The following is a 72089-nucleotide window of genomic DNA, read 5'->3' on the forward strand; positions in this document are numbered from 1 at the left end:
CGAGAACGGTGCCCACAGGGGTGAGCGCCCTTCTGGCTAACCCAGGCTCGGGGAGCGGTGGGCCGGGCCTCTCGTCCCCCAGCCGGTGCGCGGCCCAACCGTGCAGCTGGGAGCCGCGCTCGCCCGGCGGCGCCTGGGGCGCGGAGGCCGGGCATCCGGGCGCTTTGCTGAAGCTACGGCGGCAAACCGAGAAGCGGCGCGGCAGGAGAGCACCCGCTCCTGGAGCGGGCGGCGGGCAGCGCTCCGCGCTCAGTCAGCCCGGCCCTGCCTGGTCCGCCGAGCCGCCTCCCGCCGCAGCCGCCCCTCTCCTTCACCTGGAGGGACTCGAGGCTGAGCGCGGCCTCGGGGGCCCCCCACCGCCTCCCGCCCGGGGCCCGAGGGCACCGCCAACGGCTCGCCGCCGCCACAGCTCTCCTGCCGGCGGCAGCATGGCTGTTAACCCCTCCCTCACCGGAGCGGCCCCGGCACCCCGCGGGCTTCCCTTCTCCTTCGGGCGAGCCTGGTCTCCCGCGCATTCCCTCCCCCGTCAGGTTCTCGCCTCAGCCCCGCGCTCCCAGCGGCCCGGTGTCGGGGACACCCCCTCCCGCAGGGAACGAGGCTGGCGGCCCCGGGGCGGCCTCGCCCAGCGCCCGCCCACCTAGCGCTGCTCCGCACCTTGCGTGAGGAGAGGAGAAGGGCAGGGGGCGGGGCGAGGCGGCAGGATCGGTCTGTCGCGCCGCGCCGCCAGGGGCTGGTCCCCTGCCGGGTAGAGGACGGGGCGGGGGGGTGGGAGGAAGAGGAGAGACGACGGCCCCGGCCGCCGTAACCGCTCCCCATCCCGCCCGCTGGTGCCGCCCCCAGTATGGCGACACGGTAGAGGAGCGGCTGTGCTGGGGTGACCGCCCCCTCCCGCCTCCCTCACCACAGGCACGGCGCGCCGCGGGCGAGCGAGCGGCCTCGGCGGCGCTGCTGCCGCCGTTGCTCCTCACAGAGCTCAGCGGCGGCGGAGGATGACGGCGGCGGGCACAGCGGCGGCGGCGAGGCCGAGCGGCCGCGCGGCGGGAGCCAGCACCGTCCCGAGCAGCTCATGGTGGCGCCCCAGACCCGCGAGCAGCGGCCGCGCCGGGGCCGCCAGTTGAGCCGGATCCCGGCGGGCGGCTCTCCCCTCTCGACACTGACCCACCGAACGACCCGATCCCTTTCCCCGGCGCGCCCTCTCCCCCTTCCCCGGCGCGACCCGCTCTTCGGATCGCCCCTGCCGGGGCTGGACTCCCACCGCCACCGGGCGCCGCGGGGAAGGCGGCGGCGAAGGGCACCGGGCAGCGCCAGGCGGCGGCGGGACCATGGGCGCGAAGCAGAGCAGCCCCACCGCTGCCAATGGCCGCACCCGGGCGTACTCGGGCGGGGATTTACCTTCCTCCAGCAGCAGCAGCAGCGGCGGCGCTAACGGGACCGGCGGGCGCTCGGCAGGCGCCGGCGGGCGGTACACGCACCTGGCGGCGGCGCCTCCTCATGCCGCTCCCGGCGGCGCGGCGGCGACAGGAGGAGCGGCGGCGGCGGCGGCGGGGGGTGCCGCGGGGTCGGCACCCCGGAGCAGGTCCTTAGGGGGGGCCACCGCCTCCGGGGCTCGAGCCGCGCAGTCAGCCTTCAACATCCCCCACAGTAGCGGCCCCTACGGCTCGCAGGACTCGGTCAACAGCACCCCGGAGGAGGGCGGCCGGGAGCGGCCCGCGGGGGGCGGCGGCGGCGGCTCCTCCGGCGGGCCCCGGCTAGTGATCGGCTCGTTGCCCGCTCACCTCTCGCCGCACCTGTTCGGAGGTAAGGGTCAACCCGCGGAGCGGGCGCGGAGGGGAGGGTTTAGCTGCGGGACTGGGGGCTCGGGGGTCCGGCTGGGGTGGGGGTGGTGGTGGTGGTGGTGGTGGGGGTTCATCCCCCGGCTCCCGGCCCGGAGGTGGGACGGGTAATGAATCATCACTTTGGGGAGAGCGGCGGCTCATCCCGGCTTGCGCCCGGCGGAGGGGAGCACGGTTTGGAGAGAGGGGGGATTTCAGGCCAGCGTCCCCTATTGTTTGTAACCAGAGCTGGGGAAGGGGGAGGTTAAAAATGAAACGAACCCCGCGGCGGTGCGGTCGGGACGGCGAAGAGGAAGCAGAGCCTCTCCGGCCGGCGACTTTAGACTCTAATAGCTATAATCAGTGCCTGTGTAAATACTCTTGCCTGCTACTTACATAATTAGAATTTAATTGGATCATGTGTCCCCGCCGTTTATTCTAAAATCGGACCAAACCCTTCTTTAGGTACCGATTAATATGTGGCTGGTGCTTGTTCCTCTTTCAAAGTTCTTGGGTTCTCGGTTCTGAAAGTCCATTAAGAAAAACAGACGTAAAGTAAGTTTGGTTTCGGGTTTTTTGGGTTTTTTTAAAATTTATTTCGCCCCTAAGAGTTGAGAAGAGCCGCATGTCTGTCCTGTCCGTGCCGAGGAAGCACAGGCTTGCAGCACCTGTACCGTGTAGCCTTGGAGGTGGCCACATGTGCTCCTGAGGCAGGAGAAACAACTCGGCTGAACCCTGAATTAACCAAGCAGCCGGAGCCCTTTAGGATGCGTGTTGAACGTGGAGCAAGTTGCCGTAGTTTTTTTTTCGTCGCCCCCGTGACACTGAGGCGAATTTAGGGCTGGGACAGGGCTTGGGTTTTACTGCCTGTGTTCTTCACCTTTCAGTCAAAAACCTGCCTGTGAGTTGCCAACTGCTTTCAAGGTTGCTTTCAGTGTTACTTACTGTAAAGGTCGTCGTTCGTACAAGTCAAACGTTAAGATGACTTTTAAAATGGATTAATTCTCTTGCTAATTCTAATATATAGATGTATCATAGCCTGTCTAAATACTAACCAGCTTCCCAAAAAGCTTTTTTTTTTGGGGGGGGGGAGGGGGGGAAGAGGAAGCTAGTGTAAAATTTCTACGTTTCTGTGTCCCAGGCAATACGTTTTGTGAGTGCTGTTTGTAGCAGGTTGGGTGTTCTTCATTTCTGCGGGGCGTCCTGCTCGTAGCCAAAGCAGGGCGCTCTCCACTCCCACACTCGCACGGTGGGCGAGGTTTCTGTCCCACCGCCTCCCACCCACATGCTGTCGGTGCGTTGACCTAAAGACAGCGTAGCAGTGACTTCCTAAAGCATCCTCCACCCAGTGCAGCTGTTGAACATTAACGGAAAGCTGTCAAACCCTACTATAATAAAGGAACATTTGCCCTTAAGAAAATAAATAAATAAATTAACACTCCTCCTGCCTAGCTGCTGAGTAGGAGTGCTTTGTTGCAAGGATGTTTGTACTGTCAAGGTAGCTTGGGGCCGGGGGGGGGGGGGAAGGTGAATGTGGGGTTTTTTAGTGATAAAAGGGTGCTCTATCACGGAGCAGTGTGCAGTTTGTGCTAAGGACAAGGGAATTATTAAAATATGTAGTCAGTAGTTGCTCAGATGTGAAACTTTTTTCTCCTTATTTAAACATTGTCTTGTAACCTGCCTTGCTGCCAGGAGAGGCTTGATTAATTGTAAATGCAGTGATGAGGATCAATAACCTAGGAAACTGCTTGTCCAGATGCAGGAAGGTCTCTTCAGAATAACTCTGAATTTGATTGTACTTTCCTATGGCATGTAATAATCTATTAATTGCTGCACTACACCATATTTTGTCTTTTGCTAATCTCTGAAATTGGCCTATTGAAGAGGATATGGGCTGAAGTGATGCGAACTTGTTGCTCTTCTCAGTGCAGGAAAAGTGCCAGCAGGGGTACACTCTCTTCATCTACTGACTTAATAAATAAGGAACTCCATTATGTTTGAGTAGCAAGTTTCAAAATACACAGTCCTTATGTGGTCACAAGATGGTCATGAACTTATTTGCTTTTTCTGTCCTAAAAATCTTAGTGTTTCTTACTGGCATGAATGACTGTTTAATCGTAATACTGCAACACCTGTGAAGAAGGTCTCACTTGAAGCTTTTTTTTTTTTTTGCAATTTAGATATTCTGTGATATCAGTGATGCATGGTAACACATTGCACTGGATGTTGGCATCCTCATTTAATTACGTGCTTCATGTTTTCTTGATTTGTTGTGAAAACTAGATGTATGGAATGAATAGCCCCACTGGAAATCATACATGAGTAGCATCAGCATTGGTGAAAAATAACTTGAAGCATTGTTTTTGTCCTGATGGTAACTAGCTCAAGCTTGTCTAGGTGTGGTATCTGGCATTTATTTTGTGTATGATAAGCCTGCTTGAAGTCCCCTCCCTTGTTTTGTAACTTGCAAATTAGCCAAATTGTTTCTGTTTATCTTGAAAACTACTGGATTTAATTTGGAGGATTAGCATAGCAATTCTATGAAAATTAAAATAATAAAAAAAAAGAAGAACAAGAATAACTTCCATAAGTTGAACTGAATTGCAAGCTATTTATGTTTTTAGGCAAACTGCTTGGCTTCATCAATCAGTGACACGTGGGTGTTGCATTTGTTAAATTACTGTAATTAATTTGCCATTAGTGAATTACACTCTATTGTCACTTTTACTGAGCAGCTTTGCCTGCTGAAGTAATGTATAAATATTCACTCTTAATGTAACATACTGAAATCCATATTGTGCTGGTTAATATGCTATTTGAATCAGTGTATAAGAAGTGCTGTGTTATGGAATGTTACCGTATTGGAAAGTGTGAGCAGTTAGCTTCTATATCGCTTTAATGGGAACTGTAGGAACAGCAGCCTTTCCTGAGGGTCTGAAGGTCCTGTCCAACCTCAGGCTCCCTTATGATCAAAGTGTAGCAGAGTAAATACTGCTGTGTAACCTGGTTTCTCCTCTCGGGGAGGGTTCAGTTCGCTGTATAACCGGCGCCTTGGTCTTACAAGAAAAAAAAATACATAGGTGTTTAACTTTGTGCTGCAAGCACTCCTGGAGTAGGCTTAGAGCGTTAAGCAGAGCGAGACCCAAATTCCATAAGATCTTAGGGCACTCCCCAGATGCAGAGGCCAAACCTGCGCGTGACGTTCCGGCGCTTTCTTGCAACACAGCGCCAAGTTCCAGCTTCCTTTACGGCGATAACGCTATTATCGGGTATTTTCACCAGTAGTTTCCCACTGTGCTCCTCAGTGCATGGGCCTTCCCCTCTCTGCCAGGCCCAAAGTAAATATTCTTACCTTCTGTTAAGAACAGCCTGCAGAAGAGTTGGCCTTGACATCCACAGTTAGTTTTTCCACCGCGTTTTCAGGCAGCCAGGTGGTTTTGGGTAGACAGACCATCAGCGCTGCAGCAAAGCTACTGCTGTAGTTTGGTTTTGTCCATGATGCTTGCAGTAATTAGTTCAGATAAAAATGGATGATCTTTGGAGTTGTCTTTGCTTTGGGTAACTGCTGATGTGTTACTTCCATCACTTAAAATGTTGCCACCTCCTTGAACCCACTTTAGATTTGTGGTCCTGTTCCTGGGTGGTCACAGCATGGAAAATTCTTGGTGAAAACACTGATTGTAAATAACCTTCTGGTGTGCAAATTTAAACCTCTTCCTGGGATTGTTGTTACAAGACAAGAATAAAACCTTTAAATATGCTTTTGTGTTAAAAAATTTCTTAGAGGAGAATATGTAAAAATACAACTGACGATAGCAGAAATGCCACATATTGAGTCTTTCAAATTTCCACAAGTTCTTCATGAATGTTGATTGAGCAAAGAATGTAGAAGTATTATACAAGATCTCAGACTGTGTTATATGCGGTCATATACAATTTTATATGGTATATTTATGAACAAGTTTTAAAATATATAGTGTTGCAGATAGAACTGCTTATATGGTATATTTATGGACAAGTTTTAAAATATATAGTGTTGCAGATAGAACTGCTGACAGCTTTCAAGCCTATTTCAAAACTTGGAGTAATAATTTGGAGATTTAAGTTGCATCTACTTAGCTTTGTTAGGAGAAGGAAGTTTGTTACATTCTTCTTAAGCCAAATAATGATCAGGCTTTTTTTTGATGAAGTATTTTACTGTGCAGGATTTATCACCAGCTACTGAATGTATGTAACATGCTATGGGTAGAACCTTTTAGGTATGTTAAAGTAGCGTTTGTTTGTATTAATAGCTGGTAGGAGTAGTGAAGGAATTCTTCATTCGATCGAAGAAAGTTCACAAAAGCCTCAGTTTGTAACCTGAATTCCTTGTTGGGTTATGGGAAGCAAATATCCATAGAAGGATGATGAGAAGTCTCAGAGAAGACATGTTTTAGATGTCTCTCAAACTGCCTAGAAAGCCACATCTTACTTTGTTTTCTGTCTGATCTGTTTAGTCATGTGGTACATTTGAGTATGTTCTTGAGATTCTCTCTTATCTTTTCCAGAGCTTTTTTGGAGTGTGTATGACTGTCTTTTGGTCACTTCCTTGCCTTTCCCTCCCAATATCTCCCAGGTATTATTGCTTTGAGACACTGTGAAACTCTTAGGCACTTCAGATTTCAAAGCTGCTCCTGTTTTGGTAGCCAGAGTTGTAGTTCTGAGGTCTTTGTCCCCTGACTTGGGGAGAAGTGCCGGGAAACTTGCTATATAGCACTTTCAGTCTGTGTGCCTTGGTACTGCTTGACATACCTTCTTTTCCTGGCAGTTGGAAAGTTCTGATGATTGAAGAAGGCCAGTGAATCTTTGATATAATATATGTTTTTCTAAATTACTTCCTAACCATTCAGAATGAGGAAGAAGTGCACGGATTTAGTCTAATAAAAAAGTATTTTCCATACAAGTTATGCCTTTTAGAGGTATGATAACACTGCAACTTGCTGTTGTGAACACAAAAAAATCCCACATGCGTTTTCAGATAGTTTTGCTGCTGCTCTTCACATGTCTTCCAAGGTGCAAACCAGTGAAAGCTAAGAGACTGCCTCTGCTTTGGTGTTTTGATTTGTTTCTGTTCACTTGGCTGCACCAGTGAAACTCAATCATATCCATGTTTGTCCACTTTGGAAAAATGAGAGCAATAACAATGAGAGGCTGGCTGAAGTCTGCTGCTGATAGAATAAAGTTAAAATGGAAACCAGTTTGGGAGCTTAGAGAAGTATGTACGTGTCTGTACACATACAGATAACTTCACAGCAACCATGGACTGGGGGGGAAGATGGATGAGTGCCTCATTTTCTCTTCAGTACTTACCTATGAGTTGACTCCAAAGTGAGAGAAGAGTTGCTTCAGCAGTTGCTGAAGATATGGGAGGTTTTGGAAATGTATTTGCATCCTATTAACAAAAATAACAGATTGAAAAACCCAAGGTGCTAGGAAAGCAGTCCAAGGATAAAATCTATTGATAGGAGAGTTTCAGAAGAGGTGTTTGACAGATGAGTTTGAGGAATCCAATCGTTTTTCAGGGTCTTGCTGTTGCTGGGTTTAGCAGGCTGCTCTGTTCCTGCATACATACAGTGGGCAGCATAGAGTTTCTGGTTGGCAGCAGAGATGGAAACTCTCCTAAGGAGTCAATGGGGGACAGGAAAAAAGCAAAAAGTCCACTACCATCATCAACCACTGGCTCCAGCTCAGTCAGGAGGCTGGGTTTGTTCTCAAATGCTGTGTATTTTGACAAATAAGCTAAAAGAACTAAATGAACGCTGTTTAGATCCTCTGGTAGTGCTAGTGAGGTCCCTGGGAGATGTGTTTAGTTTCCCTTAGCTGAAGAGGGAACCAGGTCTTTCTGATGATGAGGGGCTTGGGGCACTGGAGTATAGACTGAGGCAAGTCATAGATGGTTTTGAAGGGCTTCTTTTTCTTCTCATCCTGCCTGGTAAACAAAAGTGATTAGGAGAAGCCAAATAATAAAAATGGCAGCACTGCATTTAGGAGAGAAATGTAAATAGTTAACGGTCTGAAGAGAAGGAAGCAGCCTAATTGCAATGGCATATATAAATATTTTTTTTGGCTATCAAGACAGCTATAATACCTGATAGAGCCTTTGCAGTGCCAGTTCAAACAAAGGCCTTCCTCTTTAACGTCTTCTGAATACCTGTCCAACCCTGATATCCTGTCAGTGTGCCTCTCCTCGTGTTCTCTCACATAATTGCAGACTAGTCTCCAACAACCTCTCAAGTCATTTCTTTGTCTTACAAAGAAAGCCTTTTGTCACTGCTAGAAATCCAAAACTATTTTTAAAACACATTGCCTACCCATCTGTTTGGGTACGTTCTCTCCTGTTCTTGCCAGCTGCTCATGGAAAACTTTATCGTGTAAATGTTCTTGATTTGCTGTCATAACCTTGCATGAAACTCAAGTTTTGAACAATTTTATGAAGGTTTTTAGGCAGGTTTTCCCTGCTATTTGCAGATGCATGAACTAAACTGGTATTATTTTCAAGAATTTTTCTGCAACATCTCTACTGCTCATTAATCGTTAAATTAGTTTCAGGATAAGACGTATGGACATCTCTACAGGCTGTGTTCACTTACTGTGGCAATAGAACATGCTGTTCTTGCAGATGTTTAACCAGTGGAAAGAAACAGAACAGTGAGAAAACTTTGAGGGCTCTTGAGTTTTTTGTTTTGGAATATTTTAAAGGACACACATCTTCTAAATAAAAAGAAAATTATTTGTATAAAAACCACAGTTACCTGAGCAAAACCGGAATGGCATTTCATAGGCATCCAGGAAAGTGCTATTGCTGTCTGCTCTCTGGTCAGATACTTCCTAAACAGGTGCCTGTGTTCCTGAGGCCACCTTTCTGCTGTAAGTGATCACTGTGACTTTTATAAGGACGTTTCAATGTGCACTCAGAGCTGTCTGGCATCCCTTGTTAGATAGGCTTCCAATTCCTGGCGCTTGCAAAATTGGGAGGGCAAGCCATAGTAAGAATGGGGTTGGTTCTCACTTTCACTCAGCACATGCTTCTGTTCCCTGCATGGAAATTGCATCATATTGACCTGGAGAGATCAGGAAGGATATAGGAAAGTCTCTTAAGGCTTGGGATGTCTGCCTGCTTGTCTGCCAAACAGAATGCAAAGTCTGGATGGGATTTGACTCTGTTACTCTCAGGCATCTTTAGGAACTGACCTACCTGGATGTTGTTTTCTTCCTTGTCTGCTCTGTCTAAAAATCAGACCACCACAGTCTGTGAATAGTCCCCAAAGATTGGGTGTGCTGCATACCATTGTGGATATTTTTAGTAGATTCTGTTTGCTGACTGACTTAGCGTGCTATAAATACAGAGTTCTCATCTGGCATGCACTTTGCATGTCTTTTAGTAATTCACCTAAGAATAATGGCAAAAAATATGAGCTGTTAGGATTTGTTCGGCTTTCCACATGAAGTGTCATTTACATAAAGCAATTATTTAGCAATATTTTAACAGCAAATGGCTTTTAAAACTAGTGGTGTTCCAAGACACTTCCTAGTCAGGATGCCATAATTAGTCCTTATGTCAGACTGATTTATACTGCGATTTCACAACTGTTTTAAAAACCAAAGGTGGAGTTTTTAGATGTGATAGCTAAGTTGAGCATCTGGTGTATTATCAATGCTTAGTTGTGTCAATTATGTCAGTACTAGGACATTGCCTGAACATGAGTAAGGGATATGCTATGGGGGGAGGGTGGGGTGTGGAGAAGGAAGCTTTGGTCATGATTCTCCTGGAATTTTTTTCATGAAGTATAGGTGTACTTACATTGTAATATACTTAAGGCACCACATTTCTGAAATTATTAGGACTCAGTGCAAAAAAAAGAGGAGGGAGACATGTCTTATTAAAATACAGATGCATCTGTCTTTGAGTAGTGAATTTGACACAAGATTGAAGGATGGGATCTTGCAGAACCGCTCTTGAGCGTAACCTAAATGCAGTTCTTCTGTGCTGCTAAAATAAAAACTGTCATAGTGTACACTAGCAGATGTGGCCTTCATGAAAGAAACTTAAAACTGGTGAAGTTTTCCATGTGCAGTAAAAGAAATCTCTGCTTAGAAGTGCTGTTTGCAGATTGCCTGAACACACAGGCAATATTTTGAGAATATTTTAAAAGAAGTTTTCTTTGTTAATGAAATCTGAACCAATCTGATGATAGTGTTTCTGAAAACTTAAAAAAATAAACAGTCTCCTTGACAAGAATCCTGGATAGTTTCCTGAAAGTTACGCCAATTTTGGATCCTGACTTCCCGCAGCTATTGGGAGTTTTACCTCTTCTGGACTGGAGAACATTGCTTGTCCTGAATATGAATTGAAGTTCCAGTATGGGGAAGAATCTTGCCCACCTTGAGAAAATTGTGTGGCCCTACCAGATAGAACAGAGCATCATCATTTAAGCAAATTTCAGCAACATAATGCTGGACAATCTCCAAAATATAAACAACAGTGACAATAGTAAAATGCAGCTCTCTATGACCGTTTAAGTGCTTTCACTGTGAGGCAGTCCTCTTTCTTCCCTTGTTTTTTTTTCTGCATCAGCAAGTATGACTAGAGTAGCCTAAGGCAAGGATGACTGAAATAACCTAAGAAGCCAGACTGGGGGATTTGCTGTCCATTTGCTTGGGAGCTTTGCCATCCTTCGGGAAGAATGAGTTTAAAGCCACGCACCTGCATTGTGAATATTGGAAGGTAGATTATGCTTGTGCAGCAAGTGGTTCAGGACTCCTATAGTCTCTTAAACTATCTGAGTAGGATTCATCTTCAGAGGTGATTTTGATGAAGTGTCCTGAAAGGTAGTATTGCTGAGTTCAGGTGAGAAGTGCCCAAATACAGGGTTACCAATGCACCTTTCTTCTAGAGCTTTTTATCTTTCCGTGTTGTGATTTTTGCAGCCTTAGAGCTCAGTTAGGGTTGGTTTGAGTGGTTTGGTTTGGTTTTTTTCCCCTCTTAGCCATATGGGTATAGCTGTTAGAGGTAGTCAGATCAGTGTGGATAGATACTTCTTTCATTTCTATATTGGGAGTAGTACTAAATGTACACCAAACAGATTGTCTGAGTTCAAAACAAAAAAAAAGACCCCACTTTTTGTTAAAGCTCAATCATTCTGTTAACAAATTACAGCTCCAAAATCATGAAACATAATTTAAAAACTACTTCCATGTGTTCAAAGTGCTGTGTAATGAAATAAAATACCAGTACCTGCTCCACCTGTGCAACAGAGCCATAAGGCTGCTGCTGGCTGTGAATGAAAACGCCATGAAATTCACAGATGTATGAGGCCTGCATGTATCAAAGAATACCTAATTCAGCTGTCCTAACATTTGGATACCGGATGACTAACATTTAGATACCAGATGACAAGTGTACAGGATTGCTGCTGTTCTTGAATTGTATGCTTGCTACAACTCAGTTTTGAATTACTTTACATCTGAATATCTTACGTCTGTGCGTTTGTGTATTTTGCAAGTGATAACATTTTCAAAGCCAGGTGATACTGGTACATTTCATCATAGTGATGAATGTGGAAAAAAAAAATCCCAAAGTGTTTAAAATGCCTTTGAAGTTAAATACAATAGTTAATTGGTGTCCAGATTGGAGGAAATACAGATTCCATTGCTAGCATAATAAGCTGTGTGCTAAAATAAACTTTGGTTTTCATACACTTGATAAGACCATAGTGGCAGCGCATAGCTAGGGAGTGGAGGAAATGTTTCTTGAAAAGGTGGGACTAGTTCTGCTGTAAACAAAGAAATAAGAAGGCTAATACAAATAATGTGTTTTGTGTTGCGCAAGTGTTGGGAGATGACGTGTTCAAGCCAGGTTGTTCTCCTCTGAGTCTCCACTGTGCCTCACCAGTTGTAAAGCACATAGTTGCACTCAGCTGCTGAAGGCAAAAGGAAGTGATGAATACATCTGGAGCTGGAGGGCAAGAGTTCCTTCTCATGGGCTGGGCTAGTATATATGACTTCTACAGGTGTGCAGGCAATCAACCTTGTAAATGTATTTAATAAATGTCCTTTTTGCTTTAAAGCTTTATTCATAGTAAATGTTCACACACAGAGTTACAAGGTTGAAAAAGACCTTTAAGATCATCAAGTCCAACTGTTCCTGTCCTTTGCTAAACCATATCCCTAAGTACCTCATCTATCCTTTTTTAAACACATCCAGGGTAGGTGACTCACCCACCTCCCTGGGCAGCCTGTTCCAGGCCCTGACAACTCTCTCAGTGAAAAATTTTTTCCCAACATCTAATCTGAACCTGCCCTGGCACAGCTTTGTGCCATTTCCCCTTGTCCTGTCTCCTGTCACCTGGCTGAAGAGATCATTGCCCACTTTTCTACAACCTCCCTTCAGGTAGTTGTAGGTGGTGATAAGGTCTCCCCTCAGCCTCCTCAAGACTAAAAAGTTTCAAGCTCAAGTGATGTAATTTCTTGACATTAAACAGTTTTAGGTGTTGGAGAAATTAGTTGATTTCTGAAAAGTGAGCTAGAACTAAGCATTATGAAGACCACTTGGGCTTGTGTTGAGATTGGTCCTGTCCACACAGAAAAAACAAGCCTACACTGTCATGGAACCTAATGCTGTGGACTAGTTGTCAAAAGCATTCTGTTTTAAATTCCAGCCAATATTGATTCTCTTTTAGGGATTGGCTAGCTGCAATTTTTGGTCAACATAATTTTGACCCCTGGCTATATAATTTAAAAAAAACCCTCATTAAATATTTGACTTTTTTATTGAGTGATAGAGCAAAAAAATTCCAGTAGCTCCGCTGATAGTGCTAGAAAGGTCAGTAGGAATTATTTTCTACAAGTTCTTTCCTATGCATTTTTTTCAAATCTTTGAACAAAGTATGCTCTGAACCAGTCTTTACCAATACTAAGTGTGGCTTGCCTTGTATTTGTTGTAATAGACATGGCAGTCTTTCTTTGCAGAATACTTGCTTATGTATGGTTGTTGCCTAATTTTTTTAATAATAAAATTAGCTGAATTTTATTTTACTGATGAAAATGCTGGCATATAGATTTTATGTTTTCATCTTTGTATTTTATTGATGAAAAAATATGTAAATTAGCAGCAAAGCTAGAACAAGCCAAAAGCATCAAAAAGTTCAGTGAATCCCTGTTGGGGTGTACTGGAGAGGTAGTTCATGTACTTTGGTACCCACCAGTTGTTCCTTCCATCTCTGCCATTCCACCAGTAGGCCATCTGTTAACCAATAAAAATGGCAGGTGTAGGGTGTAATGTGGTATTGACTGTTGGCTTTTTGAGTCTGGAAAGCTATATGGCCATGTTGTTGGTTTGATGCTGTGTCTGGATTGCTAACTGTGCTGGGAAATGGGGTGCTGGGCTAAAATAATTATACGGCCTTTTAATAACAGAAATTATTCCCACTACAGCTCTGAGCTGAGAATAGGAGACTTGAAGCTATTCTCACCTAGACTAGGTGATACCAATTTGGGCATTATTCTGATTTTTCTCCTTGTTTTCCTCAACAAATACCTTAGCTTGCAGGTTGAGTCTGTTTTACCCGTGACGTTGATTACTGATTGATCTCTCCCTGTCCTTATCTCAACTCCTGAGCCCTTCGATATCTATTTTTCTCCTGTCCAGCTGAAAAGGGGAGTGATGGAGCAGCTTTGGTGGGCATCTGGCATCCAGCCAGGGTCAAACCCACCACAGTATGCAAAAGTGATGCATAATTTCTCAACATAGGGAGGGCTCTTAAATGCTTGCAAGTAGTCAGGCATCTCTGCTTTTATTTGGATGTATTATTTGTAAAATATTCTTTTTTTACAAAGTGCTGCAGAATACTAATTATAAAATGGGCCCCTAGGGACTCTTACTTTTATTCCTTTTTCCCATCGGGGACTTGAACTATTTCTGGCTTGTTTATCAGCTGTGTCCAGTGGAGGCCTATTCTTAATTTTAAAGCTTTGTTAGCAAAGCATCCTTTGAAATATGTTTAAAAACAAATGTTTGTATTGAACACGTGGCTGGCCTGACGCTATCTGCAAAGCTGCAGAATTAAAATGAGTGAAAAACACAAGCACCCCAGGAAATGTTAACCTCAAAGGAAATCCTCTGAAAAGCATGCCAGATTTTTGAGCAAGAGAGAGAAGGCGAAAAAGTCTGCGTGGAATGGTGGTGTTTGTTACATTACACTTACAGGGAATAAGGATGAATGGATGTGTGGGCGGATACAGTTGTTTTCCAGTCTCTTCAACTGTGATCCTGTGACACACGAAGCTGTGGCTGTATAGCTTATTGAGAGCCTCTCCTCCTTTTTTCTTTCTTTTCTCTGCCTTATTGGTTTCTTTTTGTGCAAATGAGTCATCTTACAACACTTGCTTTAGTAACCAAAGTGCTATTGGAAACAAAAATAAATCTACAGAAATACTGATTTAGCAGGATCTTAAAAATATTCCTGTTTTAAAGAAAAAAAATCAGTGTCTTAATTTAGTTGTTTTTTTTTTCTTTTATGTCTCCAATGGGGAAAATATTTGGATGTTACAGTTAATTTTTGTTTTAACTTAGCTATTATAATTTTATCTAGTAGTAGCTATATCTGTAGTGATAATGGAGGAGTAATGCCAAAGAGAAGCACACTGAAATAGAGAATTGGCTCTATATCAGAGGGAATAGAGACCATGTTGATGAAATTCTTTAGGTTATCTATTTTTAGATATTTTCTTGTCTCCATTTTTTTGAACTTGAACTTCCTCAAACTTTAAAATTGCAACACACAAGTTTTCATTAGAAGTATTTTGAAGTGCACACAAGTTAAATTATTAAACCTGATTCCTCAAAGGTCTAACTGTATAAATGTGCTGTATGTACAGCACAAGGCATTTAAACTGTATTATTTTGTAAATTTACATGTGAAATTTCATTTAGTAATAGGAAAAGAAGAAAAGCCTCAAGTCAGTACCTTGTTTTTCTTGCATTTTCTAGACTGTAGTTTCTCTCTGACATAATTCTTAGCCTTGTGCTCCTTCAGGCAGTGATGATAAATGTACTAGGTACAATGTTTTGAAGGTACTGGTACAGCTTAAAGCACCATGAGGACAGATTTACTTGTCAGTGAGTCTTGCATGTGCAGAACTTCTGGTATGTTTGTACATCTGCCTTGAAGACCATTATCCTATTTGTCAGGAATTGTCATATATAACTAACAAGAATTCCTTCCTCTGGTGGAGGGAAGGAGCTCTTTCTGTAATCTCAGAATTCACATCTTTAAATTTACAGGTTTATGGTCCTTTGGAAATGCTCCTAAACTGCAACAATCCTAACCGCAAAAGTCAGTGAATGGTATGGCAATTAAACCCTATAACTCAGAGTTAGGTATATCACATAAGTACTTGTCCATGGAGGGGATAGGACTTGTCCACTCTTGTCCAAGAGGAAAGAAACTTCTGTCAGCTGTTACAGTCCGATATTCTTGTTTGCACTATTTGAACATTGTGTTTTCCTTTCTCACACTGAGCATTTGAAAACAACGTGCATTGCTCTTGCTCCTAGAAATGCATTTTCATGATTATTTTTAGGTTTGTATGTATATGATGTCTTTTCCCCCCTAAACTTTACAGAAAAAGGGTTACAGGAACAGATTTGATTCTAATGAGTGATGTGTGGGTGAAAGTCTCTTTGATTGTAGCACTTGAAGGGACCTTGAGATTAACAGTTCTTTCCAGGTACTCAAATTGTGGGATCAGATGGGTTTAGCCCATTTCCAGCAGATGATTTTTATCTGTTCTTTCTTAATTTCTTAATGGACAACCACCTCATTCCATGGGTATTTTATTTTGAGAACTAATCTTGCCATTGGAAAACTTCCTAATAATTAAATTACTCTTAGTTTCACAATTTACTGCTGATTTTGAATGCAGATAATTGCAGTTGATGACGTGTTATTAATGGCTAGCTCCTTCTGAATTTCAAATGTAAAGGGCTTTTTTTTCCTCTTTAATTGCGCTTGACTCTAGCTATTAGATGCAATTTCAACAATGCACACAGCCTTGAAATGTAACTGAAAAGGTATTTATTGTACTATTGTGGTTTAGTATCTCTCAATTTTTGTATTTGCTTACTTGGATTTAGGCTTATAGAAAACTCTCTAATTCGCTAGATGTGCTTGACCAAAAAAAAAAAGGCCAGGGTGGTAATGAGGAAGACAAGGTTTAACAATAAGTAACTGTGTTAAAAACTTAAGTTGCTCTTTCTGTCAGTGAGGAGGATAGATTGATATTGGTATTCAATGAAAATGGATGTATATCAGGTATTTCTTACTCGTGTTAATGAATTTGAAGATGCTTCTCCTTGTATAAACAAGAGACAGCTGCAATTATTACTTAAAACTCAAAGCATCGCATTGGGCTGTGGAAAACCTTTCCATAACAGAGACAAATGTACAATTGTGATTCTGTATACAAATTGGCACCAGTGCCATGGAGTTCAACTAGTGAAATCTCACTACCATAGGATTTCAGTGGTTTTACATTCACATGTTCTTCATGGTCCTTTACACAAACTGCAAATACTATCTTTGCATCTTTAAGCCAGGAATCTTGCCTAAAGACCAAAAGTAAAAAATATTAAAAGGGCTTAATTCTGGTCTGTAGCAGACAGACCTGTTGTATTAATGCATCTATTTGTGTTGGTTTTGAGGTATTTGGCTGACTGCATTTAATAGCAGGACAGACCAAAGACTAATAATCAAGGCTGAATTGTTCAGGGTTTAATGAAAAGAAGAAAGCCCCCAAAACCTAGGTGTACCCTTCTCAGGCCAGAGACCTGTTCAGCACCCACACCCTGGACAGCTCAAGTGAGGCCTCTTCCAGGCAGCTGCTCCCCTCCTGGTGTCCCTGCTGCCAGATGAGATGAGCCAGATTCTTTAGCTGGGAGATAAAGTACCTTCCAACAACAGTATGCTTCATGCCTGCTCAAAGCTTTCTGGTTGGACTACTGAGTTGTTTTTAGAAAACCAAGAGTTTGAGAGAGACTCATTTGCCACAGTTCTCTGTGGTACAGAAAGTGCTTTGACAGTCTTGAGAGCAGCCCAGATAGTCTTCCCCTGAAGGTTCGACTCTTACACCGGCAGCTCCAATGTGTTGGGCTTTGTTTGGGTTTTTCTTTTTTAAAGTCTTATTTGAGTTTCAGAAGTCCAGTCTTCATCTCTTTGTTCACTTTTATCCTAGAAGATAGTTTTCTTCTTGTGACTTTCCCAAACATTGGTAAGATAGCTTCCTTGTTCTTAGTTTCAGCTCTGGTTTTGTTTTTCACGTGGTTTAAGGTCTTTCTGGAGCCAGTTCTCATTTTCTGTGAAATGTTTGTTAGTCTTGTAGTTTCTACTGGACTTCCCTGCTTGGTTCCTTCCAGTAAGTGAAACTAGAAAAAGTAAAAGGTTATACAAATCTTTTCTGTTATGACACTGTTTGTTTTTCTTTGATGCTATTTGACACCACTTTTTAAAGATGAGATAATTAAAATACGAGACCTTAAATGTTTAAGAACATGGAGAAACTTCTGATATGTTTTGAATTAGTTTTGCAGAAATGCCTTGAGCAGTAGGAGACTCGCTGAAAGATTAACCTTTCACAATAACATTAGTTTTTTCTTGACAAGAGGTTAAAATCTAGAAGGTGATACTCTGAAATATTTACTGTTGAAAATGGATAGTTTTGCATCAAGTAATGCTGAGATAACAAGATAAGAACCATCTTTTGTGTGGGGAAAGGGGAACAAAACATGTAAATATTTAATTTTGCTTAATGGCTTTCAAAGCCAAGATGGAAAACACAGTATTACTGTGATTCATGTGTGAAAACAGGGTTTGTAAATACTTCGGTGACCTTTTCCCTTTCTTTTTATGACCCTGCTGCAGAGAGCTGTGTGGCTTGGATATTTTTTCCCCTATTGTTAAGTGCAGTTTAGTTAAGACAGTGTGTGCTTTTTTTCCCCTACTTGCTGTTATCTTTTCCCAAACGCCTTGCAGGATTTTTCTTTAGGGGTGGGAATCCTAAGTAAATATTATTTCCTTTTTACGCCGAAGGCCTTTCGATACGCTACCATACCATTGCACCAGCTTCCGTAAGAACATGGGCAGCTTTATTCAGCTGACTGCTAAACAAAGAAAAAAGGAAGACACATGCATTTCTCGCACTTCCTTCCTATGGGAAGAAAATACAGTGAATTTTAGGAGGAAGAGAAAAGAAGCTGGCTTCGCTATTTCAGCTCTTGGAATACACGCGTGTCAATTTCTAACTGAAAAATGGAAATGCCATCTTTAAAGAAAATTAGTGTTAGACTTTCCTCAATGTCCTAGAAAAGCTGTGTTTTGTCCCTAACTCATGAGTACCTTTGGTTTGTTTACATTGGACCCCTGCCATCTATCTGGGACCTGTGGCAAGCTGTTAAGTAATTTTTGGAGTTGCAATGTACTCTCTGATTTTTTTTTTTCTCTCCCCTTAAACTTGCTTTATTGGAGAGGTGGAATATGATGAGATTTTATTTATAAGCTGAAGATTTTTATTGAAGTCACATTCTAAAAGTTATTTCCCCGGTATTCTGATTTCTTAGGTTTGGTGTAAGAATGGTTTGTTCCCTGAGTAGTTACAGAATCATATGGAGATTGGATAGTGAATGAAACACTATTCCTATTTGCTTGGATGAGGGGGGACACAATTGGGGATGGAACCTACCACCTACACTTACATTTAAATAAATTTAAACCCTACTTTAACGGATTAGCCTGTGCATGACAAAAGCTGGTTTTCTAAGAGGTTTTTTTCTTGCCTCACTTTCAGTTACTGTAAAACTGTCCTTGAGGGAATAGGAATTTATAATAAAAATTGACATAACTGGTGCTTTAGAAGATGTTCCTGTATCTTTTATAAATTGCTTGCTGTTCCTCTATTAAAAAAAATCATTGTAGCTGTCCATATTAATATATTTGAGATCAGAATTTTTGTCTAAATTGATTTTAAAGGCTCAGATTTGTGTATACATGTTCTTGCCAGAATGTTAATAGATTAGAAGAGTGTATTGTCCTTTTAGTATGTTGAATTTACTCCAGAAAGCTTTTTGTTTTATTTTGCTGGAAGGTACTACCTTCAACTTTGAGAGATACCAGGCTAGATCAAGAGCAACAATATCATACTACAGGATCTATAATCCCATCTATGTTCTAGGTTGAGTAACATGCTGAATTGACATAAATGCATCTGAAATATTTGATTTATTTTTGAAGAGTTTAACATTTTATCTGCTTAAAATGCTGTGTAGTTCTACTAGGTGACAGTGTAACAAGATTAGCCTGTCTCAAGATTTAGTGCCACTTGTATGAACTGAGTTGCAGGTAAAAACCTGGCGAATGACTTTAAGGGTTTTTTTGTTTCCTTTCTAGAAGTCATTGCATAGATGTGAAGTGCTGTCAATTCCCTTAACTAAGAGCTTAATTTTCAGTGTTGTTTTGAATGTCTCTGTCAATAACAATTGTCCTACCTACACAGTAGTGAAGAAAGACAGTTTTCATGTTTATGTTGGGTTCTACCCCAAAACATATTCCCATGTGTGAAATATTTGTATTCCCATGTGTATGACACAGCCCTTTCAACTGCATCTGCTTTTTTGTCTTTTAGCTCAGCTTCTGGGGAGTTTTGATACAGTTTTAGCTAAGGATTGGTTTTATGTCAAGAGCAGAATTTCAGTCTGTCCTACTGCACGCTGTGGAAAGTACCAGAGATACAGCATGTCAGGCTAAAGTCTTGTGTTCATGGAACAATCAAAGAATGATTTGAGTCAGAAGGGACCTTTAAAAGTCATCTAGTCCAACCTCCCTGCAATAAGCAGGGACATCATCTGCTAGATCAGGTTGCTCAGAGCCCTGTACAACTTGACCTTGAATGTTTCCAGGGATGGGGCATCTACAGCCTCTCTAGTCAACAACCTGTTCCAGTGTTTCACCACCCCCATCATAAAATGTCTCCTTTATATCTAATCTGAATCTACCCACCCTTAGTTTAAACCATTACCCTTTGTCCTATTGCTACAGGCCCTACTAAAATGTCTGTCCCCATATTTCTTCTAAGCACCTTTTAAGTATTGGAAGGCTATAATAACATTTCCCCAGAGCCTTCTCTTTTCTAGGCTGAGCAACATCAAGTCTCTCCATCTCTCCTCATAGAAAAGTGCTTTAGCCCTCTGATCAGCTTCGTGGACCTCTGATTCTGTACTCATTCCAACAGGTCCATGTCGTTCTTACATTGGAGGCCCCAGAGCTATATACACAGTACTCCACTTGTAATCTTACAAGAATGGAGTACAGGGACAGAATCACCTTCCTTGATCTGCTGGTCATGCTTCTTTTGATGGAGCCCAAAATATGGTGGCTTTCTGGGCTGTGAGGCACAGAAGTATGTGAGTTCAGCATTCACTTACTTTTCAATCTAGAGCTGGAGGATCTCTCTGGAAGATTAGATGGCTGTTAGTCTTCTGTAGCCTGCCTACTGCCCTAGGAGGTGTCTTCTGTAGGACTAATAGAATGAATGGGACAATTTCTACGAAGTTCTAGAAAGCAAAGATATAAGATTAAACATTTGAAGTGGCATTCTCACTGCACCAAGCCAGGAATTGTATTGAGTGTTGCTTCTTCTCAAGGGAAAAACAATGAAAGTGGATTTTTCTTCCTGGCACATCTCCCAGTTCACTGATTTCCGAATTGATACAGCTGCTGTAAAAGGACAGGTATGGCAAGACCCCTGCTAGAGAGAGGTTTGTGACGGTGGAAAAGAATGTCTGGCTTCCTTTGGGAGCTTTTATCGGGTTTTCCTGAAAATTGCAGTTAAAGGCAAATTTTAAAAAAAAAAGGTTACTTGATGAAACAAAAAAGCCTAAAGGCAGAGGCAGTCTTTACATGCCTGTGACTTCTCTGTAGTCTTTAGTGTGGGTACACCTTACTGTGGAAGAACTGGAACAAGTTTTTCATCAGAGCAGATGACTTATGTCTGACTTAATCTCATTAAGTTGTTGGTGGCTGTACTGTAAAATTTATCACAGTTGCTGTTACTGCACTCACTGGTGTCCAATGGAGTGGATTTAAGATGGTGTCCATGTGGGAAACAGCTGCTTTGACCTATCCTAAAATCTAGAATAATCATGTCTTCTAGAAACTGATAACAAGGTTTAAATGTGAGAGAGTTATCCCTCAAGAACATAATGGAGATGTTTATTTTATAAGACACTTATAAGACATCTTCTGCTTACTGAAGCTAATGCTCCTCTGGGGTAAAGGAGGAGATCAAATGTGAAACAGAAAATCACCTATAAATGTTGTTGATTCTTTGCAGTTCTTAAAATCTGGTCTGTGGAAAGTAACAAAGTGACAATTCAGTAGTTAAATATTCAACAGTGTAAAAGTTTTCTTGCTTGGAGCATGGATTGTTTAGTTGAGAGTGCCTTTGAAAACCTGTTTCTTTCTCAGAATGTTTTGTGAAGTTGTGATTTTTATTTTTTCTTTAACACAGAATGCAAGGCTAAAATGGGAAAATTAATATAAATCTGTGCATCTTATAATTTTGCATTGGGTTAGTAGTAGTCCTGAGTAGTCTCAGCTCATGACTTCGGATGTTTGAAGTGATGGAAGGTTCATAAACTGTTTTTCAATGAGTACCTTACACTTTTAAAAAATAGGAAGATAATTAACCCTTTGTTTAAGAAGGGCTAGGTGTTGGGTTGTTCAATGCTTATCGTGGATTTTTTTTTTCTTTCAAGTTGTTTGTTGTTGAAGTATGTATATAGTACACACTTGGGGTGCACCCTTCATCCTTCATTAGCTTGTCTCTTGTTCTAGAAGTCCACAGGATTTTGTTGTGAGTTTTTCTGTTTGTTTGTTTTGTTTATGTCATGGAAGGGTTTACTTAAATTCACCTTATTGATCTTTGCCCTCTAGCTGCTGTTTTGATCCTATCAGCTTCTGAATTGTTTTATACACTGCTGTCAGGGGAGGTAATACAGTGAGGTGCAATAGGCTGCTCCAGGGTACCACTGGGAAAACTCAGAGTCCTGCTTGATTAGACTGGTCCCCCAAGCTGACACAGGAAGGTGCAGCAAGAGCAGAGGAGGCAGGGCTGCCAAGGACAGTGAGAGGATGAAGATGTAACTGAGCTGAGAGGAGCGTAGGCTGAAACTCCAGCAGTCTTTATGCTGCCCTCAAGACCTGTTCTAAAGAGTTTTGCTGCTTCTTTCAATACCTTTTTAAAAAAAATTTATTTCTTTTAGCATTTTATTCTTTAAACTTTAACTTCTCAGTAACTCTTTTTAGGGATCTGTGTTAGAGCCTTGCTCACTTCTTAGGTAAGGCTCTGGTTAAGAAGACAGTGCTACATGAAAAGGCAGAGCAAATTATGTTGTGATTCACTTTTTCTGTGACCCTTGTCTCTCAGTATCATTGTGGATAAATAGCATTTTTATATAAGGTGATACCTAGAGAATTATGAGAACTGTTTGTCTTTCTGCATCAGCGAGGGCAAGTTTCTCACTGCCTTTCTGAAGTGTGTAATGGAGACATTGCTCCCATTGTGACCATTGCTTTTCCTTCTCTGTTCTAGAGTGTGAGCTCTTTGGAGGTGGGACTAACCCATATTTGCAGCACTTGGCACACTGTGATCCTGATCTTTCAAGGGCATTTCTGAAATGATTACTCTTTAAAACAAACAAAAACCCCAAAGAAAACACAACACTCCTTTGTTAATAAAATAGAGTTTATTAGCAATTTGCAGTTTTATGTTATCTCTGTATTCAAACTCAAGACAGTGCCTCCTTTCTTATGTATAATGCTTACATATATCAATTGACAAATCATGATTTTGTTTAAATGGTAAAAAACAAACCTTCAGTAGCATTACAGATGAGTAAAGCACTGAAATAATCTACTTTAAATAAATGCTGTAATTGGATAAGTGAAAGCATTTGAGTTACCATGTCATTTTTCAAACTGCTGAAAAGTCAAAATGTCTGTCACTTTAATAATCTGTTCCAACTGCACATCCCTATTAAAACTAATTTACAGTCTCTGCTGTGTGTGTGTATGCATGCGTATGCCTGACTTGTTAGCATGATCTGGTTAATGTAAACGAGATGTTTCTCTTCTAAGGACTGATGTTTAAAATAGGTAACTAATCAAATTTCTTGACAATTTGACTGATAGACCAATGCAGCAGTTGTAAAAAGAGAAAAATAGAAAGCATTCATAGAAACATAGAGTTATAGAATATCCTGAGTTTGGAGGGATCATCGAGTCCAAATCCTGGCTCCACACAGGGCCAGCCAAGTCGGAGCATGGGACTGAGCCCATTGTCCAGATGCTTCTTGAACTCAGTCAAGCTCAGTGCTGTGACCCCTTCCCTGGGAAGCCTGTTCCAGTGCCTAACCACACTGTCAGTAAAGAACCTCTTCCTAAAAGCCAACCTAAACCTCTCCTGTTGCAGCTTCAAACTGTTCCCTTGGGTTCTATCACTGGTTGCCAAAGGGAGGAGATCAGCACCTGCCCCTTTGCTGCCCCTTGTCAGAAAGCCATAGGCTGCAATGAGGTCTCCCCCACAGCCTCCTCTTCTCCAGGCTGAACAAACCCAGGGACTGCAGCCTCTCCCCATAAGGCTTCCTCTCCAGACCCTTCACCATCCTAATTGCCCTCCTCTGGACACTCTCCAATACTTTTATGTCCCTCTTGTACTGTGGCACCCAAAACTGCATGCAGTGCTCAAGGTGAGGTCGCACCAGAACAGAGCTGGACAGTCCCCCTCCCTGGACCAGCTGGCAATGCCATGCTTGATGCACCCCAGGATACACTTGGCCTTCCTGTCTGCCTGGGCATGCTGCTGGCTCATGTTTAACTTGCTGTTGACCAAGACTCCCAGATTCCTCTCAGCACGGCTGGCCTCCAGCATCTGATCCCCCAGTCTGTATGTGCAGCCAGTGTTGCCCCTTCCCAGGTGCAGAATCCAGCACTTGGTTATTGAGTAGCATTCTCTACAAAGGTCTTTTAAAATATGATTCATATGCAAAATATTTCTTAACAATTTGTTCAAACAGTGGTATCTTAACTGTGAAAAAAACAAGCATTACGTTGCTGACTTAGTCGTTGTGGTAGGAATGATGTGGCACATTATTCTTAAAGCTTGGTTTGTGCTGTAAGGTTTTGCAGAATATGGTATGGGTGCTATGTACTCTATCTTAATTGAGGTAAAGCACTGTAAATATAGATGAACCTGTCATAACTGATATGTTTCCAGCGTGTGAGACAATAGCTTGATTTTCTGCAGCTTTTACTAACAGTAGGTAAGAAAACTTGGTGGCAGTGTTATTTCTTTATGGGTTCAGTTCTGTCTTTTTCTGAACCAGTTGCACATCTTCTTTACTGTTCCCCTTAGCAGGCGTTTTGCCCACTTTCTTCACTGTGGTACAGCTCCAAATGTTATTAAAAGGCTTAGAAAAGGGAACCTCTGCAAAGCTAGTCATTCTAATGCATGGCTGCCTGTCATTTAAACTCAAACAGCTCTCACGTTTTATTAAAATTTGTACAGAATTAAACACTTAATTTCTGTTAGTACTGAAGGATTTAATGACCTAATTCCAATGTACAGCTTTCTGAAATTATGCATTTTGTCACCCTTGATCTTCTCCCCATTTTGTAAGATTTTATTTAATTATTCTACTAAAAGTCTGGGTTCTTATGAACCTACATCCTAGTTGCTGCAATAGTCCATAGACTAAGGTAAATGTTTGCCACATTGGAATAATAGAGGAGTTAAATGCAGAGTGAAAATCTCTCAGTTGAATTTTCCATTTTAAAAACAAAAGGCTGCTTTATTATAAGCAGAGATGTCAGTACTTTTAAGAAGTTATTCCTTAAACAAAAGACCTTTGTGTTGAGGATGAATGATATTTTTCACCCTGGACTTTCCTACTAAGCTCAGTCCTTATTTATAAGTCACACCAATACCTGGGGGGAAATACCCCAAACCCAAATAAACAAACAAACACACTGTTCTTTAATCATTTTCAAGTGAATGAAAGTAAAATAGATCGTAGGTTAAATGTTTCCCTGCAAAATGAAGAAATTGTTGTCCTTAGTGGAGAACTGCTATTTTGAGAGCTAAAGAGGGAAAATAGAGAGTATAATAATGCAGGGAAGTCTGTTGTTCTTAGGTAATAAAAATTCTTGTTCATGTGATTAAAAAAATGAGATGAAAAGCACAAGAAAACAAATATACTTGGAAACATTTGTTCTTGACTTTCTCAAAATTGTACTTTTAATTGGGTTAATTTTTCTGTTATACTGCTCAATGATAAATGTAATTATAACTACCTTTAATATATTATTTAAGGTTGCTGTCAAAATATGAAACATGGTTATGTTCAGAATTATTATTGAAACTCCTGAGAAAATCCCAGGTTATAATGTAACTTTTTATTTACATATATTCTTCCCAGTTGTAATCTTTAATATTTTGTACTGACTTTTTTGTCATTGATTGGTTTTCCCCTTTTTTCTTTGTCACTGCTACCTCTATTTCTGCAGGAACAAGTAGGTTATTGGTAAGTATTTCAACTAAATCAGACTTTACAAAGTTTTGCCTTGGTGAGGACTTCTTTTTTTTACCCTCACTTACTTGGGTAAAAACTTTGTAGACAACAGACCAATTGTCTGTAAATGCTGTGCTTTCTCAGGTCTCCATTATCGCCTTGTTTGTGTAGTAGAGTAATAGTTTTCAGATTCTCAGAGAGACTTTGTCTTCTGCATGCTTTCAAGCAGCATCATTATCTGTGCTGTCTTCTAAGATGCTGCCTTCTCCTGGGGCTTGCTCCTTTGTTCCTGTCTGCTGCGTTCCAAGTGCAGTGTTTATTTTGTCTATCCCATTTCTTCTTTCTTTTTTTTTTTCGGGTTTGGGGTTGTGGGTTTTTTTTTTTTTTCCTCTCATAAGATCTCATATACATTTTGGCCAGTTTGCTGAGAAGACTTCTCTGCTCCAACAAGATGCTCTGTTTCACTTGTTCAGTTTAGTCATCTTTGTCAACCATTATTCAGCCGTTTTCACATCATAACCTCTTCCTTTTAAACTCATTAAATATACTCTCAGCATGGTATAGTACCCTCCCCTCTCTTATTGTCGTGCTTCATGTAATTTTAATCAGATTTGTTGCATTGTACAGTACAAGTTTTCAAGGTATTTACATTTGTGCATTTCGAAAAAGTAGGACTTCTTTCTTCTGATCTTGGAGCAGCTCTTCCTAGACTTCCTTTTAAACTATGTCATTTCTAATGATTCTAGTATATATTTGAAAACAGTGACTTTATTGACAGGTGAAGATGGTGGGGGGGGAAGTGTAGAACAACTGGTTTTCTGCACATAACAATTTGTAGTTGTATTGCCAAGTTACTCAGTTACTGCAGAGGAGCCAACTTCTGGCAGTAGAACACCTCTATCCTCTCTGTCTTCCCCAGCTTTCATTGTGAAATGAGTGGAAAGACCTTTTTCAGGTGTTTGATGAAAATATTACTCCAGGCAATGAGAGAATTGAAGGAGTAGGAAAATTAAGGAATAAAGAAAAAAAGAAATGTATAGGTACAGGAGAGAATAGGAATGAGAGAATTCTTCCTCCTTGAGCTGTGATGAGTAAAAAAGGAGAAAAAGACAATGGGAATATGTAATACCTCCTAAAGAACGAGTTTTATGACGTTCCATTTGCTTAAAATTTTCAGACCTCAGAGCTGACTTGCAGTGAGTTATTTGTCATCATCTGCTAATGCAAGAACTAAGCTTGCTTGGCAGGTTGAGCTTGTCTGCTGTGTCTAAAGAAAATACGTTTGTGCCAAAAATGGTGGAACAATCTTTCTGGCTACTTGCCTGTGAATAAGGCAGTTGATTTGGCTTCAGAATGTGTGCTACCTGACCTAACTGTGTATTCAGACAACTTTGTCATCCACAGAGCTTCACAAGATTTCTCCTAAGTGGCAAGAGCCCCACGTGTGTACAGAAGCCTCTGAAAAGGTGATGGGGTAATTTCTTCCTACACCACTGGTATCACTGTGGCAGTCTGGCTAGAAGGGGATCTTGCTGTTATCTCTGCTTCCTAGAGATCTGATGAGGAATAGACATGAGAGATGAGAAGTTTCTTTCCTTCATTGCCCTTGATTTAAATTTTGGAAGGGAGACATCTACCTATATGAAAGGGAGACAGAAAGCATGTTCCCTTGGGTTCTTTCACCTGCCCCTCGTCCTTGGGAAAGATACTCTGGAAATCAATGGTGTGCTTCTTGGGAAAGTCTTGTTGATAAATGCAGGTTTTGGTCACTAGTTGAAAATATACTTCTCAAACATAGTCAGCTAAAATCTGAACCCGTCTGGATTTAGTGTGGTACAGCTTTTTTTTTTTTTTTTTTTTTTTTTTTAACATAAAAACTGAGGCTTGCTCTTACCTTTCAATCTTCCAAATGCAACTCCCAACATAAGTTTATATTCACACTTGTCTGTCTTCAGCTGCTTCTGTTCCTTTGAGAAACTTGTATGGATCTGTGCTGGGTGATGACATGTCCGAAACGCAGTTAATAAAGTTAATAACTTAAGAGTCACTTAAACTGTTCTTGTTTGTGTGCAAATGCTCTGGGAGTTTGTCTGAAGGAGACTTGAGCAGTCTCTCATCTACCTTGACTACAATTTCCTGTGGATGATGGGGTGAGGGGGGTAACACTCACCCACAAATGCAAGTGGAGCTAAGAAGGTCTTTCCTCCTCCCTGTGGGTACTTGCATCAGTCTGAAGTGTCACTCTCTTAAAAAGCTGAAAAGCTGCTCCACTAATAGCAGTTGTTCATATTGTTTTTTATTGAGGTGAAAATCTTTCCACAGGTCTTTCCCACCTGTAATTTCATGTTCTGGTTTGCAAGGGGGATTTTTTTCTCTCTCTTAATGGTTGTATTTCCTGTTCTTCAGTTTCTAAAACTGTGCAGCTGTCAATTCTAATCATTATCATCACGTCACGCTTACATTGGTATTAGAGACCTGAAGTTGTGCAGGTGATAAAGGCTTTATTTACGAATGAGAAAATGTGTCTGGTTCAGGTTTTTTTTCCATTCTGTACTGTGTTATTTTTCAGTGATAGCTGTTGAAGATCTCACTTTCCCAATTACCAAGATGAGGGAGCATAAGAAGTTCCATAGAAAGATTCTGGCTTTCAGAAGTTTTTGCTTGCCTGCTGTGTCAGGACATGAAGTATTATTCAAATGATTCTTCTCTAATTATTCCATGAGCTCCCTAATAAAATAATTTTCAGGTTTGTTTTTATTACCCATTTTTATACATCCCCCTTTCCCACTGAGTGCTGTGGGAGCTTTAAATCTGAAAATACATGAGAAAATCCCTTGTTTCCCTCAAGGTATTCACAAGTGTATTTACTTCAGTTTTAAGGCACTAAAGCGAGGAAGAAACCTACTCCAAACTACGAGCACAAAATCAGTAAGTGCTGAGAATAAGAAATGATTTGTGCTTACCCAGGTTCAGATTTCTAGAGAAGACAGAGTTTAGAACTTTAGTATTGTTCCTTATTTCTACTTGATTTCCTGCTCTCTCCCAAATTGCAGGAACTGTTTCTTTATTTCTTTTCCTCTCCAGAAGTCTTTCCAGATGGTGCTGTGTTCTCCCAGCTTAGGCCACTGACAGCATAAGGAAGGATGGGGAAACTAAGAGAACTAGATGTCTCTTTTCACTGAGACGCTTTCTCCCTAAGTGAAAAATCTTCTGTACATAAAATGGCAAAATTTCTCAGAGTAGCCACTTGTAATGGGAGCTACAGCACCTAGAAATTCACCCTGAGATTTAGTAAAGCTCTTTTTTTTTTTCTTTTACCTTCTAACTTACAGATGTTTTAATAATGTCAGTTTTCTGTTTTCCAACTTAAGTGTGAAATAATCTTCATATTCCCTTTGATTGTAAGGGTAGAGTTGCCAGGTAAAGATATGGTAGCTGTGTTAAAGCCATGTGCTTTCATGTACGAAGCTTTGTGGTTTTGAGCTAAAGGCGTTACTCACTCTGTCTTTCCATTTCTGCTCTCTTCTCAGAGAGAAATTCTGTAGCTACAGGACTCGGATATATCATGGACTCTTTACTGGAGCTTTTTTCTTTACGTTTTACAAATCAGTTCACAGAAAAGGGGAGTAACAGAAGTTTGTTACTTCACTGAGATTCTGAATTCTTCCCATCTATTTTTCTGCAGTTGTTACAATCTCACTTCATAGTACTATGCATAGTTTAATATAAAGGGAAGAAGTAGAAGTAGAGGTGTTTTACCTGGACTTTAATAAAATATTTGTTATTCTGCTGTATGTTCTCATTAGTAAACTTAAAGAGTATGGTTTCAGTGGAAAAGTAAGATGCTGAAATAATTGATAAAAAATCTGTAGCTCCTCTAGAAGAGCAATTCAAGTATCACAGTGTTCTGCTCTGGGTCCATTTTCAATCATCTGTTTTTGGAGGGTGGGCACTTTTAGAGAAGGAAATACAATGCCAAACATGTACAATCTGAGGATGCTATGAAGGACAAAGTTGGGTTTCATAACTGGTTTTGACATATTTAGAAGAGTGTTCATGATTGAGTTGAAAAGATATGAGAATTAGTAAATGTGGGGAGAAATAAGACATACCGTTACAAAATGGGCCCTGGCTGGTAACGGCTCTGCTGAAGGTTGAGGGATTGTTATGGGTCATGGGAGGAACCAGCCAGTAATCTTAGGGTTTGTTTAAAGTGTACATACCTATATACACACACATAAAGGAGATATCTCTATGTATGAACAGATCCCTGTAGAGATATTCAACACCTAGTGTAACAGAATGATGTGATAGGTAACTTAATTGCTGTTTAGGACTTCTCAAGTCTTAGCCTGAAAGTTCTGCCAGGTTCCTGGCAATGTTATTGTTGGAGTGAGTCCAGAGGTCAGCAATGGGAATAGAAGGTTTAGGCATAAGAGCCTGCAAGGAAAGACTAGAGTAATTCTTTTGTTCAGGCTAAGAAAAAAAAGACAAAGGGCACACGTTTTCCAGTGTGAACATGGGGGGTTTTATACTGAGGACAGTTGCTGCCTGTTTTCCATGTCTGTTGAGCGTATAAGAAGTAGTCAGTGTTTTTTGTTGAGTGAAAGCTGCTAGATTAGAGGGAAGAGAAGATCTTTCTAACTCTCTAGGAATAGCTGTTCAGCATTGTAGGTTGTCTAGGATGGCTGTAAAATCTTTGACTGATTTTTAAGGGCAGATTAAATCCTCTAAGTATATTTAACCCAGATTCCCAGTACGGGATAGACTTGGTGACCTTTTGAGGTCCTTTCTAACATGTTTCTCTGATTATATGAGGTCTTTTCTGTTGATTGGTTGGGGTGCTGGGTTGGGGGGGGGAAAGTTGTTTTGTTGCTTTGTTTTAGCAAGGGTTTATTTGTGTGACAGTGATCTTGCATGTCTTTGTATTTACTGGGTGCTGTGCTTCCAGATTGTCTGTACTGATTTTTCTAAGTACTGAAAAACAAGTGCAAGTACGTAAGTAACATTTGTCGGGCTTCTTATTATCAAATATGTTTTACAAAAATCTGTGTATGCAAGGCTTTCTTTTTGCTTATGACTTCTTTACATGTAAACCAAGATGGATTTATTCCATCTTTGAAAATACAAGCATATCAAAACTCAAAATACTAACATGTCTTTAGTATTTCAAGATACTTTCAGATAGTTATTTTTAAAAGGAAATCTAGTCTCATTATACTTTTAGTTGGGCTTTGGTGATATTCTAGTTCAGACCTTTTTTCTGCCAAAAGGTTATTCTGGTAGGCTGAGGTGGTCTTTCATGTTGAGGCAGGTTTAATTTGTGGTTATTTCTTACTGCTGCTGTTTAATACTGTCCAAAATCATCATCCATTCTTCTGTGCAATTCTAATACTACTTTAAGATGTTCATGTATAGTTCTATGGCACTCTGTGCTGTATCATCTGGAAGGTCTTATCTTCCCCCCCCCCCCAATTAAATATATTCAGGATGCATGCCAGTACAATTTTTCAAAAATTATAGAGGTCCAGGAGTTGGTTATTTCATGGGTGTGTTTTGTTTGCTTCATTATAGAGTGAACTGCAAGGTAAACCGTCTGATATTTGCAAAGCAAGGCAAATGCAGTTATCAAGAAGACTTTGAAATTGATATGGATAGTGTGCATGGCTACATCATTGTGTTCCTGTAGATAATTTCCAAACCTGCCAGAGACAAAAGTTAGGAGTTCTGTAGATGCATGTGAGAGAAGATGGGATTTCTTAGCTAACTGGAGGTTCATTTACAAAAGAAGTCAGAGTCTAAAGAAAATGATGTATTCAAGAGAATGAGAGAGAATTCACCTCTGAATTTTGGAGTCCTGCTGCTTACGCAGGTTTAGTTATTTCAGACTTTCTATGCCACTGTAGAATTTTCCAGCAGCTTTACCGTAACTTTCTGTTCTGCCTCTTTTCTTGTAATTGTACTTTTTTCCAGGATTATGGTTTTGTTTTAAGTAACTTGTTACTTTCGGTATTGTACTCGGGATTGTGAAACTAGATGATGGGAGATACTAAGAATTTGCCTCCCTGATTCTTAAACATGTACTTGCCTGGGCAAGTTATCTAGGGGCACATGCTTGCTCAGTTCTGGTGCTCAATTCTTCCCTGCTGTTCAGAAAGAAAATAGGCTGAGAAGTGGTTCTTCCCCTGATTTAGGCTGTATCATTGGCTACGTTCTCTCTACTGTGGGCCTAGAAAGAACAGCTTTGCAGTGATATGCTGACAAGCAGTGACAAAAGATGATGGTTCTTCATCTTGGATGAGGATAAGGGATGATGTGGAACCAACACCTTCCGAAGAGCTGGATTTTTACCTGGAACTATATGTTACAGAATCATATTTTGGGTTGGAAGGGACCTTTAAATGTCATCTGGTCCAACCCTCCTTGGGAAGGGGATGTCTTCAACTAGATCAGTTTGCTCAGAGTTCCATCCAGCCTGACTTTGAATGTTTGCAGGGATGGGACATCTACCACTGCTATGGGCAATTACGTTTCAGGGTTTCACCACCCTTTTTGTTACCTCTTTCACTATTGTTGTAAAGAAAGTGAGAATTGAGTTCATAGCTTTTAGAGGACACTTCACCTGATGCCACCTCATATGATGACTATTTCCACTTTCTTGACCAAAAGTCTGTGAATGCATTGTTTATCTGCAAGACTCAGTGAAACAAGTCATGTAATGATGAAGTTGTTTTTGACCTGTTGCTGATTGTTGAAGTCATGTGAAACTTTTCTTACAGTTATCAGGAGTTGTTCCTTGGGACTGGTGGTAAAAACAAACATAGGCTATAAATGTTGTTAGCCTGCTGGGCAGCAGTACAATAGACTCTTTGTTCTTAAGGAGTACTTAATTGTAAACTGGGTCATGGAACCATTGCCTTCTGATTTGAGGAAAGGTGGGAAAATAGCAGCTTCTTTTTTTAGGGACCTTTAAATGGCTTAGGGACAGTGTTGATTGTTCACTTATTTATATTTTTCAAATACAGTTAAAAATAAATGTGTCTACAGACAAAATAATTTGTTCTTTGGTGTTCCTAAGGGAGTTGGAAATGGTAATTTCCTTCAAACAAAACATATACTGTCCATCGCTTGGGAAAGATGGTGAAATCCAGGAGCTGGTTATTGCACCAGAATGTTATGAAGCAGTGGGAAGTGGGATTTCACCTGTGTTTTAAAAATGCATCGGCAGGTTTTGGTGAGGTCAAGATACTTTTTTCAGCTGTCATGCTAGCATGCAGCTGATACTAGTCACTGGAGAAACATCTTTTCCACAAAAGATACCTTTACCAGTGGCTGCTAATTTGGTCCAGAAGACTTAGTTAAACGTAGTGTCCTCTACTGCTTGGGTTCTTTAGTGTGGTGTTCTCGGTGCTGAGTAGAGCTGTGGCAGTCAGATATCCCAGACTTGCTTTGTCAGGAAGAAAGTGTAGTTGCTTAACTATTACCTCCAGATACCCCCGGACACTAGACAACCCAGAAGATTCTGTACTGCTGAAGTGTGGACTTAGTTTTCCCTGCCAGCTGTCACTCCCAGTTAGATGTGCTGATGACTCTAGGGAATAAGCTAGGGGGGCTCAGTCCTAAAGCAGAGGTAACCTGTTAAGGACTGTCCTGGTGCTTAACTAGCCATGAACGTAATTGTTAACTTGCTGTAATGCAGATGCTCCCTTCTGGCACAGCAGGACTCAGTCTGCAGTTTATAAGGAAGCTATGTGCTTTTTTACATCAAAATATGTTGTAAATTATGCCTTACAGAAGCATATAAATGAGAATAATGCATAGGCCTCTAGTACTAGAGTTGGACTAGAGTTAGATCAGCTGCATTAAGCTGATAACAGTTGACAGAAGATCTACTCTGAGTCAGTTCTTGAAGAAAACGCTAACAAAACAGTTATGGGTGGTTTGGAGTGTTTGGAGGACTGAGATACTAATTTCTGTTTTAATCATGGTGAGATGCAGCCCAGGGGAAGGAGGCTACATGGTGGCGGAGAGCCACTGATAAACCTTTCTATCTTTTGAATCGGATTGATATCTTTTTTCCCCAAAAAGATGTGTTTGGCTGTTCTATACTTACTACCTCGTGGATGTATTTGTTGTTTGTAAAGATGTGGGTTGTATGAGGATTAAAAATCAGGAGGGAAGAGCAGTAATTAAAGTGAAGTGTAAGATTTACACAAGAAGAAACAGATACAAACTACTTATGACTAAAATGGGAAGAATCAGAACTGTACTTTATCTCAGGAAGTGGTTTCCAGTGTTCAGCTGCTGCTCAGTTCCTCATGGGTGTGCTGCCAGTTGTCTGCTTTGACTTGCTTCCTATTAGCTGCACTCAAGATATAAAAATGATTGTCTTTGTAAATGCAGTGCGTTGCTTCTATCAAGTGCTAATGCCCCCAGTTGGTGGCTTGATCTACATCTGGATAATAATTAAAAGAGAATATAAAAATTCCCAGGCATCAGTAGCTGGAAACTGCAGCATCCAGCCACTTGTAAGCCTTAGCTGCCTTGGTTCGTTATGGAGTCTCAACGACAGATGTACAGAAGCAAGGGCCACCAAACTAAAACCCGTGGGGGTTGGCCCAGATGAGGGTGTTGGTGGAAGGTGCTGTGGCCATTAATACATGCCTGCATCGTCATTTTCCAACAGTATCAAAGAAGAAGTTGCTCCTTTGCACTGAGCATGGATTTAGATATCTTTGCTGTATCTTGTCCTGTAGGTATGCTCCTTAACAGCTGTTCTGGTGGTTCTGTGTGTCTCACTAGTGTGTTGTTGTTAAGCAGATCAAAATCAGACTTCTCTGTGGACCATAAAACCCGTCCAACCAATCCTGGCCTTTTACTGGGAGACTGCTGTCTCTGTTAATGACACAAATCAAAGCATTAAGCAGTTTTTGTCATGGACTATTATACAGTTGCATCATAATCCAGACTGTCTTAATTATTCTTTGCACCATATTGCCTCAGGCTGTGACCTCACTAGCTAAACAAGGTCATGCTTGGCTAGGATGAGAGAAGTCAAACAAATTCGATGCTACAGGAAATATTAGTGATTCAGGGTGAGGCGACACCCCCGAGTTAACGTTTTCTCTGTGCCCCAGACTGGTAAAGTTGCAGATTGCATGATAAGATGTAAACCTGAGATTCTTTTTTCAAAGTTTCAGTGCTATTACTAGTAAAAGTGCAGATGTTATTTTAAGGCTCCTGCCCGAGTTTAGATTTTAATGAGTATGTTCTCTGTACGTTTCTAATTTCTGTTTTAATAGAGTCATGTTATTCTCTTGATTCTGTCTTAAACTATTCCTAGAGCTGTTGGGAAACTGTGTTCCAGGGGTGCTGATATGTTGCAATTGGCAACACAGATAATTTGCAGAAACAATGGTCCATTTTGAAATCAAGGGAAATGTATTAATGTAAGAAATGTTGGGTCAAAACTGAAAAGCTGCCCTTTTTTAATGTATACAGAATAGGGGTTTTTTTGCTTGACTATATTTGGAACGTGGTTGAGTATAGTCACACTTACATATTTTTATTTTCCATAGGATTCAAGTGCCCTGTATGTTCAAAATTTGTATCTTCTGATGAAATGGATTTACATCTTGTGATGTGTTTGACAAAACCAAGGATAACGTACAATGGTAAGAAAGAAGTAAGCTGATAATTATTCATTTTCTTTATCATAGAGGTAATTTTTTTAATTTAATAAGATACTCTGGTGACTGTTCAGTGAACCCAGAATTTATGTTTGGTTTTTGATTGTAGTTTATTTTTTAAAGCATTTCCTAAGAACCTGGTATTTTTTATACTGCATGCCAATATAGTTTACATTGTTGGGTTATTATGCAGATATAAAATTATTCTTATTAAAGTGTGCTTATTCCATTTTTTGACCACAAGTCCTGATATTGGTCAGTGTACATATCCTGTCCACTTGAGACATGTAGCTTAAATGTCCTCTCATCTTGTGACATCAAATGGTGAGGTAGGTTGATCAAGTCTTCTCCTGGGGATGTTATTAAGGACTGTTAGTTGCTGCACTGTGCATTTGCATGGTATTCAAGGAAATTACTCTTTCTTGAAGGAGCTAAAGAGCTTTTTCCTTCTTTACTTGACTATGTATGGGATACTTTGTAAGGACCAGTAGGTTGTATATGTTTTTGTGATTTTTAGTGAGACTTCCAACGTCAAATGAATCACGTGTGGTACATGTGCTTGTTCCCTAGTACTAGCCTCTTTGATGCAAGGCAAACCAGGCTTTTGCCACTGTTGGGATAAAACCTTTTATGTCTGTGGCTGAAGCTGACAGTTCTGTGGCAAGCACACAAACAGGTTTCAGAGAACTTACTGAAATCTTAGTGCTTACTTCAGCAGAGTTGCCCTACCATTGGAAATCTTGCAGTGCCTCCTGAATGGACTTACTGCTCATCAGTCATCAGACATGTAATATGTGAGAACAGAACACGATTAGAGGAAATAGCAGAGGAGGGGGAGTCAGACTCTCTTTGGAGGTGCATAGCAACAAGTGGAGAGTCAGTGGTCACAAGTTGCCTCAGGGAGAAATGTGATTCAATGTAAGGTAGAAATGCCTCATAATATGAGGGTGGTCAGACACAGTAACAAACACCTGAAAAGGTTCTGCAACATCTATCCTTTGAGATGACAAGAAATTGCCTGGATGAGGCCCTGAGATACGTAGTCAAATTAGGCCCTACATTGAGTTAGGGGCTGGACCAGAAGACCTCCCGAGGTCCCTTCCAACAGAAGTTATTTATTGTATAAATAACCTGCAGTGTAATGACCTCCTTGCACCCGTGCTGTTATGAGAACCTATATTGTTGGGTTTTTATTGGGACATGTCTTGCAGGATGGTTGTGTCCACCTTATTCTTTGTCTGGATAGCAGTAATGCTCAGCCTTAATTGCAAAAAAAAAATAAATTAATTGAAATCATAAAGTTACAGTTGTGAAATTCATTTCAAAGCACAAACTCCAGGAAAAGTAATTTTTTTATTTTCCTCCTGGTGTTATCATACATCTAGTTGAGAAGGTTGACAGCATCTAACAGAGGCAGCTTTGTTTCTCGTTGTTTTGCCTTTTTAAAATTTTAGGACTGAGTATTTTCCAAGATAAGTTGTTAGAAATGTGTGTACTGAGGCACGATGAACATTAGGGAGAAGCAAACTAGTCACCCCAGTCTGGGGTGGGATAATGCACTTGGGATCAGTTAGGGTGGAGCAGGAGGAGGCAAGCTGGCAGAGAGCGAGCTCTGGCGGTAATCCAACTGATGGGGTGAGTGAGATGACTGACTGAAATCGTTTGCCCCTGCTGCTTCTTCCATGTACATGAGTGCACTCAGCTGGCTGCTTTTTTTCACAGTAACAGCAATTAAATAATGTAACCTCTCCGTATTGTTTGTGATGTTTATTTGTATCACAATGATGCCATATTCAGCCGTACATATTTTTTTATTTTTATTTTTTTTCTTCCCCCTGCCCTGATTTTCTCAGCTGACACACTGCTGGTTTGAGCTCCTTTGGGCTTCTTGTTACCATTGCACACTCTGCTATGTCAACAAATTTCCATATAAATGAGCAGAAGGAAAAACTGTGAGTGGCACCTGAAGCCACTCTCTGGCTGTTATGTTATGATTAAAAGCAGGTTTGGACAATTCAATACGAGTTATTACTGGCAACGTGTCATTTCTCAATTTGGGAGTGTGTCTACTGTACAGAGAGCCTCAGAAACCTATTCTAGGAAATGGTTATATAAGCTTGAAAGGAGAAAGCTACTAAATTACCTAGATTGGTTTGAGAGTGACACTTACTTCGAAGTACAGTCTCATTCTCATAAACAAAATAAAGGTGTGTCTCGATTCTTGTAACTCCAGCTGGTTAGCTCCTGGAGTTGTGGACTAAATCCTGAAGTTATAGCTTATAGCTGGTTATTTAAATTACTGCAGCACAAAGACATTGAGGGCATGGCTTTGAATTTGTGCAGCTCTCTGGCACTTTGTGGTATGATTTTTGATTCCTTTAATGAGGCTAATGAAAGTATCAGCTCTCAGATTGGTAATTTAATGCTGCCATGATTACAGGCCTAGAATTGCATATGAAGATCTATATGCATGCTTTTTTTTTTCCTTGCATATTTCACTGCTCACCATGGTGAGGAGATCAGTGCTGGATCTGCCATTTTGTGTTAAGAAGGGTATCTCAAGTTCTGCTTGAGAAAAGAAGAGATACTGCTGTGATCTTTGGATATCTTCTTCCATAATGGAAGGCATCTCTTTATGCTGTAACTTTCTCATTCTTATCTTGGCCATACTGAAATAGAACCAGGTACCATTTGCTTGTGTTGATCACTGGTGGTTTCTCAGTCCTATTACCACTAGCAGGAAATATTTATTTTTTTTGTCCTCACCACCTTTTCTCTCTGAGTTTTGTGTTGCAAATAGTTGAAAGGAGCCTTAGTGGTGGGATGTTTAAAAATTGAGCAGTGGGACTGAACTGGGCTTATGCCTTTTCCTGTTCTAGATGTGTTTTCTTGTAATACTGTAAATGTATTAGTTCTAAGAGACATCAGAGAGCAAATGGTGCACATTCTGTCATTCCGAAGAGACAAACCTTTCTTTTAAAATGTGAGTCTAAGACATACAGTCTTCCCTAGAAAAATGTTATAAGACTGTTTTAGTTGTGATTTGAAGTTTAAAAAAATTAATGAGTCCTCCCAGCCAATCTCTAATTGCTTTCTGAGCTACCTTTGTGCATTGAATGTGGCAGTAGGAATGGTCAGTGAACTGCAAACTCTGGCAGCTGTCTGATTTACACGTGTTTTCTGAAAGAAAGTGGTCACAAATATGTCCCAGTTCTATGCTGGAGGTTGTGCTGATTTTTTTTCATATAAATAAATCCATACATTTTATTAGCCTTAATCTCTTTATTCTTTCGAAATCGTGTGACTTGCATGTAACAGAGATCTCATTGCTGACTCAATTTGGCATGTAAAAGGAGCTCTTTCTCTTTTCTGTGATACTTTGTTCGGTGTATCTCTTAAACTACTTGTGGTGCTCACACAGCACCAATATCTTGGCACTTTGATACAAAAACTGGTTAAATGAATGGAATTATGCAAAAAACGTTATGGTGTTTGGTGCTGCTGTCTTCAATAGCCTTGCCTCTTTTTTTTTTAGCAATTAAAAACTCTGTTCATACTGTTACTTGTTGAGTTGCTGAGAAGCCAGAATAGGTTCCAGGCACTGGTTAGCCACAGGCTGCTAAAAGCCACTTTTATGAAGAAAGTGGGTTACTTGCTAGTTGACAGATTTTATTTTTTTTAAACAGACTGCTATAAATATAATGTAGCCATACTTATGCCTTTGAGCTTCTCCAAAGTGTTAAATGAGGACCCTTGCACCATCTCAGGGAGGCTACGTAGGGTCTACACCACGATGTTGCTTGCAAGGTAAGCCCTGTGTTTTGGTCAGGCACAGGCATTTACTTGAGTATAACGGAGCTTTGGGAGCAACTTGCTGTTTAGATCCATCTGGTGAAGTCTAAGTTTTGAATATAATTAGTGTTAATTTTGTGGTGTTACAGTCTTGATGCTTCCCATCACTCCCTCAGAATGTGTTTTATAACAATTATGGCGAGCATTGTGTCTTTAAGGGCGCTAATTTTAAACGCTTTGCAGCAAATCCAACCAATTCCTCTTTGAAAAGAAACCTTGCTGTTAGTTCTGAAGGAATTCTGTTTTGCATTTTTCAATTGCTTTGTTTACTTCTCAGAATGCTTTGTAAGACTCTATTATTATTACTATTAATATTATTATTATTATTATTATTAAAGGGTGCCTCTGAGAGCAGGGACTAGCAGCCTGGCAGCTGGCCAGATGGGGAAGCCAGTGACCCCAGAGAGCTGGGGAGAGCCAGTCAGCTCACTAGACTGGTTGGCTGGCTCGGAGAGCCGGCCTGTCCTCTTTCAAAAGTTTTGCCTGAATTAGCACATTCCTGTGGAATATTTTGGGTTTCATCAAGTCAGCACTTTGTGTTGGAACGCTGTTCTACTGGAAACTTTCTGAGCGGGTCTCCTTAGAGCCGCTCGCTCAGGAGTGGTGTTGCTTTGACATCACTGCTGCTTTCACTCAGCTCGCTCTGCATTTAATTCAGATACAGCAGTGTGTCTGGTTATTGGCCAACGTATTTACTGAGGTTCACTTTAAGGGGAAAAGCTTTTGTTAGTGTCATTTCAGACAGGGAGAATGTTGAGACATCCAGTGCTTGAGCAGCTGGAGACTTTTCTTTACTCAAGGTAATTACTTTGCAGTTATCTTTTTACATTACAGTAAGTGAATTTCTGAGCCCTATCACAGCAAAAAAAAGAGCAGACGATCAAACATCACAGATTTGTATTTGTAGCTTATTCAGTTCTGTTTTGAAAGGATAGATTATTAGTACTTGGAAAGACTTCCAGACAGAATGTTGAAAATTGCAAGGAAGCGCATGACACTCGATGTGCTCCTGCTGTCTTGCAGTGTACTTTGTCTTCTGGGCTGTTTGAATCCAGTGCCACGCACAGCTAGCCAAATATTCCTGTGCTGTCTAACTGAATTCAGAGTGACTGGGTGTTGAATTAAGTTTTTGTCTTGTGAGGAAAGAAAAATGCTGGTAGTGCCAGATGCTGAGGCCTGCATGGGAGTGAGCGTCAGGATCCCCAGCTGGAACCTTGCACGAGCAACAGTCCTACTAGAGGAGCTGTCAACTTCTAAACTACAGCCATAGCATATGTGTTTTGGTAAAAATAGACACTTGAAGGTTGGCATGAGTCACCTAAAGGACTAGATAAAAATATTTTTGAGGTGTTCTTTGTGAATGGGACTGACCTATTTTTTTGTAAAACAAGTTACAAACTTTGTTGATCGGTGGCTGTTTCAACATCTTTAGGGCAGGCTACTTGTGCCAGAATTTACCTGGTTTATATTGCTTAGTAGAAGGGAAGAAAAAAAGTGCAACTTAACCTATCATGTGGACCACTAAGATACATGATTCAGGTAGTACCACCCTCTGCAGTGACTTGATTTCTTTGGTCACTTCTGTGTACAAGAAAAGAGAGAGCACTTCACTCAGCTGGGCTGGTGCTGTCAACTGTTTTGACTGATGCGCTCAAACCTTCAGTCTGGAATGAGAAGAATCACTAACCTGAAGCTCACCTCTCTGCCAGGGTTCCTGAGATCATACCCTAAAAGACCTTGCAAAAGGGCATCTTGCCAGTCTGCCTGGAAAAGCTTAAGCCTTCCTCCTTGTCCTCTCATCCTTTAATAGGACTAGACTTTCGGCAAAGCAGTACAAAATAATACTAAGGCAAATCAGTTCTTTCATTCCACTTTATCCAAGGTATAAGCTTCTCCATAGTATTTCTCAATTTTTCCATTTTTGGAGTTTAACTAGATTCTTGGCTAAAAGTTTCTAGCTGCTGCTTCTGCCCTAAATGGTTCTGTGTTCTGCTCCTGGGGGTGCTGGGAGGGAGAAGAACATATTTCATAAGGGAGTTTAACAGGACATGCAAACACTTTTCCTGTGCTTGCAGTTAAAATAGTGACATTTATTTACTATTGTTTTGATCTTGTGTACTCATGAACATCCTCCAGGGTGTGTAGGAGAATCATTCAGTTTCCCTGATGCTTTAGAACAGTTTTACTCGGTACTTCTTGGAAATAATTAAAACTGTTGAACATCTGTTGAACTTCGAGATTTTTGCTTAACATGGTGACAAAAGAACGTTACTACAGTAAGTAAAATTTTAATCTCTGACACAGCTGTTACTCTGTGAATTGGCATAATATAAACTCAGACTTTTCATAACTGCTCTTGCAAACCGTTGTTACAGTTTCAAGGAGGGAAACTGTAGTTTCTGCTTCTTCCCTTTGGGAATTCTTAGTAACATTTGAACAAGGAGGAAACTTTTAACTGGTGCACACCAGTGTAGGCTATGGATAGCTGCTCATTCAAACCAGACTGTCGGGAGGAACAGTGGCAAACTCTAGTTCTTCCTCCTCCTATTTGTTTAGTAAAGCTGCATTTCCGTCCAACAAGGGTTTAGGTGGGGTGGAGGTGGTGTGAGTGAGTCTTTTGTTTTAAAGAGTAATGCTGACAAATGTCACTAAATAAAACCAAGTTCAATGTGTACCTGCCTCCTAAAGGACCTGCTCCCATGACCCCATTTCAGCCTCAGTGGATGAATTGGGTCAGTCTGTGATAGTGTGGAGTTGCAGCAATTTTAGAGGCTGCAGTCTCTTATCTTTTCTCCACACCCACAAACTGTCAACCCTTTGCTACAGAATCAGAAAAGTAAGCTGTGTGTATCTAATGGTTGGGCCTGTGAAGAAAGCTCCCGAAATGAGAACATAGTGTAACTGAGAGGGAAGTGCTTTGAATATCTGGAACAGCAGTTCCCAGAACTGCAGACTGCTCCATTTATCTTGGTAAAATATCATCTCAGAGGTTTAGTGACGGTGGTTGAGGGATCAACATTGCTTACTATTTTACCCTATATGTAAGAAAAAGGCAGGCATAGATTCGTGAAGAAGCAGGTTGGGGGTGCTCAATAGATTGTTAACTTTTCTCTCTGTAATGAAATAAAGTCAACGTGCTTCGAACCTGCTGAGGAGGACACTCTGCAGAGATCACATCTAGTCATTTCTTAAACTTTTCTCTGATTTGTTGTGAAACGGGACCAACTCTTTTAATGAACCTTTGGACAAGAGGATATTTGGTGGGTGATTCTACGCACACTTTCCCTTGAGTCAGGCCTAAATCTGGTAGACCGAACTTCCTGTGATGGAGCAATCACAAATCAGTCCCGGCTAAAATAGCTGCGGTGTCACCTCATGCTTACTTCAGTTCTTGAGAGTTGGATTTTTTTGTTTGGTTTTCCTCAGCACATTGGAATTGCCTTTATATAAAGCTATACATACACCATGGGAATATTTTATATGCAGCACTGGATAAATGCAGTAAAGGTTTTGACAGGCATAGATCATGTTTTATTTTTATTATTTTTTTTTCTCCTGAAAGAAATAGAGAACTCAGGAAATCATTCATGTGCTGAATAGTTCAAGTTGTGTCTTTTTAGAAGCTGCTTCTAACCTCAGACCCTGCCGCTGTCTTGGCAGGGTACTGACAGTGCTGCTAAAGTCAAATGACAGCCCACGTCCTAGAAAATGACAGGTACACCTGTGAACCGGCGCCGCAAAGAACATCTGCGGGTGACGTGAGGAGTGATTCAGATCAGGGGCAGAAGAGGAGCGGCTACACTGTGCTGTATGTCGTGGTGTTCCCCTTATATAATGGCAGCGCGGTGCTGCCTGCAGTCGGAAGCCGGGGGGACGGCTCTGTTCGCCCGGTAGCCAGCGCTGGCTGTGCTGTGACTCCGCATCATATGATGCGGGGGGACAGGAGCTACCTTCCATGTCTTACCCTTAATCAGTCTTTAGCTTCGAGAGGTCATTGGGAGGATGTCATAAATCGCGTTTGCAACTGCTGCAGTCTTGTGACTGCTGGGAATTGAGCTTCAGGGGAAGTAATGTTTCCCAGTTTTGTATGGTAATTCTGCAGTCTTTAAAGCTGATACCTCGAAAACCTTGAGGTTTTGCTCATTTGTTAGCAGCAAACTGACTTCTTTGAGGTTGTTCTTTGGAAACAAAAACAACACACAGCTTTTCCTAATCATAGAGAATAGGTTTTATTGGCTGGATTTTGAAATAAAGCTACTTGAAATCTGTAGGTTTTTAAAAGTAAATGCTAAACTGCATCCCACTGAGATCGAGCAATTTGTGCAGGAATTCTATGGTATTTCCTTCCCTAAATTCCTCCCTGTTTTGCAGGAACTAGAACAGATTATTTGCAGATCAGGATTTCTTTTCTGGAGAAATAGAAAAGAGTAAGAGGGGCTCCCTCTTGCTCGGAAACTACCCTGAGGGTAGGTTAGTTCAAAGAATTGCCTGAAATGTCATTTGTAATTAATTTTTTCTTGAGATTAAAATCTGGCTTTAAAACCTGCTGCCATTTGATTAAGGAGTCTTGTGCTTCTGAGTTGCAGGCTCAACCCTTCAATGACAGAAGATGTCAGCGCAGCTCTTGCAGAGGGTTTCAGTGGTAGAACAAGCCCGAATTTCTGAAACAAGCTGGGTGAAAACACTGTTAAAGTGATACAGTACTCTCACTTCTAAATTGGAGATTATCATCACTGTTTGCACAAGAGAAAAAAATTACCAGTTGCTAGTATTTGTAACAAAATCCAGTGATTGTAGAACAGGGTGTAAATTGCGTATTGACAGTGCTTACATTGATTATACAGGTACTAAATAATACTAAACCAGTTTATTGTGTCCTCCCTGGAGGAATCTCCTTGTTCCCCAAAGTTTGCATAGCTGTTTTACCCAGCTACGGATTTGTTCAGCTGCAGAAATAATCCAAGTTCTAACACGCAGCTGAAACATGAAAAGCTTCACTACTGCTAGATTTAGTCCTGAACTTTATTAACACTTTTGAAACCCTGTTATAATTTCCTCTCATAAATCTCAGATAACTTCCATTTTAACCCTGTACTAATAGCTATCTGTAATTTAAAGCTATATCAAATTTTATTCATTTTGACCATGTTCCACACCCTCTCCTTCTTGTGCAAAGTTTAATTAGATAGTCTTCATGTATAACATTAGGTATTTCATAGCCTTCATGTAGCTAAGCAACAATGTAGTATCTGATGGTAATTTTTAGCCCATATATAATGCTCATTTATGGTAATTTTTAGCCCATATTTAATCCTTATTTATTTGAGGTAGAGATGGGGGTAGAGTTGTTTGATTGACACTTGTATTTTTTTTTAATTCCTCCTCCCCTGTTCCTAGGAAATCTTTCAATCTTTGGCTTTATTAAACACCTTGTTGCCATAATAGCGTCCAGTAGTTTTGATAGCCTATATATTTAAAAAAATGAGGGGAAAAATAGTACTTTCATGTGGTTGTAGAAATACATTGCCAGATTATGGGCATAGAAGTTTGAGCAACTGCTGGATAATTGTCTTTGGGGACTTTTGAGGTTCTTTTTAAACACATCTCCCATATTTGGGGTTTTTTTGTATTATTGTTTGTGAATAATCATGATTGCTGAATACAGTTGAAATTATGTGGGTGTCTTATTTGACTTAATTGCTAAGATTTAGAAATTGATACTATTTGCTTTAAAATATGAAGGAAGGTGTGTTGTTTTGGTGTGTTGTTGTTCCCTCCTGCTTTGAAATTTAAGACTCATATGCTTGGTGTCGTCCTGGGATAGTTAAAACCTGTAGGTACCTGTTACCACCAGAAACAGTGAATCTCTATGCTTGCTGTAATAAATTATGATGTTGGAATATGAGTTAGTGTAGAGCAGAAAAATTGAGATAACTTTGAAAACTCCAACTCAAGATTTGATGTTATCAGAACTTGCCGCATTCAGACGTGTTTTGCATTCCATCTGTATCACAAGGATAATTGCAATTAAAAGAGGAACAGGTTGTAAAAAGCAGTCTGTCTGCTGTGAACAGAGAAGACAGACAAGTAAAAATTACACAGTGATTTATGTCCCAGTCCTGTGTATGCACGTTGACACCAGACATTCAGTTTTAACTTGGAGAAGACTTGATTTTGAGGCTGCTGGGAAAAGCACCCTGTGGGTCTAGCACCTGGCACGGGGGTTAATAAGCCAGACTTTATGCACAACTGAGTTTTGGCACTAGTGTTTTCATTGTGTGTTGCTCAGTAATGGATCATATCTTCCCTAAGAATAGCATCTTAGTCAGACACACCTGTTTTTCTCCCCTCCTCCTGTTTTAGGCTCATAGTTTCATCTTTCGTGGCATCTTCCTCAGTGCTCCCTATGCATTCATTTTACATCAGATCAAACCAAACTCCTCTGCAAGCCTGCAAAGAAATGAGTCAGTTATTTGGCCAATGTTAAAAGACTGGAAAAAAGAGTTGGTGAAACTCACTGTGCTCAGGGCACCTGTAGGAAGCCTGGAATAGGAATTTGAAAAAGGACAAAGTGAACAGAAGGCTAAATCAAATCCTACATCCAGCTTCAAAACAAGTCACCGTTAAAGCAATCCCCATTGCCCAGGGTAATAGGCTAGCTGACTGCATCTAGGCTGCTTCTGTTCGTTCTTTCTCTGCCTTTCCTCTTCAGGGATACCATTCCCATACCATTCCCATACCCTTTCCTTTCGTGAAGGTTTCTAATGTGCCTGTTTCACCTGTGTTGTTGGATGACAGGTCTTGTAGATTTCACTAGGGCAAGGTCCCAATCACACTGTTTCATGCAGGCCATTACTAGCATTACACTTCTTATATTAAAATCTCTAAAAAGCAGTTTCTCTGGCTTCTGGCTGTAGTTTCCATGATGCTGAACGGTTGAAGCCTTGCCATTCGGAAAAACAGCCTTCTGCAATCGTTTTGATTTCCCTTTGTGTTGGGGATAAAATAAGCCTTGTCACTTAAAAAAGCTGCCAAAGCAAGAGGGATTTCCTGACCTTGGTGGGGATCCTTTTGTACAGTCACATCAACATCTTACATTTGCAAGATCTTTTCAAATTTAGATCCTCCCTTCAGCTTGATCAGAGACAACCATCTTCTACGTACTCTGCCACATCCACGCTCTGCTTTACTTTCCCAGTCTTTGTGAGCACTGTTGACAATAGTATTATCTAGTCTTGATTTGGTAAAACTGTTATTTCAACACAATTATAGCATGATAACTAAATCTTAATTCTGACCAAAAAGCTATTTGAAGAGAACTGCCTCTGCACAATGTGAAAGGAATTCTTTCTCTCCTAACCACAGTGGCATCTTTTCTTCATTAAGTGATTAAAATAGATTCCCAAATGATTTACTACTAGAAGATTCTGTAGATAAATTCTCTTGGAGTTTTATGCCATGTTGGTTGTGGGTGGTTTTGCTTTGTTTTGGTTTATACCTATCATAGCAGTTTGTTAGTGCTGGTATAGATTGGCAGGTATCTATAGCTAGCCCTTATTTGCTTTGATTTACCACTCAAAGTTAAGTAGCATTGTTGAATAAGGAGTAACAGCAATGAAAGATGTGCATGCATGGGTCACACACTGATACTCTTTCTTGCTAGCTTCTGTGAGTTTCCTTTATCCCAGCTATCTCCAGCTCCCGGTGAGAAACAATCCTCTCTTAACTGCAGCAGACCTTTTCTGTCAGCGATACATGCCCCCTAGCCATTTACTCACCTCATTTACTCACTCCTTTTGTAGCATATTTGTGATATAAGATCCTCCTTGACTGCAAACTCAAAAGTGCAAATCATCCTTCCCCAGTGAAGCCGAGGAGGTGGTATTCCCCAGGTGATGGTTCTTCAACCGTTCCATACAGAGTCTTATTTTGCTGCTGTTTTGTTTCTTGTGGGTTTGCCCCTTTACGTGCTACTTTTACCTCCTGACATTCACGATTAATACCTGTTAACCCGAGAGGTCATGTAGTATTGACTGAAAGAAAAACAGCTTAACAGCAGCTTCCTTGTTCAGTGCACTACAGTGAGCAGTGTTTGTTTCAGGCAGGGGTACGCTGTTTGTGATGGAGCTGCATGGTAGGACATGTTTGGTATACTACTGCATCTGAGGCTTTTTCACACAGTTGAAAGAAATGAAAATATTTGGAAGTATTTTCATCTCTCAGGAATAGTGCTTTGGGGATGAGGAGCCTTGGATCAAACCTGGCATTCCAGGGAAGATGGTTTAAGAACAAGTTACCCCATGGATCATTCAGAACGCAAATGCACAGCTGTTCAGTTGTAATGGGGACTTGGTACAGGTTGGGTAAAGCTGGCACAAAGTCTCTTTACATCGTGTTCATGAGGACAAGGCTGTTAGTAGTGGGTTTTTTTGTGAACAGGTGCAGCTCTTTGGCCCATATCTAGACTAAAATTTGTCAGTTTAAGGCCATGGAACTTAGAATTGTGGTGAATGGAACTTTAAACGTTAGTGCAACAGGAGAAAGTTGTTTAGCTATCTTGACGATCAGACATTCAAGGGCATCTCAAACTGCAGGCAGACTAATTAAACAGAAGCTGGAAAGACTGTAGCTTAAGCAGAAGTTTCAGAAGTCAATCAGATAATTGTTTCTTGTATTGAGAGCAACTCTTAACACTGTAGAAACATGTAGTCACTGTGGCAATAAATTTCAAGTCACAGAAGCACAGGACATTTCATGTCCAATTTTATTTTGTATAAGTACCTATTTCACCCTAATGCTTTCTACCAGAAGTGTAAATACAGACTGAGAAAGCTGGTGTGCTGATCAGGATAGTATAGGAGCAGATGTGGATGTTGCTTGGGAGAGAGGAGCTTTGTTTCTCAGGCTGCTTGGCCTTTTTTCAGTGGGAGTCCTGAGATGCAAACTTGACTTTCTCTATAAGCGAGATACCTTAACTGGACACTGTATGAAAACCATATTATTTATTATTGGAACTTGAAATTTAGTTGCAGAACTGTAGCTTGTATGGGCATTGTGTATGTTAAAGTTGCAGCTAGATTTCCACTGTGGCCACTAAAGCAAACCTCTCTACAGAAGAACTGCTTTACACAGTACACAAATTCCTTTCACCTTTATATTAGTTAGTATACTTAATTAGAATTGTATTAAAGTAGCTAGGACTATACAGGCTTTATACTCAATCTGCTCCCCAAAATGTATTTCTGTCACTAATATTTTCAGTTTTTATCTTTATCAATAAAAACTGAGCATTTTTTTCTCTAGCCGATCGTTATCTGTGTGAACAGGAAGCATTTCTCAGCTACTTCTCAGAATTTGCTTCTGAAAACTGAGAATGTCCCACTGTTGTGGTTTAGCCCAGCAGGCAGCTAAGCACCATAGAGCCACTCAGTCCTCCTTTCCCAGGTGGGATGGGGAGGAGAATAAAAGAAAATGATAAAACTCATGGGTTGGGATAAGGACGTTTTATTAGGACAGCAAAGGAAGAAGAAAATAGCAACAACATTTAGATTATGCAAAGCAGGTAATACACAATATGCTCACTGCCTGGAACCTGATGCCCACCATGCTTTTGAGCAGCAATTCCTTCTTCCCAGCCAGCCCCCCATCCTTGTATACTGAGCATGATATCATATGCTATCAAATATCCCTTTGGCTGGTTTGGGTCAACTATCCTGGTTGTCTCCCTCCTAGCTTCTTGTGAAAATTAACTCTATCCCAGTCAAAATCCAGGCCAGCATCCACCCATTATTCTATACCATCTGTGGCATGCCCAGATTCTACACTTTCCAATTAATCACTGTCATCTATCCTGTCTTTGACGTATATTATTCCTTTGTTCTATCAGCCATCCCTCTGAAACGCCCATTGAGTTGTTCATTTAATCTATGGCTTTGGCCTCCATTTGTTATAACAGTCTTTCAGGAGAGATGGTGTGTGCTGTTAGATAGTTGCATGCTGCTTCTGGAGCTTACAGCTGGACTGTCTGGGGTGACCCATGCACATGGTCTGCGGGCTGAAGATGTCAACTTCAAGGAAACTGCAGGGCACCAGTTGCTGAAGCCAGTTCTCGCTCCATTGTTGTTGTATTTCACTTGGTTTCATCAGAGTTTATCCTTCATTAGTTTGACCATTTCCTGTTTAATTTTGTTAAAGGCTTGTTGCTGCTCTGGGGCCCAGGTGAAACTTATTCTTTCAGGTCATTATGCATTGGGCAGAAATCCACAGCACCTAAGAAAGCTTGTGTTTCCTTTTTGCTAGTTGGTGAAGACATAGCTGCTATTCTGTTGATCACATCCATTGGACTCTGATGATGCCTATCTTGCCATTTTATTCCCCAAAACTGGATCTCTCTTTACCTTTGTTTTATGGCAAAAAAGGTTTTCAGAAGGATTTGGACTTATGTTACTGCATTTCTCAGAAACTTCTGCTGTGTTGCCCCATAGGATGATGTCAGTGTGTTGTGGGTGCTCTGGAGCTTCTCCCTATTCCAGTGCAATCTGGATCAGTCCATGGCAAATGGTGGGGCTGTGTTTCTACCCCTGGGGCAATTAATTCCACATGTACTGGACACCCTTCCAAGTGAAAGCAAATTGTAGCTGGTGCTGTGTTGCCAAAGGGATTGAGAAAACACATTTGTGACATCAATTGTGGCATGCCGCTTGGCTGCTTTTGACTCCAGTTCATACTAAGTTCTATCATGCCTGGCACAACAGCACTCATGGGTGGTATGACTTCATTCAAGCTACAATAGTCTACTGTCAATCTCCACTCTCCATTAGGCTTTTATACTGGCCATATGGGACTGTTAAAGGGTGAGTGGGTTCTGCTGCTCACTCCCGGGCTCTCCAGGTGATGAATTAGCTTATGGATGGAAATCAGGGAGTTTTGATTAGTGTGATACTGCCACCAATGCGCCTTTGTGGTAGTGACTGGCACTTGTTGTTCTTTGACCCTAAACAACCCTGCAGCAGAAGGGTCCCAAGAGACTGGGTGAGGTAGACAAATGTTCAGTTTCCTCTGTCTCCAAAGCAGTTGTGCCTAAAGCCCAGCATGGGTTGTTTTTTCAGTTCAGCCACAGTGCTATCTATCCCTGGGATTGGGGTAGGTAGCCTGTCAGTCTGTTTTCCCCTCTCTTCCCTCCTGAGGGTGCTGCCTACTATTAGTACTGTTTGCAGGGTTCAGCACGGTGTGGTGAGTTGTGCCTCCTTGGAGCAGCTGCAGCGTTTTCCTTTAAAATATTCTATCACTTCATCAGTGTCCTGTAGTTGTCTGGAAGTGAAGTTCCAAACCATTTGAGGTGAAAAGTTCTCTAGATGCCTATATTCTCCCACAAGCCATGCAACCCATTGCTATTTAGCCTTGGGGCACACCTCTAGGTGCTATTCTTGCAACAAATTTTTATAACTCTAAATAAGACTTGAAACACTTTCAGAAGACAGAACAGTTGGAGCATGCTGGCTTGAACATCCCAAGGATATTAAAAATTTTCAAAAACTGTTGTAACTAGCCTGAAGGAAAAAGAGGAGGTGAAAGAGCAGGAGGGGGAGTAGTATCCTCCTGACTTCCTCATAGATTAGATGTGATTATTAATATATTCTGAGAGAGATCATCCGAGTTATGGGTATGACAGCAATACCACACAGAAAGACCAGCTTAACCTTATGACCAGTGGTGTTACTGTATCATATGTTGATGTTGCACAGTACAGCAAAATGAGAATCCTGATCCCTTTCCCAAACATGATAAACAGCAGTGCCACAGGGAATACTTTCAGCAAGTAAGGATTTACATGCCACAGCCACATGAACAAGCAAAACACCATTGTGACCATCAACTATTTAACTAATATAATAACTGCTTGCTTATAACAACTTTGGCTTAACACTTTCTGATCAGATCTGTCATTATCTCAACCCTCTGTGGCCCACGTTGGGCACCAAAAAGGACTATTGTGGTTTAAATCCAGCTGGCAGCTGAGCATCATGTGGCTGCTCACTCACTTCTCCCCTTGCACCCCCAGCCTGGCGGGATGGGGGGGAGAACTGGAAGAAAAAGGTGAAACTTGTGGATTGGGACACAGACAGTTTACTAGGACAGCAAGGGAAGAGGAAAATAACACCAACACCACCACTAGTAAAAGAATACACAAGGCGGGTGATACCCAGCCTGTTCTTGAGCAGTGATCCCTGCTCCCTAGCCAGCTCCCCCCTTATATGGACAATATGACATCATATGGTCTGGAATACCCCTTTGGCCAGTTTGGGTCAGCTGTCCTGGCTGTGTCCTCTCCCAGCTGCTTGTGCAAATTAACTGTCCCAGCTGAAAACCAGGACACCCACAAAAAATCCAAATCCAGTTCTCCAGATGTTGGGCTAGCTGAGAAGCAGGGAAGCTTCTGCAGCCACCTCTGTCTAGCTCACCATGGTGGTGTGATACAGTCGTTGCAACTTGGGCCTTACTCTGCAAATCTCTCTCTTGTGTGACCTCTTTAACCTTTGTGTTTTAAGAGGAGAGAGCACCAGAGGCTGCAGGCAGTGTTTGCCCAGGAAGTATTTCACGATGGGCATCTGTAATACAGGTGTCTCAGCCTTGGATGGACACTGAGGGAGGAGAGAGGGAAAGGAGAATCAAAGATAATGCCTGGACTTTGAATAGGAAGCTGTAACAGGCTGCTGCTTTGCTAGGGGCAAAGAGTGAGATGCCAAACACTGCCTCCCTCCCCAAGTACCTCAAATGCTTTGTCAGTTTTGAGAAAGTGTCATCTTTGTTGTGACTGGTTAGTTTGCTTTGGAGAGGTTATGGTTTGGGGTATTGTGGAGAAGGTGTTTTTAGATTGCTTGAGTTCTAGGTATTACCACGCATTGTAAAATGGTGTTTGGGGTTATTGTGCCTGTGGGAAGCACACAAAAAGTTGTGACATGTGCTTGTTTGATTAGCATATGGGGTTTAGTTCTTTCAGCAGTATAAAAGGGAATTCGGGTTGAAGGAGAACTGAACTCTGATTCAGGAGAGCTGAGCTCTGAATTTCCATGTGGTCAACTTTCTGGTGTTGTGAATCCTGAAAACCACTTAGCCATGATTCAAGTAAGAACACCAGGCATTAAAAATCTTCCCTTTTGTATCTGATGTAGAATAGGTTGCTTGTATTAAAGCAGTACAGACTGTTTCTGGTCAGGAACCCGCTGTTTCTTCAGCAGGTCTGTTGCTTGTTGAGGGCAGTGCAAGTTTGGCTTCTGGCTGTGAAAGTGCAGTCCTCATAGGTGAGCCAAGTTAATGGCTTTAGCTCTGCCTTGCTCAATCTGCTGACAGACCCTGTAACCTTGGAAAGTGGCAAAATAGGCAACTTCTGCAGTGACAACCAAATGACCCTTTCTCCTGCTATTGAGGGCTCTGAGCATTAAAAAAATCACTTCTCCTTCAGAGTGTGTTTCTGCCTCAGTTTTTGATCAGCTGCAGGGGTCTGACCTGGTCATCAAAGGATGATCTCTAGCTGGAACACGGTGAGGGATGTTCCTCTTGTGGCAGCCAGCATACCAAAAAGCGGGTAGAATGCCAAAGAAGCCGCTTCATCTCTTGGTGCTTATGAAGGACTAGGAGAGAAAGCTTTTCATTGCAGCCAGTACCAGGTTGCAAAGGCAGGTGCTGAGTGACATGAGAAAAGCATGCCCTGCATAAGGGCCCTTTTCTTTCCATTCCAGTTCCTTCTCTCAGGGATATTAGCCCCAAATAAGAAAGCTATTCTTATTATTAATATCAGAGAGTGGCTAATAATGTTAATCTCCTCCTCCTTTCTCCAGTGCCTGCATTGCAACAGTAAGTTAAATGAGATTGTGGAGGGGGGTTAGGAAGAGCAATAGAAAAAGTAGTTTTGGAAAGAACAGTATTTTGGGGGAAAATGGGTGTGAAGAGGCTGAAATAGCTGGAAGGAGCAGAGAGCTGGAAAGGAATGGAGAGGGGAGAGCAACAGATGTGGCAGAAGCTGGGAAGATTTACTAAATCAGGTCAAAGACTTTTATTAATAAGAGTATGTTAATCACACATACACATACTCGCTGGTGGTTAACCAGGTCCTTCCTGTCTACTTGTTTTTGAAAAAGGGTAAAGAAAAACTCTGGCTTGTCCCAGAAGGTGGTATCAGTCAAAAAACAGGATAAATTCTGCGACGTGGATGAATTCACGCTGTATGTGTGAAAAACTATGTTGGCTTCCAGATGTCTAGAGCTTGATGTACTCTGTTTGAAACCCAAGGAGAAACAATCTCTAGTATGTAACTGAGAGCTTTTAGTAATCAGCAACAAAAATGAATGAGGAACAGATACATGGTAATAGAATTTAATGGAAGTTTCCTCACTATTTTTTAAACTCCTTTACCAAATTTAGTGCTGATAGATAGTGTAAAAAAGGTATGTTCTGATTAAGTATCTGTTGTACTTCTGAAAGGGTACACTTTTATGGTGTCCTTCACTTTTAAACTAGCTCTGGTGGCAGCTTCCACAGACATTCAAACTTCCAGAAAAAATACAGATATTTTGAAGCATTGTCATACTAGATTAGATCAAAGTTTTTTCTCACTGCTGTTGTGTTTCCAGTGAACACCTAGAGAAAATAAAACATTACAGCCATATGGTGACATCTCCCCAAATACCATTGCCAGCTCTGTGATTTGGGGCTTGGGGTTTCCTGAGCCTATGGCTGTATCAATCTGTGTTTTAAAAAAGAAGTACAAAAAGCAGTAGCTCAGATTGTAATGACTTCATCAGTGAGGTATGCATTGCATGTGCTTTTGCAGTCCTCAATTTAAAGACAGGCTGTTTCATCACAGATATTGCCTACAATTTTAACCATGGCTGGGTTGGTGGCTTTGATAGCTGTTGGGTAAGTTTTTCAGAAGTTCTAGAAAAAGTTCTTAGTTTAGTTGTTGCAGTATGTACAAGATTGTGTTTGAGTTCAGTGCTGCCAATTGCACTGTACGTGCAGGAGTGGAGTAGAATTTATTTTTTGGTAAAGATAAAAGCAGGAGGAGGACAAATTTGGGGACAAGCAGAAGTTAAAACAGTAGTAGTATTAACCAGGGATAGAGGAGGAGGAAGTACCTGAGCAGACACAGGAGAGAGATGCTACACACTCTTAGCCATATTTCATCTTTGACACGGGTCTTTGGTGTGAGTGAGTACATGTTCACATAGCTGGGAAGGTGGAGGAGTGTTTACCTCCTGTTAGGTGCAGGGCAGATGGATGTGGGGGTGTGGGGAGTGTTTGTGTGTGTACCAATGTGTGGGCGAAATGGAAAAATGTGGCCTCTGCTTATTTCCTCTTCACACTTCCATTTAGGTAACACACTCATACAAATGTTTTAATCATAACATTGATGAAATCTCAAACTGTTCTTTTTTTTTCCCCCTTCCCTTTTCTTCTTTTTTTAAAGAGAAAAAGAACAATCTGTATCTGCAGAATTGCTCCATTGCAGGAAATACAAAAACAAAAAAGCTGTTCAGACTGCAGTAGTTCTGTGCAAAAATGATTTACACATTTTTCCATAACAGATACATTTAAAAGTCAGTATTAAATGGCCCTTAAACTGATTTCCATCTGGTATAAGCCAGTGTTGGTCCAGGAGTGCTCTATGAAACAAATACAGAACAAATTCTGACTGGATCCAGGTCTAACAGTTTTTTTCACTCTCTTTTCTTTACTTGACATCGATAATCTGAATCACCTAAAATGCTGAAAAGGGAGTCAGACCCAAAGTGGTGTGGGTCCAAGAAGGGATTAGGTTCGTTGTCGTCACTCTAGATGTGTGATCAATTATGAGCATAATTACACAGGTTGGAGTCTCTTCATGTGCAGTGCCAAGATTCACATTTGTAGCAATTTGGGTAGGTTTTACTAATTCCTTCAGTATTTGTGCTTTTCCCTTGCACCACAGCCCGTTAGGATTCGTTATGTTAACACAAGAAGGTAGGAATGCTGACTCCTCTGTATTTCAGAGGAAGAGGAGCATCGAAACCTGTTACCAAAACCTCTTCTACAGGGGTGGCAGAACTCTGCTGCGCTTCTGCGGCCCCATCCATGCCAACCATAGACAGCCTTCACACCAGCTCCCTCTGGCATGAACCAGGCAAGGCTGCCTGTCTGCCTGGCACCTCATCCCAGCGGGGAAGCCTGGGGGGAAGCCAGGGAGGGCGGCAAGCTGTTTGCCTGGGATTGTGCAGTAGGGCCGGTATTGGCAAGAGGGAGGCTAACAGGGAGGGCACGGGAGTGCTGGAGGGAAGAAAAGGCTGCTCAGACACTTATGCCAGGGCTGGTGGGAGATACAAATGTTTAAACTGGCATCTTGCCCTAACGTTAGCCAAAAGGTACAGAACCTTGTTAAACTGCTCAGCAGGAGTTCAGACCCAAGCGTTGCTCCGTCTGGGGAGCGCACGACCAGCCAGAACGATGGGAAAGCAGTTGACAGTGAGTGTTTTCTTTTATAAACCGTGTTTTTATTGGACAGCTTTTTAATTTTTTCTCATCAAAGCTTGACTAAATGCTCCCCTCTTGAGAGTGCTGAGAGAGGCTGAGGTTTAAGCCACTGGAGGTATCTTAGTGGCACTGTGTTTTGGGTACCAGCTGCCGATCTGATAAAGTGAGTCCATGGAAAAACACACTACTTGTATTTGTTAGGTATGTTCTGTGTGTGGGGTACATGCTTGAATGGCGCTTCCTCCTGCAACTGAAATGTGGAAAGAGAGTAGATGTCCTCATAGGAGGTTTGGCAAAGTACAAAGAGGCGTTCTAAGAGAGTGATGTCTGAGAGCTTCAGGCAAAGATTAATCTCTGCTGCAGGACAGCACTGTTTGGAGAGTCTTTGCCTGCTGGCGTCAGATATTAAAGTCTCTTTTTTGTTGTGTAATTTTAATATAAAAACTAACAACCTCAAGGAAGTAATAATCCTTAGCACACTCTTCTGGGAAATTTCTTAGTGTCAGGATTTTGTAACAGCAGATAAGTAGTCTTGAGATCTTTTGGATTGTTTTAAATTGCTTTGTGTTTTAGGTAACTCTAATGTTTTTTGGAAGCTTAGATAGAACAACAGAAGCAATGTCTTAATGCAGAGCCTACCAATATTATCACGATCTGTAAAATACATTTATTTCCTTCATTGCAGTGGATACACATTTATTATTTTGAATATTTTTGTGACAGTTCACCTCATGTTAGATTTTCTTCACATATCCTTGTGAAGATGCCACACACACAGTGTTACGCAGTATTTTTGGCATAACTAATGACTGTAGCAGAGACCTGAGTAAGTGCTGTTTTACCAGCCCGAGCACCTGCTTGCTGTCATTCTGAGAGAAACAAGGTAGACCTAATTTCACCTCGCTTTTTGCTACTGGTTGCTTTTCAGTTGTCTGCTTGTCATTTTCTATGTTTGGAATGCCATTGTGATGGGTATTTGAACCACTGGTGGGAATACTGTAAAGCCAGTGATTTGCCATACCTGGGGACCGTATCCATATACAGTCCCTTCAGGCTCCTTTTGGTTATGAAGGGGAAGCTTTTCCCATGAAAACCATGGAGATTTGAACACACGGGCTTACCTTGCCAAGTGTGCTCCTTTCTGATCTGCTGGAGATTGCCTACTGGTTACCACATGGTCCCTTGTGAATGTTTTGTGCACAGTGTGAGGTTGCATCTAACTGGAGCCTTTAACCTCCTTCCGGCAAAGGGGACCTTACGTGATCTCCTGGTTTTCTGCTAAGACTGAGTTCAGCATCCCATGTTCTGGCAGAGAGGCGTGTCCAAGAGAGAAGGTTTTTATTAAACATAATATATTTTCCCCAGAAACTCTGGTATGAAAGCCAGCTCTTGTGCATTCCTATTAAATTACTTTCTTCTCCTTTGTTATAGGGCTTGGTAACGCTGCTAAAAATTAAGTATCTTTGAGAACTTATGGTCATTGTAGCTGTACAGATCTGATCTTTCTGTGATGGAAAACTCCCACTCCTGTTGCTAACAGTCACATACTTTACGTGGACAAAAAGTTGGATGAGATGTGGTAGAACATGCTGACGCAGCAAGAAGAGGAGGTTGAACTTGGCAAGGCTGGTAAAAGAAAGCCAGATGTATAGAAGAGAGATGAGTAGGAGAATAGAAAAAGCAAATGACAGGCTAAGTGTTTAGCAGTTAAGAAGAGCTTTACCTAGTTAATTACCTGCAGTGTCCTGTCTGGAGAAATGCTATGTTTGGGCTTGAACTTAACCTCCATAGTGACAACGGAGCATGGGGAAGAAGGTAGGGCTAGGAAAAGCCCTCCCATGATGAATCCTCAAAGCCCTGGAGGCATTATGTGCCATCTGTATGAAGAACTCAATTTCTCCAACACTTGGCTTTTGGGGTCAGCAGCACAGTGTGTGTCTGGTGTGGCTACATGGTTCAGAGTGCAGGCTTCTGAGGTCGGATCAGAGCAGCCTGTTTGGTGGGGTGTGGATATGCTGGGAGAGTGTAAAATCCAGAGGGATACTGGCTGGTGATTATGACTGCCCCTCTTCTCCATAGGGGTGTCTTCCCACAGGACTTCATTTTGAGCTATGCCTGTGTTGTGCAGGCAAGAAACTGAATCATAACCACATTTTAATTTCCAGCTGCTGAGAGGTCTCCCATCAGGAATCTTCAGTCAGCTGGTGCGTGACTGATCCTCACCTTGCCAGGGCTTTCTGCAGGATGAGAAGCATCTTCTGAGGCTGTCCTTGATGTTCTGAGTAAAGAACGTTCTGCCTGTAGTAGTCAAGCTTTTTAACCATTTGCCTTTGTGCTCTTTCTTCAGAGGATGTGCTGAGTAAAGATGCTGGGGAGTGTGCAATATGCCTGGAAGAGCTGCAGCAAGGAGATACTATAGCACGGCTGCCTTGCCTCTGCATATATCATAAAGGGCAAGTATTCCTCGGGATGCATAGCAAAATTCCAGAAGGTTCCATTTGCTGGGTAACTCCTCTGAGCTGTGCTTAAAGGAGCAATAATATTTAGTTGGTTTTTACATTTAACAAACAAACAACAAGGACAAACAGCAGCAGCCCTAAGGCTGATGCTGTTCTACCTCTCCACCAACGCATTTGAAGTCAGTTTTCCCTTGTGTGGAAAGCCCACGGGGAAAAATAAGGCAAAGTGACCTGTATGGGGAAGGAGTACTCACTGTGGGTAGGGAGCTTAGGTTGTGTGTATGTAGGTTTTGTCAAAGGCCAATAGACATGAGTGGGAGAGGGGGGAAAACACTTTTTAAACCTGTTTCCTATTTGTTTTCACAAGTAGCTGCAACTACAGGAAGTAAAAGGTCAATGAATGATACAAGCAAGATGATAGCGGTAGTAGTGAAGTAACCGGTGTAATAGAAGCTGGATGGTAACTTGTCAAATGCTTCCTTAGAAAATTTTAACCGTAAATTTAGGTTTTCAGCAGTGTTTAATACCCAAATATTACTGCTGTTTGGGGCTATTAAATTTTCCAGTGATGTGGACAATATACTTTGTATAATATAAAATCCTACCAGTTGTTGAAATTATTACAAAACCAATTTATATTCATATCTTCCTGCTAAATGCTACTGAGATATTCATGTCAATTGTTTTCATTTCTGTCTTGCTTCCAACAGCTGCATAGATGAATGGTTCGAAGTAAATAGATCTTGCCCTGAGCATCCATCAGATTAAGACAAGATTCATGTTTCTAGGTAATGTTGATTTTTAGATGCCTTACATTTCAACAATAAATATCTTGATTATCTGAAATAACTCTTTTATGTTATTTTTTTTAATTTCTGAATTTGCTACTGTGTCTCAGACCTGCAGTATTAATCAGCGAGCACTGACATGTATTGCAATATGTAAAAGGCTTCTGCATCCAAATATGGCATGCTCTGAACTGATGTGTTCCAGTTTCAGTACTGGAACGTGGCGAGCCAGGGCCAGTAAAGCTTTAGTGTTAACTTTTTAATTTTTTCCCATGGAAATGAAACAAAAAAACCCAACACAGTGGTGTAATTTGGGATTGTTCCCTGAGTACTGGCGTTAATTTCTGATGGAAAGCTTTTGGAATCATATGAAAAAGTTGAAACCAGGTATTTTCAAAACCACTTTCATGTTAATGCGTTCCAGAGTGCTTAAAATATAGAAACAAATAAAACCCATTAACGTGCTTCTCTTCGTGCCACCTCATAGAGGTTCACATCTTCCCATCTTATGTTTTGTGGTGGTGATTGCGGATCAGCAGTCGGTGGCAAAGGTTTAAAGGACGGGTTGGGTTTTTTTTAGTTGCCTGGTTTGAAAACTTAGGCTTGCATTAAACTCTGCTGCTTCTCTGAGCATTGCAAAACACGCCAACAATGATCATAACTCTTAGGGAAACCTGAAATCCTGTCTGGCAGCTCAGGGTTTGTTCTCCTGATGGGAATTAAAAAGAAAAACTTAAAAATTCTGAAGATCTCATGATTGGCATTTATCTGTTCATTTGTTTCATGAGCCTGCGTTGCAGGTCAACATTGCAGTGCTCTGCTTGTTGCAGGAGCAGCAGAGAAAACCTGAAAGGAAGGTGTCCTGCTGCAGGGAGAAGTGTTTCAACCCCAGGGCAGTGGGGAACAGTGAGCACCCATGTTTCCCCTGCGGCCCCTAACAACCGAGCTGAGGGAGAGGCCTAGTGAGCACCCATGTTTCCCCTACAGCCCCTAACAACCGAGCTGAGGGAGAGGCCTAGTGAGCACCCATGTTTCCCCTGTGGCCCCTAACAACTGAGCTGGGGGAGAGGCCTAGTGAGCACCCATGTTTCCCCTGTGGCCCCTAACAACTGAGCTGGAGGAGAGGCCTAGTGAGCACCCATGTTTCCCCTGCGGCCCCTAACAACCGAGCTGGGGGAGAGGCCTAGTGAGCACCCATGTTTCCCCTGCGGCCCCTAACAACCGAGCTGGGGGAGAGGCCTAGTGAGCACCCATGTTTCCCCTACAGCCCCTAACAACCGAGCTGGGGGAGAGGCCCGCACGCTGTTTATGAACACGTTCCATCTCTGGCCATGCTGTCTGACCTCACGGCGAGGTCCTGTGGCTTGCTTTCCTTCACAGCAGAGCTGGTGGTCACTGGGGGCTATGGGGAAAGGGGAAGGAAAACGCAGTGGTTGCGCTCATGCTGTTTGAGCGTGTTGTGTACTGAAAGAGCTGAAATGATGGTGCTTTGCCTTCTGCTTTTCTCCACAGCTGCTTCCACTGATCAGAAACCATAGGAGATGTGAGGTTCCCTTGCTGAACACAGCGTGCCTGGCTTGAGACTTGACTGTTCTTTGTGGCTGAGAAAGGCAGAGCTGGACAGTGACACGGAAGGAGCGCTGCGGGACACCGGTTACGCGCCGGTAGCGCTCGGTTATACCAAACACTCATGCAAAGGACACACAGGGATTTTGAAAATGCTGCACATTCTGTAACAATCTCTACTCCCCACAGACGTTACTGACACTATTTTGTATCGAAGGCCAAAGTTCCTCATTTCAGCCCAACTCCTGGTTCCGTGAAGAAGCGGGTTATTGGACATGTTTCCTACTGCCTCAAGTGGAAGCGGAGACGTTCGATACGTGCTGTCTGAGACCCTTGCAGGAGGATGGCCCTGGGTTTGAGTGGGGACGTTCTCCCCTTCTCGTTGGCTGAAGAAGAGTAAATGGCAAACTAAATATAATCTTAACAGTCTGACCTTAATTTCCTGAATTCACACCCTGTTTTACGTTCTTCGCTTCTTTTCCAAGAACAGAAAACATAAACTTCTCTGCATTAGGGATACTGGTTCCAAATTTTGTAACTAAACAGCTGTCACAACGCAGTCCAAAGAGTAAGATCAAGACAGGTAACTAATTTATATTGATCAAGCTGTAGGGATTGTTGAAATCTGCACATTGTATTGCTATTTAAGTAACTAAAACTTCTCTCTTTTACTGCTTGTGAGTTAAAAACAACAAAAAATGCAGCAAAGCAAAATCTTACAGCTATGCAACTTTTTTTTTTTTTAAATAGGAAAAAAAAAAGAATTACCAATTTTAAGTGCTGCCAGTTAAGGTAATTTGTTTAACGGGTATTTTTTTAAAAACTGTTTCAGGTAATTATTTTATTGTACTACTCTCATCTCTGGGCTGCCTCCTGAGGTGTAAATGAGTAACTGCAAATGTGGGCACAGCAAGAGGTGTTTATAGGTATGGGTGAGATAACATCCAGGTGGGATTTGTGTTTAATTTTTAAACACATACGTGCAAGTTTCTGTTTCCTTGTTTGAATGGGGTTTTTGATGCCAGGATCCTGTAGTACTTTGCATCTAAATCCTTTGTCTCTTCACATGGAGACCAACATTTGACAGTGTGGTTTGTGTTTGGTTCTGGGTTGGGGTTTGTTTTTTTTTTTTTTTTTCTTTTGGTTTTGTTTATTTTGTTTTGATTCTTTGGGGTGGGTTTTTTTTTGTTTGTTTGTTTTCCTTTTTAAATGCACCTGCATTTGTTTAATTTATTATTATTTTACTGTATTATATTGGTATAACCAGGGCTCCACAGAACACAGGATGTCTCTGGTGGGGTACACCAAGTAAAACTGTGGATAAGTATTAGTTCCCATAAAATGTCACAGTTAGAAAGCAAAAGACTGGGGTGGGGTGGGGGGGAAGACAATAAACTGAAACAGAAATCAGGGCTTAGAAGCATAGTTTTTCTACCAAGAATTCATCATAGTAGTTTCCGAATTTCACAGCACAGGAAAGAGTTGAGGAGTATTTATTAGCCACAGCGTATTTAGTGGGTTTCAGTAGTTCAGCTGCACAACACTTTGAACATTTCCCTTGTACATACATAATCCTGCTGTTCTCTTTTGTTTTAATTACTTATTTCTCTTTGTTGCTACTGTAATTCATATCCAGGAGGGCAAAGAACAGGAGCAACTGCTGCTATCTGGAGAACAAGCGCAGTGCACGTTACTAAACTCTCTCCTCTCTTGCTTGCAGAGCAGTTCTTGCCTGGATAACGTTTTCTCCCAAACATTGCTCCATAAAATGCCTTTTGTTATGTTCAGATCTTTAAGGAGTCTGAACTAGGTAATTGTTGTCACCACCACCAGTGCAGTTTCTCTGTGTTGGGGCTTGCACCACTTGTTTCAGCTGAACCTGTCACTGTGGGGCCCGGTTGTATTCTCTTTTTCAGTGGGAGCAGAATCGTTTGGGCACACTTTTGAGTTGGGTAGTTGCATCGAATGTACAGTCGTCCCCTGTACAGAGCCCTTTTTAGCTGAGAATATTTGTGTTGCCTTGTATTATCACGGGGTTGGGGGGTGTGTGTGTGGGGGGAGGGAATGAGGAATTCCAGCAGCTGTGATACTGGAGTAGCAGCGTTGCCTGCAGGCCCGCTTTCAACACGTTGTGAAGCCTGCTATCTCTGAAAGTAAAGCTCTTTTGCATTTGCATTGATTTCATGTTTGCTGTTGGCTTCACGCCTCCAGAAACTCACCTGTAACAATGTAAAGGGGGGTTAGGTAAGTGTTTTGGTGTCCTGTGCTCTGAGGTCATAGATAGCCTTTGCCTTGGGGGGGATTAAGTAGGTAATTATTATAAACATAAATCCGTTTACAGCTTAAGCTCAGTTTTGATAGTTCATATTTCTAGTTAATTTACTGTTTCTTCAAAAACCTTAATTTTTCTGTATTCAGATGCAAGTAGCTGGTTGAAAGACCCAGCAGTGATCGCTGCTGTCCTCCACTTAGGACCAGTGTTTAAAAGGCATGCCAGCAGCAAACGCTGGTGCCGGGCTTTGCAGGCAAGAGTGCGACGCTGCTTCCCTCAGCACGTTGACTCACTTGAGGAGCTGATGCGAGGTTAGCCTTAGATCCTAGTCTGGCATTCTTGGTATCCATAAATCTCTCCTGAAAGGCTACAGGACGTGTTCTTGTATCGAAACCTGTAGCATAGACCAAGCCTGGAACGACCCTGGAAGCACGAGAGTGATGCTGGAGTTGGAAAACGCCTGTGGAAATTCACCTACGTGAGCTTTCCGTCGCCAGCCGTCCGCGTTGGGCAGTTGGTGATGACCATGCTGTAGATGTAGCTCTAGTCATAGGCAACGCTTTCATTTTGGAAACATCCTCCCAGTGGCCCTGAATCCTTGTGCTTCAGAAGGGGGAGATAAACACAAAACAAGTCCTGTGTCTCAGCCGAGGAATACCACGCTTGTCCACAAGAGCAATAACTTAAATGACGGTGCGATACGCTTCTTTGCCTGTAAATATCTTGAGGTTGCCAATTCTGTGCTGTTTCAGAGTCTTTCCTGTCATCTGGCCTGTATCTTCCCTAAGTATGTAAGGGTGTGAAATAATTCCCGTACTCAGGTCTGCCATAAACACGCTGCTTGCCAGAGGGGGAAGAGTAGACTCAACACTGTCTTGATATGTGAGATTTTTTGCTGAACTTGTAACATACCCATGTATCCCGAGTAGCAACTCGTGCTCCGAGTTCCATAGTGGAGGTGGCTGTGTGTTGGGACTGTAGATACTCCTATTCCATGTGATACCAAGAGCTGTGCTGCTGTCAGCACAGGGCACCCATTGCTCTCTCTCTTACCAAGCAGCCCATCTGTAATAACACTTCTCCTTTTGAAGGAGTTAGCTCATTTTCTTCCAACACATACATTGGACGATGAGTTCAGTGGGACGTGACAGCAGAACTAGGAAGCAGGCTGTAAATTTGCAGTATTTTCTTTTGGGGAAGAATGAAGCGTAGAACAGATGGTCTTGTTTGTAATCAGTTTAACTTTCATATGCAAGGGTAAGTGTACTGCGGTATTTTGGAATGGAAAACGTGTAGGTAATGTACAAAGATGTGGGTGGATACTTGTGACCTTCTCCCCCCTCTCCCCGCTCCCCCCTTTTATGGGGGGGTTTTACGACTATGATCTCGCGATTTATACATTTATCCTAGTTCTTAATGCTAGGTTTTTAATTAAATCTTTCCCAGAAGGCTGGAGAGCTGGTAAAAGCGACTCCCAGAAGACGAAAATCTCAGCAAATGTGGGAAAGATCCTTTTTGTACAGAAATACGGATGGTTGGTGTTTCTGGTTGGATAATGTGTTGTTAAGGCTTGCTTAGGGACAGTTTCAGTGTGCTGCCTTTTCCACCTGAGGGCCTCAGAAAAGTGCTCCGTTTCTTCTCTGCTCCACCAAAAGCGGGGAGCGGGGCACTTGAATGCTACTGCTGCCTGTACGTGAACAGCAACGCAGCACGTGTTGGTTTTGCTGTAAGCTGTGATCTCTGTGGAGTTTCTGTGAGTCTTGAAAGAGAACATTGGTGTGCAAGTTTGGTACCGCCGGTTTGTACCTACCAAGCTTGCTGTACGGTCGGGAGGTCGCTGCCAAGAGACTGCTGTGTACCTGGGGACACAGAAGTGCTGCCACAGATCTTTCAGCTCACCTTTGCCAGTGGAAGATTTGTCTCATTTTTTGACAAGTGCTGTGTTTTATGATTCACTGCCCACCTTTCCAAGCTTAAAAGTCACGGTACTATCAATTTCCTCTCCTCTTCCTAGCTGAAGACCCGATACCTTTTAGGCCATAGCCCATCAATCTTTGGACAGGCTTTCCAGGCAAAAGTAACGTCAAGGGTTGTAGCTGGAGGAGGAGAGCTCGTTCAGGGTTTTGCTAAACCTGGCCACAAGCGGTTTTCCCTGCAGCAGCGTCGTCAGCTCGTACCACTTGGCATTCAGAGCCCTCAGAAACGCTCCTGGGTTTTGTTTCCTAAATGTAAAACTTCTGTGATGTTTCTCTGTATAAAGTAACCTGCTTGTAAAACCAGGTTGAAGATGTTGGGCGTGGGGTGGGTGTGTGCTGAGAACCCAGCCCAGTCCTTACTCTCAAGCTGGCTCAAGTCGCACTGGCTTCTCTTACTGCACCGCTCAGCTGGCTTCCCAGGCTGCTGCATAGGGTTCTGTAAAGTCATTTCTCAAGTGTGTCCGAGCTGATGATGGCATAAACTGCAAAATGACCTCACCACGGGGCATTACTAGTTGCTGAAGACTTGCTCAGGTAAACCACCATAGGAGTAGCCTGCACCTGAAAAAGGTTGGACTTGGTCCTGTCTTTGATCTAATAATACATTGCCAGCGTACAGGAGGTGGGAGGCAGCAAGCCCGCTAGCTGATCTCTGGCAGCTTTTAATCTGCCTGTGTTTGTTTGAGAGACTTTTGCCCTTGGGTGTGCTTTGGCAAAGATTTTGCAACGATAAGTAGGATTCGCTTGATTCTGGCAGAGTTTCAAGTGTAAGCAACCCCACGTGGCGAGAACATAACCTGTTGCCGAATTCCCTTCCTCTTGTTTTCCCTCAAATCTGTCCCCTCCTGTTGCTTATTTATTATATTTAACAGTAAACACTTTTCAACATGACTTGGTCACAAGCTCTCGAGGTGTGAAATGCCAACAAGAAGGGACATCAAAGTGTGTGGTTCTGTGCTCTCCTTGTATCCAGTAAGATGAGGCTCAAGTATTGGCTATTGTCCCGTCAGGAAGCCTCTCCTAGCCGCTCTTGCCAAAGCTCCATAACTTTGAAGGAGGAAGGGAGGTGGCTTAGCTGTGGAGCACGTGTTTCAACAAACACCTTCACTTCCAAAGCTGCAGCACCACACCGAAGGAGTGGTGAGCCAGCATTAACCTTCTCACTTGATTGCGAATCTCATTCTGGCCCTTCCTACCCTCTGGCGGGTACCTGCTGGTAGGGAGCAGACTGTCTGTTCCCCTTTTTGATACGCCTCTTCCCACAGAGCTGGCCCGGCCCGCAAGGAGCGTGAGAGGGAGCTCCCTGCGAGCTCCTGAAATGCCACCCCTGCGTGCGGCAGTAATGGACAAGATGTCTTCCTTCCTTCCTTGCCCGGAGCAGAAATCGGAATGTAATTTGCAATGTCTCATGTAAAACATGTTTGTGGTTTCTTTTTTTTTTATTGTTTGTTTGTTCTGGTTTGGTTTTTAATTGAGCAGTGTGATTGCAAGCTGACTTCAAGCTGTTTAAGGTACTCTGTTCAGCGGTCTGCCAGTACAGAATCATGAATGAAACTATTTTTTTATTGATTTTTAGGTTGTATGTTTAACATTCCATTGGTGTAAAATATGTACAAATACATGTAATAAATCTTTTGAAGCACAAGTTTCCTTCACACGTGCAGGTGATTATTTTCTTTCTGAGCACTGGCGAAAAGAGGCGTCGCTGTGGGGCAGAGCTGCTGTGGGGCAGAGCTGCCGTGTGTCCGTGCTGCAGGAAGGAAGAGCCACACGTGGTGTGTAGTCACAACTACCAAAGCAACTCGGTGTCTCACCTGTCTGGGGTTGCACGGGTAGGAGTGCAGACCTACTGGGCCAGCCCCCAGCCCCTCGCAGAGCCCCCTTCACTCCTCATGTGCCCTGTAAAGCGGCTTTTACCCGGCTGGCTGAGGAGGGCCTGGGCAGAGCAGAGCTGGTGCAGCCGCTGTTTGGCTGGGGAGGCTGGAGGCTGGAGGAGAGGTGTGTGTGTCTCTGTTTGACACGTCCTCTGGTGAATCCTCAGCAGCAGTGATGGCCTTCAAGGTTAGCATAAACTACAGCTGCCAGGGCTGGGGGTGGGAAACTTGTGGGTGGTTTAAAAAGAAAGTGGGGGGGTGGGGGACAGGGGGCAAACAGCCCTTTCTCATCACCTGGCACTGAGAAGCTCCATCAAAGCTGGCTTAACACACTGGTCGTTCCTCCAGTTTCCTCTACCTCCAGCTCAACTGGAGGACGATTTAACGCCCTCCAAGGCTCTGGGCAGAGATTCTCTCCTCCAGTTTCCTCTACCCAAATGCCACTCTAGCATTCTCCCAAAACACTTAAGGGTTTCCTCTTTAAAATGACCTCCCTGCAAGTGTGCCTGCAGCCAGGCAGCTTGTGGTTTCCATGTCCGCAGTGGTCACCAGGCTGGTCCTGTCTGTCCCTAAACATTTGGGAGGTGGCTACTACAGCAGGCTCCCACAGAGATGGGTTGCTGGAGGAGAGAATCTCTGCCCAGAGCCTTGGAGGGCGTTAAATCGTCCTCCAGTTGAGCTCCCTGGCAAGGGCAGAGTACGGAGCTGCCAGCTGCCTGGAAACCTCCTCCCAGGGCAGCGGCTGCAGCTACCAAATGCACGGGGTCATGCTCCCCCCCACACACACACCCCACCCCCCCCCCACCCCGTGCTGCCTGCAGCAGGTAGCTGTGGACAGGAGGGAGCTGGTGGGCTGTGTTACTGCTCCACATCTTCCTGCTGGCCCCAGCAGCAGCCCAGGAGCCATGGCCCTTGTGTTAAAAGTCAGGGAGATGAGGATGGGGCACAGGCAAGCCACATGCTACTGAGGACAAGCAGGTTTTGGCTGGTGCATGGCATAAGTCTGCTGGAGAGGGGGGTGGTTTTACATCCCTTCCCCGTCACTAGTTGGGGGTGGACTGTGAAGGGGGGGCAGGCTGGTGGAACGCAGTGTGAGGGGTTTCTGGCATAGGCTCCTCTGAGGCTGGGTGTCCATCCTTGCTTGCTCCCCTCTTGAGAGAAGCCCTGCATGGTTAGGGGTGGCCGAACCAGGTGTTAAAGTCACAGTGACAGTTGGGACCCTCACAGTTCTCTCCATGGGAGATGATCTTTTTAGTGCATGACTTAGGCCTGCACCAGGAGGCAGTTGGGTGTAATTACTAAGGAACGCTGTCACCTCTCTTGCTAGCATTAACTTCCCTCAGTCACCTTCTGGGAAGCCTGAATTCCTGAATTCCTTCCCTGCCAGTAATTTCTGTGTTTTTCTCCTCAGTCTCGAGCTGTATTATGGAAGCACTTGATAACTAGTTAGAGCCGTGTCTGGCTTCACATCAGGAAAATCTGCTGGAAATGATTCCAGTTCAGTAGGTACAGGATTCCGTGTGTGGAATTTAAATTAGTGGCATCTGTTGGTATCACATCCTGCCCCCCTGCCTACGGCTGGGACATGGGACATGCCACCCTGTGGGGGTGAACCGGGTGGCAGCGCTGGCCCTGGGCCTCCTGGGGCTGTCAGCATGAGAGATGGTGATGCTGCACGTGTGTGTGTGTGTGTGTCTGTCTGCACACGTGTCGGGCCCCGCTGCCGCATGCTGCTGCTTGGCACAGCCAGCGGTCTATGCCCGCTTCTGGATGCGGCGCTGCGTTTAGCAGGAAGGGGAGCAGCCTGCGGCAGGGAGGGAGAGGAGAGTCCCCTGCAGCAGCTGGAGCTCAACTGGGGTGTCTTGTCCTGCTGTTTGACTGCCCTGTGCTGGACGCTCTCGCTCCTTCCTGCTACGAGACCCAAGCAACGTCTGTGTGGGGGAGGCTCAGGCTGGAGCCCGCTGGTCTCTGCAAACATCCCTGGACATGTTTCTTCAGCTGAGGAGGTGCCCGGCTCCATCCCACCCTGCGGGGAGAGGGGTGCCCATGTCTAGAAAGCCAAACAAGGTCACAGAGGACGCTGCTTGAGAGGTGCTGTGCAGCTCGTGCCTGACCCCTTCTCACCAGCTGGCCACAGGACAAGAAGGAGCCTCAGCAAAACCAAGTGAGACACAGTTTTCCAGCCCTCATTTAATAAAGCATCTGTTTTCTGAGGGGGATGAGATCAGGGATGCGTGGGGGCAGGGAGGAGGGTTTGACATCAATAAATAATTGTGCAAAGCCCATCCTCAGTTGACGCAAGATGACTCACTGCTCATAAAGGCGAGAGCATAGAAGAGGCAGATATGAACAGCACAGGGATGGGTCCTCAGCTGAGCTCAGTGGAAATGCAGGTGCTTGGTGCCCCTCTGATTTTGGCCTGCTACCTTTTGAGTCATCTTCTGTGTTGAGCTCCTGCCCTGTTTTTTGTTGTCACCTGGTTATAGTCTTCTGTTTGAATGAATTTTAACAAAGTGTTTCCCCCTCCCCCGCACCACTTGCTTCCTTAAGACAGCTTCAGACAGAAGGGAAAGGAAAACCCAAAGCTTCTGCCTGAACCTGGACAGGCTTTGCCACCAAGGAGAATGACAACTGTGGGCCCACCCTCTGTGCAGTGGTGAGGTGTCCTCACTCCCTGCCTCAGAGGACCTGTGGGACTTCTAAAAGGAGCAGCTTTCCTCTTCGTAAGTCACCCAGGCCAGGATTAACATCTGCTAAACTCGGGATTAAAGAGTCTGGCAGGTAACAAGAGCATGAAAACTTGACAGCTTCGTTCACTCCAGTCCATGAGCTCAAAGTCCCCGGGCTCATGAGGCTTTAGCAGCTAATTAAGTTGCTGCCTTCAGCATACAGGCTGAATCCCCAGATGTGAGCGGTTGGGCATTAATTTAGTTGTTTGCAGAGGGTTTGCTGTAGCTGAAGCTCCAGCACTCTTCCCTGTGAGAGCAAAGGGGATGTTTCTGCACCGCAGCGAGGTTGGCATTTGGGCATGGTGGAAGCTCCTGTTGGTCCTGCCACCAGTGGCCACCTCATGGGCCAGCTGCCCATCTTGGGGCTGGGACAAGGGAAGCACAATACCCTTCTTGGCCCTCTGAGTGGGGTTGTGGTGACCAGGGCTGTGAGAGCCTTCGGCTCTGGGACAAGGGAGTGAGAGGAGCTGATAAACAGTAAAACTGCGTCTGGTGAAGCCATGGAGCCACTCCCAGAACTGGCCCGTGTGGGGCAGGGGCCAGATCAGGGGGAGGGCTGGGTTTTGGACCCCTGGCCCTACCTTAGCAGGGCTGCTGGGCAGAGAAAGCAGGGTGGCAATCATCAGACAAGGGAAATACTTGGTTGCTCCTCTCCTGTACCCCGTGTCCATCTCTGCATCTCCTACTTTGTCATTTCTCCAGGAGCTGCTGTGGGGAAACCCCCCTGTTCTGCTGCCCTGGTGCCAGCAGCAGCTGCAGGTCCCTGTGTGCCAAGGATTTATGCACTGCCACCTTCATGGGTTCCTTTATCCGTGTGTGGGTGAGGTACCATCAGCCCTCCAAAAATCTGCTGCTTCCAGGTGCAGTCACCAGAGGACTCCCTGTCAGCACAGATGTACGAGGGAGGGCACAGGACATCCCTCCCTGTAGTTTTTGCCCCCAGCTGACCGCCAGCACAGTTTTTATTCCCCAACCCGCTCACCATGACCTCTCGTGCCTTAATGCTCCTCTGAAGCCTCGTCCCTCCTCTCAAGTCCCACTGCCTACCTGAACCTGGTCACTTCAACACTTTGTAGCTCGTGCCCTCGCCTCCCAGTTACCCCCAGGAGCAGCCTGAACACTGGCTGAGAGAGGAAGGGTACTCTGACAAGGTGCATGGGTGTCTGGTTTGGTAAAGTCACGAGGTGTTGTTAAAGGCCTTGACTTTTGGCAGATGTTTTTGCAAGTGAAATCCATCTCACCTGTAACTGTGCCCTTCTGCTTCAGGAAACAAACAGCCCAGGTGCAGAAACGGTTTAAGTCAGCTGGGTCTCCGCCAGCACGGTCTCAAAGCCTCAGCTGCCTGCCTGTGAAAACTCAGTGCTGGTGCCATAGTCAGGGAGGCAAAGCCAGTGAAAAAAAAACAACATCAAGTTACTGTTCTTCTCTTTGTTTCTTTTTCCTGTGGCTTTTCTGTAAAGCTCAAGTATTTTAAAATGCCTTGGTGAGCTGAAGGGAGTAGGTGGAATTGGGATCTGGGAAAGACCTGCTACCACCTAGGAAGTGGAGAAGGACTGATGTACAAAGTGAGCCCTTTCTCATGCTTCGCTTTATGGGCAGGTGTGGGAGATGGGAAGGTGAGGGCTCATTGGTCTGGCATTTTAACTGGAGGTTCTTCTTCGAGCCTAACAGACCCATGTGGGTCACACAGCAACTGGAGAATTGTTTCTCAGAGTTTTGGGGAAGGTGGTAACACGGGAGAAGGAAGGAAGGAAAATGGATCATGTTGTTCCCTTTTAGGTTGCTTGTATATGCTGTGAGGTAGAGATTGCATTTACCTTTATAAAGCATGCCTAGTCTGCACACAAAAAATCCTAATCAAACACCCCACTCCTTTGCAAATTGATTTCTTTTAAGGACACCTAAAGTTACACTCCCTAAACGTGAATTAATTTGGGGCGGGATAATGGATTTTTCCTGGTCCTTATCATCACTACCTGCCCCCAGCCTTGCACTCTGCACTAACTCAAACACAGAATAAAAGCTTTCCAAGCAAATCTGAATCCTCCTCTGCTTACGTGTTGCCAGGAGAAGGGATTTTCTACTTGACGCAATTGATTTTCAGTCCTCCTTTCTGCCCCCTGAAGCCAGGCGGGTGGCACGGCGTCTAGGCCAGGAGCCAAGGCAATCCAGAGCCTGCTAATTAATATTTCACATTTATCTCCAGACCCCCCCCTCCCCAGAGCAAACGCTGGGCAAACAGGAGGCAGCGGTTTTCTGTGCAGCCCTCAGGAAATGTTAAGCAAAAGCCTTTTACCGCCAGTTCTATGCTCTGACAACCATGGCAGAAGGGACTCCTGGTTGTATAGAAGCAAATGTATTGGCTTCAATATGGGGGAAAAAAAAAGGTTATTGAAAGTTATCTGAGCCTGGTGTATCCATTTCTTAAAATACCCACCCCAAAACAACAGAACAAACTCCTACAGAAAAAAAAAAACCCAATGGTGTCTACAACACTGCCTCTAGTCAGGGGAGAAATAAGGGCCTAATTTTCTAGGCAGGAGAAAGGTATTTGTGTTGAAAACAGCTGTGCCAAGCAACTACTGTAGATGGGTTCTACTTCCAGTAAAGCCACCAGTGTTCAGTTTTAGTTGTAGAGGCAGATAATACAGGAGGCTCGTGGAGTTTGTGGAAATTGGACCCGTTCTTGTGTGTATATTTATGTATATAAATAACTTAGAAATTATTTACATCAGTGTACAGAATAAATCTAAACACAGTTACCAAAATGCCAGTGGATTTGGTCTTTAACTCTTTGCATTTCATCTTCAAAACACCGTACAAACATCAATCATTTAACCAGGCAACTTCCCTCTCACCAAAAGGGTTAAGAACAGCAGCAGGGTAAGAGCTGGAGTGGAGGCAGCAGGTT

The 72089-nt window shown here is 42.7% G+C and overlaps 2 protein-coding genes across 2 annotated transcripts in view; one reads left to right on the forward strand and one right to left on the reverse strand.

Annotated features, from left to right (window-relative positions):
* Positions 1-1066: 1066 nt before the first annotated feature.
* ZNRF2 (zinc and ring finger 2) lies at positions 1067-58741 on the forward strand (the record flags this gene model as incomplete). Its single annotated transcript, XM_084280003.1, is given in 5 exon segments — positions 1067-1275; positions 1277-1797; positions 35046-35141; positions 57862-57967; positions 58684-58741. Coding segments are annotated over 5 exon segments (990 nt in total).
* A 13122-nt stretch (positions 58742-71863) lies between these two features.
* Positions 71864-72089, reverse strand: part of NOD1 (nucleotide binding oligomerization domain containing 1) — a gene marked incomplete at its 5' end in the record, with an annotated part of 19059 nt that continues 18833 nt past the window's right edge. The window contains one exon of the mRNA XM_084280383.1: positions 71864-72089. This exon is cut by the window's right edge and continues 196 nt beyond it.

Source organism: Gallinula chloropus (assembly GCF_964237585.1).
Source record: "Gallinula chloropus genome assembly, chromosome: 2".
Taxonomy (NCBI): Eukaryota; Metazoa; Chordata; class Aves; order Gruiformes; family Rallidae; genus Gallinula; species Gallinula chloropus.